This window comes from Chanos chanos, chromosome 4 (assembly GCF_902362185.1).
Source record: "Chanos chanos chromosome 4, fChaCha1.1, whole genome shotgun sequence".
Taxonomy (NCBI): domain Eukaryota; kingdom Metazoa; phylum Chordata; class Actinopteri; order Gonorynchiformes; family Chanidae; genus Chanos; species Chanos chanos.
In genome coordinates this window covers 6,182,248-6,253,864 of record NC_044498.1, presented here as the reverse complement: position 1 = coordinate 6,253,864, position 71,617 = coordinate 6,182,248, and the positions used below count along the sequence as shown (strand labels likewise).

General features: G+C 42.1%; 3 protein-coding genes across 3 annotated transcripts in view; 1 reads left to right on the top strand and 2 right to left on the bottom strand.

The window, feature by feature from the left end:
- The window catches only part of rxrgb (retinoid X receptor, gamma b), a 26,566-nt gene extending 21,705 nt beyond the window's left edge, over positions 1-4,861 (bottom strand). Inside the window, exon 1 of the mRNA XM_030770729.1 lies at positions 4,748-4,861. Coding sequence (XP_030626589.1) covers positions 4,748-4,778 — 31 coding nt within the window. The 5' untranslated portion in view covers positions 4,779-4,861. The remainder of the gene's footprint in view (positions 1-4,747) is intronic.
- A 7,497-nt stretch (positions 4,862-12,358) lies between these two features.
- Positions 12,359-50,965, top strand: atf6 (activating transcription factor 6). Its single transcript, XM_030771211.1, has 16 exons — positions 12,359-12,553; positions 13,832-13,893; positions 14,188-14,260; positions 14,532-14,629; positions 16,691-16,820; positions 17,116-17,316; positions 20,038-20,219; positions 28,784-28,969; positions 29,296-29,387; positions 30,072-30,212; positions 32,270-32,383; positions 32,957-33,056; positions 36,064-36,128; positions 37,523-37,637; positions 42,072-42,156; positions 48,148-50,965. Exons 1-16 carry the CDS (start codon positions 12,448-12,450, stop codon positions 48,348-48,350), a joined length of 1,953 nt encoding a protein of 650 aa, XP_030627071.1. The 5' UTR covers positions 12,359-12,447; the 3' UTR covers positions 48,351-50,965.
- A 1,356-nt stretch (positions 50,966-52,321) lies between these two features.
- Positions 52,322-58,255, bottom strand: olfml2ba (olfactomedin-like 2Ba). Its single transcript, XM_030770861.1, has 8 exons — positions 58,094-58,255; positions 57,545-57,808; positions 57,228-57,335; positions 56,554-56,709; positions 55,323-55,506; positions 53,788-54,888; positions 53,079-53,255; positions 52,322-52,941 (listed from the first exon to the last, which is right to left on the bottom strand). The coding sequence occupies exons 1-8, from the start codon at positions 58,253-58,255 to the stop codon at positions 52,322-52,324; spliced, it is 2,772 nt and encodes a 923-aa protein (XP_030626721.1).
- Positions 58,256-71,617: the final 13,362 nt, after the last annotated feature.

Sequence of the window (71,617 nt, the reverse complement as noted above, 5' to 3'; positions counted from 1 at the left end):
CACACACACACACACACACATACACACACACATACACCACACAAACAAACAAACAAATAAAAATAATTGACAAAAGCATAACGCAGAGAGAGCCTAAGGGAAGAGTTAGAGATAATATGCTGAAATCAGCCAATGTACCGTGTGCGTGGACCTCACTGGCAAATTATTAATGGTGCCTATCTTCAGATAAACTGCAAGCAAGAAAAAAAAAAAAAAACCTCAATAAAACCCGGTTACAAACAACACACCTATCCTTTGCACACGCAAAAAGAACACAAAGCAAAACAGGACTGTCAGACGGCAGCTGAGAAAGGACAAACACTGAGAAATGTTTAAATGCAAACGACAAAGACTACGCGAACCCACACAGACAACTCTTAACGGCGCTGGACTGCTCAAATGAAACGAGGCACGAGTTTTAAAAAAACCGACTTGAACAAACGAGGAGATCCAATAGCTCAAAAAAAAAAAAACGCCTGGTTGTGCCACAGCTTCAGAACTGGCACTGCAGGTTTCGGCCTCAAAACTGACGATGCTGAACGAACTGTGAGTGGTTGGCACCAAGGCCTAGGGACAATGTCAGATCATCTACCACTGTTTTATTACGCTGTATTCTGAAAAAGTTACAGGTCACGAAAGACATCAGTGTCAATAAACTGCCTTGTCACAATTTGGCTGTGACCCATTTTACGACTCATCCAGTGACAGATCGGCACAGGATTTGAGTCACCAAAACCTCCAGTTAAGGAAGCAGCGGTTTGCATTACTACAGTATTTCTGATATTTTTCTGGAGACTTTTGGGTAACACGATTCAAACTTATCAGACCGAAATCCACAAAAATCACAAAAACTCTATAAACGTCGCCGTGGCGTTGAAATTTCAAGTTGTGGCGTTGAAATCGAGGTAGTAGTTTTCATTACTGCGGGACTTTAAGACTTCTCAAGGACCCAACCTCACGAATATGTTTGTTCACTTTTGTACAGGTCTTACATGAAAGCAACTGACAACAGAGCCTCATTCCGATTTCCCCAAAGTCAAAAAACTGTCAAGACAAGCTCTTATCTGTTCTTATAATGATTATTCCACCACAGGGACATCGAGCAGAAGGAGACATTATTAATCCCTTTGGGCTGAATCTAAAATACATACTTGTAATATATGTCAGATTATTAAAGACCTGGCCCACATAGAAATAACCAAATTAATTGAGCGACGGAACAGCCGAGTGACACAGTTAAACTCGCGGACGGAGAATTTACAACCGTGTCGTAACAGCCAGAGCTCACTGCCTCCATGTTTGTAAAGAGTGTGGTTCTAGTCGGGAGTAATCCAGCCATTTCTAAAGTGTGTGGATATGACCCCTGTTGTTTTGTACTGATAACAAACATCTGTGTCTGTGTGTACAAGGGTTTCTGAAAGCACAAGCCACACACAATCCTGAGAGAAAGTCATTCTGATGACCTCACTAGCATGAGATGGTGAGTCATGTTACACAGAACATAATTATTAACTGTTATAAAACACGCAGCAATGAATGAGTGTGTGTGTGTGAGGTGAGGGGTTGAAGGAAGGTATGAACAGGAAAGATATTTAAGTTATACTTTGCTGTTTATGCTTTTCAGACACCCGCCCCCCCCCCCCCTTCTCTATCTGTCTCTCTCTCTCCCTTTGTAATGGGTGAAGAGACATCAAGAGCAAGAGATAAAGAGAGCAATTAAAGGACAGAGTGAGAGAGAGAGAGAGAGAGAGAGAGAGAGAGAGGGTTTTTGTATGAGAGACAATGTGAGAGAGGAATGCATACATATACGAATTTGACGAGAGAAAGTGAGAGAGAGTGTGTGTATGAAACCTCATGTGTGTACATACACCTGTGTTCATGTGTAGGTCAGACGGTCAAGGACATGACCTTGCACCTTGCACCGATGATGAAGTGAATACATTCCAATACCTTTTACTTCTGTGGCGTCTGAATGTCTCCAAGAACCAGAAATTCCCTCAACACCCAACTCAAACACCCCTGTTCCCCTCTATAAAACTCAGACTCAGGCCCTTAAAACAGACCCCTCCCCCCTCCCCAATTTCATCAACGGCTAACAGAGAGATAGGCACGGTTGACACTTCAGAACCACAAAGAGGCTCAGCGCTAGCATTCCTGCTGTACGGGTAACTTCACTTTGGGTGACAGAACCCGTGGATGTCAGTGCTTCACTGGATTAAATACATTCTGAATACTGGGTCTGATTCATCTGAATTCACTCTTAAAACTCCAGTGTTTATGTGTGGCTCTTGTGTGTGTGTGTGTGTGTGTGTGTGCGTGTGTGTGCGTAAAGGAGAGTGTTTGTTTGTTAGAAGCTAGGCGTTTTACATCAGTTCTGCTAACCTGTTGTCCTGTGGCCTTCTTGACCAAAGACTGAAGCTAATCAAGATGTTGACCTTTGCTGATGATTACTAATCATGGGCAATTAGCTCAAAGAGCATGTTCTTTCCACCACTTCTATCTCTCCTTCCTCTCAACCCCTTCATCCTTTAATTTCTTATTCCCTCTCTCTCTCTCTCTCTCTCCTTTCCTTCTACACTGTTATGTCATAACTCACTACTACTGTCATATTTAGAAGGAAAAAAAAATTCAAACTGACACAGTAACTGTACACTATCCAATACAAATGCGTGAAACCAAGTGAAGTCAGTTTTGTACAGCTCAGTGCAACTTCAGCTAAACCTGGGCCCTCAGTCAGAAATTGTCTTGGTTGATTTGAAAACAAGATTAACTGCTTCAAGCAGCTCTATTTTATGCCTCAAGCAGCTCTATTTTTCTCATTCCAAGTGATTTGGGGGTAGTTGAGTACCCTATGGACAATTGAAAAAAATCACAGGAAATGTCCTTTTAATACACTTAAGGCGAGAGTTGAGTTAAATGCTTTCACTGTGTGCAGAGACAGAATGTGAATATTCTTATTCTATGTTACTTTAACTCTTACCTTGGTTTTTAGGTTTTTCTGTTTACCTTTTGATATTGTAATGCTGTAATAATGCTGTAATATTGTTTTCCACTTATGTTCAGACTATGATTTTACATTTTTATATGTTTTGGAGAAAGGCACTGCTATTGTTGTTAGTAGTAGAAGTAATACATTTCTGACTTCTAATTTCAAATCTATATCAGACAAAAAGCAATCTGTAAAATACACTGAAAGGCATCAAAACAATATTAGGTGTTTTAAGTATTGCTTCATAAGTAGCTTTTCCTAAAATTTGTCTTGGAAAACACACAGGTCTGGCTCTAACTTTCCTCAAGCTAACAAGCAGCGTTTGGCTTATGCAACACCGTGATCAGCAGCTGCAATTTAGGCCAATACACAATGAACCCTGATTGGAACCAGAGCCAGGGTTTTTTTTTTTCTCCAAATAATGTCAGTCCATCCAGACAGAAAGCAACCAACGTAACCACACAGCTACATGACACAGACGGAGAATTCCTTAAGACTGACTGAGAGCTCCATTATGCCGTTAGCAGTTCTGTGTCTATGAATTCTTGGAACGATCAAATCTGAGCGACGAGACAGAGGTAAAGAAACCTGTTAAGGCTTTCAGTTAGTGTGGGTGTGCATAAGAAAGAGATAGTTGGGGGGGGGTCTTAAAGGGAAAGTGTGAGAATCACGGTTCGTGGCCGTTGGCCAGAACACCTCAGTCATTCAGACAACCTGAAGTAACCTCCTCTCCACAAGACCACCCCTTTAGCACTGTTGTCCAGTGACATTGAGATCCTTGAATGCGTGGATGTGTGTGTGTGGCTGAGTGTGTTGATGCCAAAAGATCACCACACAGCACCACAGCACCATAAAGTCACAAATTGCGATTCACTATCTCAAGTTCATACAGGTTCATACATGGTGTAAAAGAGATCAGCCATTCATAAATTTTTATTCGTTCTATCATTACGTAAAAACGAATTTCGCTTGCCGTTGGCTGAAAGCAAAAATGAACTTTGGCATAGCGCAATCGCATATTGTCTAATTGTAGTCAAAATCACGACTCTACATCTGTGAGCTTGCAGTCCCCAGTGTTGTCAAACCGGTGTTAAACGTGCACAGTTTCAAAAGTTTTGTCTTGTGTTTTTTCTTTAAAACGCGTCTCTGTTGATTATTATGCCAACACATAAAGTCTGTTGTAACTACTGCAAACATAAACTCGTTGTCCGAGCTCGGCCGGACAAGTGAGTACAACGTAGATTAAGTCCCCAGCGGCACAGACTCTCTCTCGGGGAACTTCGTCCGGGGTTTGGCAGGAAATCTTCAGTCTTTAGAAAGCATAAGGACTGAGCACATATTGTCCACAGTTGAGAAACCATTTCCAGACTAATAAATTGCGATTCTGCCACAAACAATTTAGCAACAGTCGTGCTTAGAGTGCCATAAATTACAAAACGGCAATTAAAGTGCCAACCCCCTGACCCTGTCTATAAACTCGAATTGTGATCACCTGACTTAGAATCGGCTGCAGTCTTCATGTCAATGGGAACATAGAGTCAAACAAGTCCCTACAACCAGGTCTGTGCTGGGTCTTTGTGTCAGTTTAAAGTCCGTCGGCGTAACGTCGTCTGTTTGTACCGATCTGACACTTCGTGAAACGAGCTCACGCCATTTAAAAAAACCAAAACACATAAACATACAGTGCGAGCAAGTAAACCATTAATACACGGGCGAAACAACATGTTTGCGAAATACAAAATGCATTAGCGAACTTACTGAGATGTAAAAATGCGTCATTATTATCCATATTGAGTTAGTTTTGACCGACGTTTTCTCGTAGCTGTTGTAGCTTCGCCGTCACAGACAGCGGCATCTCACTTGGTTCGACTCCCCAGCCTAAGTGAACTCCTTTTACTACGCGCCTGGCATACGCGGGGCCCTGCAAAGGGTTGGTCGTGGAGGAGGGGTTCTCCCAACGACAATTATCGATAACAGAAGGCGATAACGACTCACAGCGATTCGAAGTCGCAACTTCAGATGTTTTAGAGATGTGGATAGATACAACTTAACTGTATTTGTGAAAAGAACGACGGAGGAAGCGATTCAACATGACGTTCACTCAGCCGAGCAAGCTTAATAATTCTGTCGTGCGTTAAACAGACGAATGACGTTTTTTTTCTACTTCTCATAAAATTTCAAATCAAGCTCTTAAATATTTGCCCCCCCAAGAGAAATTTCAGTGGTTATGTAGGCTTACGTCAGCGCCTTTATAGTATAGTAACTCGTGAAGCTCTCTACGAAACATACTTTTAAATCTGATCAGCACAATATTTAGATCACTTAGGTGCTCTTATGTTTTATTAATATTAAACATTCATATTAAATGTTTTGAAAACAGCCGAAGAATCCGTGTAGGTCAATGGCCCACGAAACTTCCCTGTTCGTTTTGACCGTCTTCAAATAACACGGTAATAAGGTTATCCAGGTTCAAACTATATCGTACATGAACAATCTCATGAGAAGGTTGCTTAGTTAAACATTGCCTACAAACAATTCAAGAGTAACGAGTCTTTCTGATCACTTTTCGTTCATTGAGATTCAGTGTGGTGGTCCAGAAAACCCCTGGCAGCCCCCCTCGATCTTTCTTCGGAGTGTGGGGTCATGTAAGGGTTAGCTCCCACTACCTCAGAAGGTTATTCAGGAGTCAGCGGCATTCACAGTCTTGAACTCTGTAGCCGCAGACACTCCGTTAGCGCCGAAGATGACCAGGCGAGAGTACCGGCCATGTCCCTCCAGCTAATGGGACAAACTCCCCTATAAAGCACACGGGCTCCCGTCCTTGTAAAATTGACCCATAAAGAGCGCAGGAGGATGGTAACAAAGATGAATAGTCTTTTTTTCCCCAACTCAACCCACACCAATCAAGGCTTTTCCTTTATGTGTAGCCCCCTCCCCTCGTCCATTAGATAACGTAAATTCATTAAAGTCAAGCGAAAGGACTAGAACTGCGATTTGTCGTTTGCTCTTTTGTACTCTTTTAATGGTGGCACATGGTATGAGACAAGGGCATTGTTTCATGTTTCTTCATGTCCTCTTTCTGAATTTTATTTAACAACAAACCCTCCGCGTATTTTGGTGTCTTCTCCAAAGGATGTGTTTAAAACACCCTGTTTTTTCCTCTTTTCCCCCCCTTTTTAAATATTAACAGCTAATATGAGAGCTGTCTTGTTTTTGAATGTGTGAGGTGATTTCTGTCATACTAAATTAATTATAACTGGTTAAGTCCAGAGTATTGAATGGCATGACTGACATTCAAATTCGGTAGTAATTTCAAGTTATAAGTGTTGTAACATTGTGTTGTAATGGAGAATGTGGTTGTTTTCTTATGCCACTGACTGTCAACATCTATCATCACTCAAAGTCATTGAAACTCCTCCTTTAAAACAAAACAAGCTCTTTCTCTCTCTCTCTCTCTCTCTCTCTCTCTCCCTCTCTCTCTCTCTCACACACACACACATACACAATCACTGAGTGAATCCTTATGTGGTAATCCCTTTGTATTCACTGCTCTCTCCAGACAAACAATGCACCCAAACCTCTGTCCCTCCCCCAGCTGCACCAAACCTGAGCTATCTGCTAACACAACATTATGGTGCAAATTACAGCTTCAGTTAACTTCAAATAACAAAGCTTACAGCATATCATACACACACACACACACACACACACACACACACACACACACACACACACACACACACAAACACGTGCGCGCGTACAATTTATATTTTAGTGGGTCTTCCCAAAGACATTTTAATTTTTGTTTGACTGAAGATTAATGAACCCAGTTCTAACCATGCCCATGTCCAAAGACAAATTGTAGAGCATATTTTAACATTATATTCTAACAATAACGGTCAATACAATGTGTGAAAAAAAAGTTATTTTTCTAAATGGGGAGAAAATATATGACATCATCATGAGAACACCTGCGTGGTCCAGTAGTGCCATAAGAACCTGCACCACACACACGCACACAGACACACACCCACACACCCACACACAGACAAACTATCACACATGAAAAATCACACCTGTGCTTGTGTGCACATGTTCTCAGCCTCTCTCAATGAAGTCTGGTAAGCTCTGGCTTTGCAGGATAAACGCTTTTTTCTTTTCTTTTCTTTTTTCTGTTTTTATAATACAAAAGCGCTTATTATACCTCTGTCCCTCTCTGTCTCTCTTGGTCAACATGAAAAGTCACTCGGAGTGTCCTGTAAAGTCCCATCAGAAAGCTGCCAATAGCTTAGTTTATATTTCTTACTTTATGTACTTTATGTTGTATTGTGTGTCTCTTCACATATTGAGAGACGTATTTTCTAGAAACAGTTTTAAAGACTTAAATGTATTGGAAGTAGCAGTCACGCTCATTTTGCATATTCAGATTGATCTAAGAGTGGTAAATGTGTAACAGTATTATTGATTCATGTAATTTGAGAATGGTAGGTGAAGACCGGATACTAATTACTGTGTAATTACTGCTGCCAAATATTGGTAATAAATCAATGAAAATGATACAACTGAATGAAAATGACAGAGAAACAGTACTATGAAAAACAAAAAAGAACTGTAATATAAAAAAGCTATTTAAAACAGCAACGGAATCTTTTGGCAGCTAAAACAGACAAAACAGATTTGAAATCTTTTTTGATATTCTCATGATGGGAGATCCTTGGATGAGGCTGTGTTACTCCCTCTCCCCCTCTCTCATTCTCTCACCTATTCCCACCCTCCCACCCTGCCTCTAAACTCACACATGCCTCCTTCCTTTCATTTCCCTCACTCATTCTTTATTTCTTTTTTTCTCCTCTCATTTTCTCTCTCTCTTTCTCTTTCTTTCTCTCTCTCTTTCTCCCTCTCTCTCTCTCATTAATGAGAATGTGATATGCCCTCTTGGAAAGCTGCTCTCTCTCTCTCTCTCTCTCTCTCCATCTGCTTCCCCTCTCCATACTCTATCTCCGTCATCCTGTATAAAGCTTCATACCAACCCCCTTCCCTGAAAATCCCTCCATCAGAGGCCTTCTCGTGAACCCCCAGCTCTTCCCCTTAATTGCATATGTGTGTAGATGATAAGTGATCCGCGCTCCAAGGACGGGGGCGATGAGACAAAACCCAACAGCCATACTCAACATCATCAATCTCAAAGAACATCCATCACGCAAACAAAGGATGAAACACGCAAAAGGAGTCCATTTGTGAGATCTGTTTGCTTAAATGCTACTGCTCTCCTCTTCTTCCTCTTCTTCTTCTTCTTCTTCTTCCACCTTTCCCTCCTTTCTCTCTCTCTCTCTCTCTCTCTCTCTCTCTCTTTTGTATCTCCTCTGTTTTTTCTACACTAGGCGATAGCTTTTTGGAATGAAGAGAGTCGGAGTATGATGCAGCATTTTTTCCACAAAAAAAAAAGAAAAAAAAAAGAAAAAAAAAAAGAAAATCGTCACGGTGACAGGATGTTTCTTCACTCTTGCCCTCCGTTTAGTATTTGCTTTCCCCCCCCCTCCCCCCAAACACGTGCTCTTTTAGGGCTTCTGCAATTCTGGCTAGTCTCCATGAATAAGAGATTACTCCCTTTTTTTTTTTCAGATGTATTGGGTAACTGAAGCTATTTGTTAACATAGAACAAATCTAATGAGTTGACAATGATAGTGGAGATATGGAAATTTGTATTGAAGACCTGATCATAACGTAGTCCAGTTGTTCACAGCTAGTAAACAAACAGGATGATAAGTGGGATGGAAGGATATCCTCTCCTAATAAGGGGCAAAATCTGATGATCTGCCAAGAGATCAGGTCCAATGTTTTTGTGTCTTGTTTACCCTGTGCAGATAATCTTATCATATTATGTTCACTCTCTAATTAAAAGAAAAACTTTTAATCACAAACATCACTAATTCAGAAGGAGGTCATATGCTCTCTCTCTGTCTTATACACATAACTAGGGAATTTCCTCTTTGAGAAGATTTCTGAAGGCTATCAGAATATGAAGAGCGATTGGTTGTTTATATCATGGTTAGAGTAAGGTATATGTTTTTTTTCCATTCAATTTTCCCCCCCTTTTCAGTTAATCTTTTTGTTTACAGAGTAAAGTAAAGACGACCTGTAGAAAGCAACAGAGACACCAAACAGTTACTGTGGAAACTTACGTAGATAAAGCCCATAATCCATTTCACACAGATGTTCCCGTCAAATGTTGCCTCAACATTAAGTTAACCTGTTAATCCCCTGGCTTTTCTGTGTTTGTGTCGGGGGGGGGGGGGGGTGGCTACAGGGCTTAAAATGCAATTAGCCTGCTGGACCTGCGAGGTTACTAGACTTGACCAGCTAAAGTGAGGGAGGGAGTAATAGACACTGTGATGCGTTTAAAACGGATTTCAATTGCCTTTAAAAAAGAAAAAAAGAAAAATTCCTTTCATGTTCAAGTTCCGGACAACAGTCCTGTGTCTTTTCATAACACCGCTTTCATTCATACTCTTTTAATAAATAATTGTTGTGATCTTTGTAAATCGCTCAATACGAAAGTTGCGTTACGTTACAGACACAGAAACGTAAGCACTTTGGTTTGCCGCACTCTTTTCATTATTGTGTGACAAACTAAAATATTTATATGTCAATAGCATATTTTATTTTCTTCAAAACGCATTTATACATTTTACATCGAGTGACTTTCTACAAATGTAAATTCATTTCCTTACAGATTTAGATCTTGTGTTCATGCAGAGTCATATGTTTCAAAACTACTTCCACTCACTATGAACTTTCTGCCCTTCATAACTCTAAAGGTCAACTCTGTAACCTCAGCATTCACCTGACCGTCACACACTGTAACAGCTTCATTACACAGGCCTGTATCCCCAATAAAACACTACTTCACTGTCAAGGTGGTTCATGAGGTCTGTATGTTGTACAACTCAAATAGCGGACAAACACACACACACACACACACACACACACACACACAAACTCCCACACACACAAACACACACCACAAAGCCAGATGCTTTTGCTGAAACAGCTCCAGCTCAAACATGAATTTGACCAAACCCAATTTAAAGTTTTGTAAGTGTACATTAGCACGAACAGTTTGCACGCAAAGGTCACTCTAAGAGGTCGGAAGGACTAAGAAGACACAGTAAAGATTGAGGGAGACCATCTCAGGTTAAGCCTCCCATGTCCTGAGGAGACCAACCTGATTAGAGCTGTGAACACCTGCTCCTGATCTTTAGGATAACCAGTGCATCTGACATTTAAGAATCATAACAGCGGAGTAAGAATATCTCCTGAAAGAGCAGGCTTCTTCTGTTACACGTAGACTGTCCAGGATACGCTTACTGCTGGACTGGTCCTCTTCATGTGGGACAAACGGGACAAAATACATCATGTGCCCGTGTCGTTCGGTCCGTCTTCCAGCGCATGGACAAACCACACATAAACAAGAAACTGACACAGAAACAAGTTTGAGGATGGGAGAGAGAAAGAGAGAGAGAGAGTGTATAATTCACTCTAAAATGCCTTGGACATTTTGTCATTGTTCACCCAGAATTTTCCAGCTTCTTCCTTCTTAAGTGAATGAACGAACAGTTCGAGAGGAGAATAATAATTCTGTTATCATATCTCAGTAGGAGAATCCAGGCTCTGACTCTGCAGAATATTTTTTTTTTTTTTGTGTGAGAACTGGTACTTTAAATAGGAGATCCAGAGGACAAGATTGACGCTTACTGAAATGTCACAGTGTCAGCTTTCAAACTGCACCGAACGGAGACGACACAGCTGAAATAACTAATCCTGCCCTGGATGGCTATGCGAGCAAGATCATGTTGATCTTTTTATGAAGCCGGTGTAGATCTCGGGCCAGACTGGCCTGTGGGGACAGACAGGGATGAGGGATAGAATAGATACCGTAAGGTTATATTTAGGGTTAAGGTTAGATTCTGGGTCAGACCTGAGTCAGGCTGTCCTCAGAACATATATTTAAAATTCGCTTCGTTACACGCACAACGAAATTCACATCAGTCTGAATTTGAACATCAACGGAAATCCTAATTAAGAAAGCATGTCAATTCAACACGAACAGGACATAATAGCGGGCCCTCCGTCGAGGAAGATTCTGTAGGGAAACGTATTACATATGAATGCGAGTTTAAGTAGCCAACGACTAAAAAAAAAATTACATTCACTATTCGGTGGGTTTTAAAACTTGAAACTTATACAGCTCAGTTTCAGTGCTTGGCTGCCTTAACAAAGCGGTAGTTGAAAGAATTTTGAATCTGGTCTGTCTTAAGTGTGCTCAAAATTTGTTGTTTTGCTGCCATCGTGCGGTCAGAAATTAGAGGGCATTTGTGTGCATTACGGAGCGGTGCCCAACCGCGTGATAGAGCATTTTAGCGAATTACCCAGTGCCATTAGAAGTGGACTCACCTTCAGCGACGGGATGTGGATGAGCCGTTTAATTCTCATTTAGATCTCCTTGTTACGTATCCTACTTTCATACTGCTTAGAACAAAACACACTTAGTTTCAATCTTAAGGGGAATCTAAAAATATAATAGATAAATGAGAAGTCCCACAGGGTACATAAAGCGGACCTATGAAGTAGAAAGTGAAACGTATCTGTAGGCTTGTTTGGTCGATAAACGGAAATACGAAAAAAAAAAAAAAAAAAAAAAATCAGATTGAAGCAAATAATAAAACCAGAATGACAAGAGAAAGGAGACGTTTAATGCTAAATAAACATTACGGGCCAAACACTGATCTATAAGGCAATATTTTAAAGTAACCCCCTTTTGTTGCCAGACAAATATCATATTCACCCCAGAACATGTTTGACAAGGAAACATTATTTCTTCTTTTTTTTTCGTATCAGATTTCTCTCTCTATAATTTCACGCTTTGAAATATTGCCAAGGCAGTCTGCTATAGGCCTACTTTGTGCTTTGGTACTTAAGGCAATAGGTTTCTTTTTGTGCTTATATTTATATCCGAGCATATACTCCTTTAGTTTTCATACAAAGTCTCTTTCCTTTGCTGAATTTGGCCCTAAAGGTCCATGCATCTGTATTTTGTTTTTGTTTTTTATTATTTTTATAGCTGCACGCGGAAATTGGTGCTCTGTTGCCGGTAAAACCATTTTTAAATTAATCTTTTAAAAGTGTAAGCATATTGTGCCTATTTTCTCTCAATCTTCTACAAAAACAAATCATTCACTGCAAGACAATATTCGCAGCTGTCATTTGGTCCTTTGTGGTACCCGTAGCTTTACGGCAAAACAAGACGTGTATGTAAGTTAGTGGTGCGCAGTTTCGTCAGATTCGGGAAATACTGTTTTGAGTCACCGAACGAGATGATACAGATGGTGCACCTTTGAGTCCGTTTTAAGCTGTTATTTCGTTGCATACACAGTCGTCACTAATGTATTCAAGGAAGAATGTCGTCAGATTTAATGTTAAACCTCGAGAATCACTCGATCCAACAAAATATAATGATGAATAACGATACAGGAAATATTTCCATCGACCAGGATGGTGAATGGGGTAAGAGTAATACAAGGCTGTTATAAAACGCACCGCGAAACTTTCTAGAATCATGTATCGGAGGTACTACGTTTTTGCTACAAAGGATGAAATAAATCAATATAGATGTTGTCGCTGATCTTAATACTTAATTATGAAATTGAGTAACATGTGTATCCTCGTTTGTAACACCAGATCATGTATTTATTAGTTTTATTGAATGATGACGCTTACTATGCTAGCTAGTTAGTTTGCGAGCGTAATCGCAGCACTGAGCACTGACAGAAATGTTTAGATGGCAGCGCGTGGTGTTTGGTGTAACCGCATTACCCTCTGCATTGCAAATACATAAATAATCTGTGTGGTATCAGAGTCTTTACTTTGTATGACAAGCCGACATTGGCTCGTTTCATCACCCACTACAAAACGCTATGGTCTGGTATCCCACATAGAAGTAGCGTCGCTGCGCCTGTAGTCGCCACTGTTTTTCAGAATCCCGTTTAAGTTTTGGAGAAACGTAAAGAATAATATCAATGTTTAGATTCCGTTATGTCAGTGTCTCAGTCTGAAACCATTAGATTTTACAATTAAAAGGTTTAACGTGTGTTTTACTTGACTTATTTTGTTATTTAAGTTTGTTGTAGTTGTGAATACGAGACTACATGCCGACGATTGCAGGCAGCGGCGGTAATAAGTTTTACAATATTTTGTAGTATCGATTATAGTTTAAAAAAAAAAAAAAAGGACCTAAATTGTTGAAGCGCTGTCATGGTTGTCATATTTGTCCTCATGATGTTATGACTAGAACGGTGTGATAAAGGTGATTGGTCAAAGTAAACCAGAGCACAGCCTATCGCGTTACGTAACCGTCAAATACTGTATGTTTATGTTTCCTGCTTTGCCGATTTTTGGAAAAGTTTACCTTTCCTCTTATAGAAACTAAGGGCACCACCCGTCACCAATGGAAAATGTTCTCTTTTATCGAACCACCTTGTGACGCCGTTTTATGCTTACGTTATGTGAAATAACAGATATAGCACTTTTCACACGAGTTATCTATTTAGACTACGCTTTTGACAGTAGTCATACCGGCAGCTGCATTGACTGATTAACTGACGGCTGTATTTCACTGTACATTTGAATTCATAGTCGTGGACAGGGATATTTAGGCTAATACTTCTAACTATAAACCAACAATGGAAAGGGGCTTGTATGGGGAAGGCTGTGAAAATCGGGAGCAGGTTTTAATGTCTTCATTAATCTCATAATTACCTCGGGTGTGTGTGTCCCATTGTGCAGACATCAGCCTGTTTGATGAGCTGGACGACCTGGGAGATGCAGATGCCCTGTTGGATGCTCTGGTGAGTGCTGTCTCAGTCAAAGAGAGAAATACTGTCTCACTCTAAACCCTCACAGGCCCAACCATTGTCTGAATGAACTCTTATGACAAATCACCAAATGCAATTAAGTGTAATTGTTATCTTAGTAATACTTCTTCAGATTCTTAGTTGTCATTAAAATGTGCATAGTAATGTAACAGTACAGTCATGGCCATGTTGTTAGAAAGAGCTTTATTCTCATAGGGTCTCCGTTAATGAACATATTCTTGGCACTGGATGTGGGGTTTTGACAGTACTTATCTCCTGCCTTTGTAGGCTAGCGATGGTCCTGATCTGGACTTTGACATGGACATCCCTGGTTGGGGAGACACCAGCAGCACCTGCACAGGTAGGCATATTTTTTTTCACGGAAATGAGCAGCGTTGTCCTGTGTGTGCTGTTTGTGCGTGCAGATCAGTACTCGTATCGCATAATCATATCAGTTTTCAGAGTCTCTTGAGGGCTGAGAGTTTGCATGCTAGCTGAAATATGTGTTCTTATCTCTCATTCAGACCCAAAGGGGATCTAGTTTCTAATTGTTCTCGGTAAGATGTGAGGTCTGTTTTTTTTTGGGTGCTAACATTGTTTTTGTTTTTTTTGTTTTTTTCCATATCCGCCAGACGGTGATGTAACACTGGACTCTCTCTCTCCAAGTCACACGCTCGGTTCAGTGTCCCCAGCGGCGTCAGCGGAAGCCCTCTCACCGTATTCCTTACATGTAAGCCCACGGCCTTCAGTCTCTATGTGTGTGTGTGTGTGTGTATGAATGTGTATGCATCCTTTTACACACGCGTCAATTCACGGCTGGTCTGAGCTTTTTTTCTGTTGGGACTCTTTGAGATCTTTCTCAGCTACGATATTTGTAGCCATCTGTCAGTTTGAAAATGTGCGTTTACTTCTGAATGAAGGCTAAGGATATGTGGATATGCAGGGGGGGTTTTTTTGGTGGTATTTTGGTAACAGTAAGGAAAATGTAAGAACGTCTCTGTGTTATTCTGTTTCCAGTGTGTTTTTTTATGGTGAGGTGAACACAGCTGTGTTTGAATAAGTGTGTGTTTGTGAAAGCGTACAAGCGTGAAAGAGCGACAGAGAGACTGCTGTGGTGTCAGATTGTGGCAGGGTTCCGTAAAAGTCTTCGTGCCCATCAGACGCCCAGATGGTCTGTGTGTGGGCATCGCTGTCAATGCCAGCTGCTCCGAACGTGTGACAGGGTGGACCAAATCTGTTTCTCTCTCCCCCTCTCTCTCTCTCTCTTACACACACATTCACATACGCACGCACACACACACATCCTCGCACCCTCGTGGTCTGGGTGTCTAATTAAGGCTCCGCTGTCCATTAACGAACATCTCAATAGCCCCTCAGCGCATCGTACTAATTAAGTGCTGTCCATTCGAGGTGTTCCCAGCCTCGTCTGGTAAGGAGTCGTTGACAAGGTGGAATTCATTAGCATAATTGAGCAGACAGTGTTTCTCTCAGCCTGTCACAGGAGGGCCGAAGGCTCCATCACCCTCCTCATCCTTCACCTCTGAGGGTTTTTTTTTTTTTTTTCCCCCTGCTCTCTCTTCAACACTACTGATCAAGTAACGGTACAAATCTGTGTAATGAGAGGAGGTCTTTGGGTTAAGAGCTGGAGTACCTTTGACTTTAGGAAAGGCTGTGGCCAGCGGCACGTGAACGCTGCAGCGGTTTTTAAAAGATTACATCTCCACGTCTCCGATGATTCCTTTTCATAAATGTCAAACTTAAAAGAGTTTTGAAATGCCAAGATTTAGACTTCAAAATTCTCCCCCGTTATCCTTCCTGAACGCTTATTGTTATCAATACAGGCGCTTGCAAACATGATGTGCAGAGAATGTGCAGTTTGTTTGCCCTCTACAAACGCAGTGTAACCTCACCCTGGAAAAGACAGTCGGAAAACATGCTTTTCTCTAATTTGATTAAAAGGGGTTAATAAAGCTTGTTGTGAGTAAATTCAGCTGTTGAGACATCAGGTGTTGTGTATGATTATGTTAATGGACGGTATTTTAAGATTATATTAAGTAGTTTTTTTTCCCTCCGTGTGTAAATTTTATATGTTAGTGGAGTGTAAGAATAACGTCTTATGCCCCTGACTAACACGGCCCCCTATAATCTGTCCCAGTCATTGTTTTTCACCTCCCTTATAATCTCTCATGTCACGGCTCTAACCGCTCCGTGACAGTTCTCAAATCCATTAAGTTACGTTTAGTTCATTAGAGTGACTTGGGCTGAGTAATTTTGCAGCTGATGTCATCCATGCATGAGATAGATTCACTTTCACTTCTGGATTTCAGTCTTAGTTTACAGTCAGAGTTCAACCAAACAGGTCAGGTTGCCGTGTGTCACATACTGTCAGTCACTCAGCCTCTTCATCTCCACCCTTCTAAAACTTATTTACATTCCTAAGGAGGTTTCTCTTTCAGAATCAAATATGTCTTTTGCTTTTTGTATTTGTTCTGGTAAATATGTAACGTGGTATAAAATCCTATATAATATACTGTCATGGACATATGACCTATTGACATCACTAGGATTCATCAAGGAGCTGCATATGTTTAATGTTAATTCCAAGCCAGCACTACGACGCTTCGTTTAAAGCTGTCATCCTCGTTGGTTAGAGATATGTTTAGGTGTCTAACGTCAGAGTTCGCTGAAATTGCTGTTTGTTCTGTAGATGACCCAGGAAGAAACAGCTGTGTGCTTTCTGTCTTGTTATAGTATTGTGTATATCATACGTGCTCTCTGCTGCCCCCTGCAGGATGAGGCCCTGTCACCGCTGTCTCCCCAGTCCCAGCCTTCACCTCTCTCCGTCTGCTCCGACTCCAGCGGTTTCTCCGAACTGCCCCCCGAGAGGAAAGCCCCCAAAAGGACCAGTCAGGCAGCCAGAGGTGAGAACCATCATCCTATTACGTGGCTTAGCCGGTCACGGCCGACGACCAATCGTTCGCTCCCTCAGTAATCGCGCGACAACTGTCAGAATTCTTCTACGAAAAAGTCCTCGTCAATTCTTGACAATGCCCTTTTAGGGTGCTGTGTTACAATGACCTGCCGTTTTTTTTTCCACGTTATTCAAGGTCATAGTCAGAGATGTCGCTGTTTTTATCTTACATATATCTGTAAAAAAAACCAAAAAACAACCTGTTGTTTACTGTCATCTGACCTCAGTTTGTTTTACTTTCACAGCTAAACCTGCTCAGCCGGTGAAAAGACCAATCCAGCCAACTCCCAAGGTGTCCATTCAGCCTAAGCCGGTCATAACTGCTGTACCTATCCCACACGCGGCCGCTCCTCTGCAGGCTAAGACCATCATTATCCAGCCCTTACAGACTGTTCTGCCTGTGGTTAAACCCCCACCTGTCACCATCCAACCAGCGCTCCCTACTGGTGAGACCCTGCACTCACACGCCCCACCACATCAGAAGAGCATTTAATTCAAAACCAGGGAACACTGTTTCCCTTTGAAACAATAACGCGTCGCTGCTGTGTGACACATATTATAGAACCAGACCGATAGAATAGAATACCGGTACAGAATGTTTGGGGGCTGACTCGTAGGAGTCTAACAGTTATTTGTGTTTCTGTACGTTGCTCCAGTTCAGGATCAAAATTCAACATGTTTTCAGTGGAACGGGCAAAGAAAAGCCACGCGTGTGGAGTGAAGTCATCTGTTGGAATAAGATCTGTGGAGTAAAGCTTGTTGCACGTGTTGCTTTAACGTGTTAAGCGAATCTGAGCCTTTTTTCAAGGCGCCGTAGGGATCTGCCCTATACAAGATTCCATATGAAAATCATTTAACAACCCATATGTGCTTTTATACATTAAATGAACTCGTGCCCAGTGGAAAAGTTTGTTTCCTGCCGATGAATCAGGAGGATGGCTCCTAATGTTTTTTTTGTTTGTTTGGTGTAATAAGAAAAGTCTTCTGTGGAAGAAGATCTCATTCATTCTTAATATATTAATACTAACATAAAACTGCGGCGAAATATCACGCAAACTTTCTTTCATCCTCTGCACCGTTATTAAACCTAAATATCTGAAAACAGTTTGTAGTTGACTTGGACCTTTATAACTGATGGTTACTCTGATGGTTACTTTAATCTTGTATTTCTAGATTATTTGAGATGTTTTGAGGTTGTCTATAATATAGTTAGAATGTGCATGTTCTGCTGAGGAGACCATTTCAAAACCAATTGTCATACATAAGTAGACCAGAAGATGGCGCCAAAAGTCAGCCTTTTTCCCCCTCTTCAAACAGACATTGCTTCTAATGAAAACGAATAGGAAAAATCAATAGTGCAGCTTGCTTTTCTTTTGTTAAAAGTGATACCCTCCAACATATTATCCATCAGTCTTTAATTAAATTATACTCTTTCTTATGTCACGGCCTCCATGCTGATCAGAGGGGACTGTGCCAGAAATTATACGGCCCTTTTTGTGAGGATCTCTGTACCACGGTCTTATGAAATGTGTTGGAGCCCAACACACACCCCCCCTCAGTTTTGATAATTGTCTTGTTATTTCTGACCTCAGCCTGGCATTGTTTAGTAAATGTCAACTCTAGTTTGTTTGCCTTCTGTGTGGATTAGATTTTATGTAACATCTTGTACTTGTTTGTTGCAACTAGGTGCTTTTTTTTTTTCTTTTCTTTTTATTCCTTTGTTTAACATGAACTTAATTTCCAGTTGAAAGAGATAGTGGGAGAGACACGGTGTTTTTTTTTTTTTTTTTTCTTTCTTTCTTTTTTTTTTTTTGGTCTGGTAGAGTAACACTGACAGGTCTGCTTCTTGTCCACTCTTGTGCACGGAGATGTTTCATTTTGTTCCTGTCAGGCGTGGGTGACTTGTATTTTCCTCATTTCCACCAGCTGAGTAATTTCCAGCACAAACACTTATCTCATTCACCTGACTACACTGGTGTGGACCATCAAACTCAGCCACATCGTTACGTAATGACTTTGTAATGGTCCGTGTAAGTGCTATTTAAGATGAAGCGATAAAACAGGAGGAGAAAAAAAAACAATACGCTTTTGTTCCGATTCGCATTCAGATAATAGTAAATATGAGGCCCACTGTGTCTAATTAATAGCCGGCGTTCTGTTTTCTTCTCAGCCTGTGTGTTATTAAACAGGGCATTGTTTGTGCCTTGCTGTTGGGAGATTATGTTTTGTGTTAGTCGTCATGTGGGTAGAGTTTCAGTTAAAGAATACCGGCTGTTTCTGAGGAGTCGATGGATGAGTATTTGTGTGAATGGAAAAAAAAAAAAAAAAAAAATTGAATATTATCGTCGGGACCGGCCTCCTGACCCGTCAGAACCTTGTACACCGCGCAATCCAAACAGTACAGACAGCTTGTGTGCCTGTGTAAGTGAAAAATGGATCCAGGGACGTTGGTATGTCAGTGACAGGATGCCACAGAAGGCTAAGTGGTGACTGTGCTTACGTGTGAAGATACCTGAAAGGGGAAAAAAACGTCTGCTCTGTATATGAAATGGTGCCTGGTACCACCGCCAGCCAAGGCCATTGACACGTTTTGACTGTGGCATAGTTTTATCTATTCTTGTTCCTCTTATAAACAGTGGGATTACCCTGAGTGCTCAGACGTGAATAGAGGTCAGAGAACAAGGTCGGTGAGAGAACCGCAGCTCAAACTCTCCCAGCAAACTCTCTTTTTTTCTTTTTTTTTTTTTTTCCCCTTCCCTGTCTCTGTATCCACAAATATCTTCCTTCAAGCTCCACCACCGTAGACCTCTAGTTCATCTACACGATAGCACCAACCACTCAAATCCTCAGAGTGGAGTGAAGGAGCAAGACATTGCCTACATCTTCAGAGGTTTTTACTCGGGTCAAATATCGGGGAAAATATGCTTTTAGTAGGTTCATCCTAGAACCTGTTTACACAGAATCTGTGTTCTGTTGACCGTGTCACAGGACTTAATACAGCCTTGAGACTGACCCATAGTTAATAAGCGCGTAGCTCCGTTTCAGATAGGATTCCAGACTGCCTCATTCCGGTTCTTTTGGTGTGTGTGTGTGTGTGTTTCCGTCTAAGCGTGTGTATTTCTCTTCTAGATTTCAGTCTAAACGTGTGTATTTCTCTTTCTTCTCAGTTCGTCCCATGTTGCTGACCCAGCCAGCCCAGGTGGTCCAGCTACAGACATCTCCTGCCCTCCCTGCCGGTGTGGTTACCGTTCCAGGGCTGACCCAGGACAGACATGTCCCTGTTTCCGCCCCTGTGGCTCCAACACCTGTGGTCTCGGTGACTCTCCAGAACGCTACCTCTGACGAGGATGTAAGTATTTAACCCTTTAGACTCTGGAAATCTTCTCGCGCTCCCCTTCTTGCAGGGCGACGATTTTTAAAAGTATGTTTATGTTATGTTCTAATCTCTTAGTTTCCAAGACCTGTCTAATTTAGTACTTTTCACAGGCGTAAAACGAATGGGGTAGCTACTTCTGAATTTGATTTGGTGTCTTTCAGCAGCTGACATGATCCTCCCATGACTTCATGTTAAAAATCTGGGAAATTCATCTAACCATGATTTATTCTCCCATTGGGCAAATTGGAACTGTAAAAAAAAAAAAAAAAAAAACGAAAAAAAAAAAACCCGTGACCTGTGACTGCGTGGCCTGAGGAGTCCTGTTTTACGGGGCTCAGGTGTGAAGCAGCGGAGCGCACGAGCCCTCCAGTCGTTCCTCTTAAACCCTCTCTTTTCAGTGTCAAATGACCAGTAAATCTCAGAGAATCCAGGCTGGTCTCGCATCAGCTAACCGAGAATGTGCTTTTACAAACACTTGATTCGAAACCCTCCATCTTAAAGTTGGCAAAAGACAAAAACATGTGACACAAACAGTTGTAGAATAGCAGCATGTATTCAGGTTATTTAACCAAATCCGTCAAATCTAAGGTAACCTGGATGTAGTACGTACGTGTCATTCCTAAATGCAGTATTGTGTTAAGCAAGACATATACACAGGTATATGAATTAAGATTGAAGGAAAACATTCATGCCATCATGATACTTTTGGAGAGTGAGCTAGGTTGTTTACGGGATGTCTCTGTCTCTACTTTAACATCCTTAACTGGTCTGTTTAGACACTTGTAACCTTTTAAGTTTCGTGTATGGATTCACAGATGGTCTTTATTCGGACTCCTGACATGTGTACGCGTGTACTATCGATCCCTTCTGGACCGTTCTCGACTGGGTCGCGGGCCATTGTTGTCATCTGGATTGTATTCTGTGTGGTTCTGTGTGTATGTTTTCTGTTTGGTGTTTGGGTCTGTAGTATGTGATACCATGTGGTGGAAAATAAGAGTGATTTTTGGTTCAGATGGTCCTGTCTGCGTTTGATCAAGCTCACATGATTCAAACCCCAGCAAGCCTAATGAGACTTCCCAGCAGTTTCATCACTGCATCACACATGTGTCTCAGGGTGAGAGAGAGAGAGATGGGTGAGAGAGAGAGAGATGGGTGAGAGAGAGAGAGTGAGTGAGAGAGCTAGAGAGAGTGAGTGAGTGAGTGAGTGAGTGAGCGAGAGAGTGAGCGAGAGAGTGAGCGAGAGAGTGAGCGAGAGAGTGAGCGAGAGAGTGAGTGAGAGAGAGAGAGAGAATGTTTCCACGTTAATCCTCTGTGCCCATCAGATGGTCAACAAATTAAAGGCATCTGCTTTCCCGTATGTGCTGTGTGGGAGTATGGGCTGTGTGTGTCTGAGTGAGTGAGCGTATTGAATTGTCCATATTTCTAGGCAAGCAACTTAATATTTCATTCACAGACCTTTTACGTTGTACATTGTGTTTTTCAAAAATTCCTCGTCTTTGCGATGACTGTTAATGTCAGACCAAACGTTTTCCTTCAGTAAGAAACTGCCACATAACCAGACATTGTTCTAAGTTCCAAACACACACGAACAATACTCAGCCCTGTTTGTACATATTTGTATGTTTTTACTGATGTCAACTTTTGATATCATATCATGAAATTGACAAGTAGTCCACCCCATTTTTTTAACTGTAGTCAGATGTAGTCCACAAGTTCACTATGGTGTAGTTATACATAGTCTAAATACATAGTCTTTTTCCGCTGAATTGAAATACAACAGTTTGAGTTAATGAAACAGTTGCGTTTACCGTTTCCAAATTCCTAACAAAAATCATTGAAAAGATAACACAAAAAGAGAAAATCTGTGTGAACTGTGATTTAGGTCAGGAACATCGGAAGGAGGGGTATATGCTATAAGTACCCACATAGCAGAAGAAGAGGTTTGTTGAGCAAAAATGGGTTCACCTGCAGAGCACCTGTGGTAAACGCACACAGAAAAGCAGTTCAGATTACTGGTGGTCAGCAGTAATCTATTTAACTGCTGTTGCATGATTAGCCTCGCCAACTTTATAGCATTTCTCTCCCTCTCCCTCTCTCTCCCTCTCTCTCTCTCTCTCTTTCTCTCTCTTTCTCTCTCTCTCTCTCTGTCTTCCTCGCTCGCCTAGTTTTTGGGAAAGAAAACTGCTTGTTTTCTCAAGTCCACTTTTCAAAATTAGCCCTGAGAGAAGACTCTTCAGTTTGACATTTATTTAAGGGCTGTTTTTTTTTTTTTGTACGGTTAAGGTTATTGCAAAATACAGGGTTACTCATTCAGACAAGTAATTTATATTTACATTTTGGCAAATGTCATCCAATAAGAATACTTGTGGAATTTATTTATTATTTATTTTTTGCTTTGTTGGGTAATCCAAACTTGTTTACTGATTGGCAACATTCCCGCACAACAGTCGGTGATCTAAAGTCGACGTAAACTCCCTGTTCTCAGGAAAACTGAAGAAGCTTTTCTCTAAACAAGTAAATGTCTTCCACGTTTCAGGAAAATGTCTTTGCTAACCATGCTACGGCAGTAATTGTTTGTGTTAAAGTGGTGAATGATTTAAGTTTAAATGCTGAAAAATATCTTGTAAGACCTGCTCATTTTTTCATACTCTAAATGAGAAGGCTCTTTTTTTTCCATTATTATTTATTCATTTATTTTATTTTATTTTTACATTGCTTGAAAAATTGGTGGGCTTGCCTTCTCTTATATGTGGTTTCAGACTTAGGTGTGGGGGCAAAATTTTTCTTGTTTTTGTTGTAGTTGTTATTATTGGCGACTACACTTCCAAGTTGGTAAACGTCACACATGGTGTCCCGCAAGGCGCAATCACTGGAGCTTTGTTCTTTTTGTCCAGGCTCTCTTTTGGCAAATGTATGAGAATTCATGATACTCAGTGTTAGAACTATACTGCTGATGTTGATTTCTATAACTCTGTATTAGCTGATGGCCAATAGGCCAAGCCCAGAATGTTGGACGTTTGAACCAATCAGATCACAAGTGCTTGGTCATGTGATCAGAGATGACTAAAAATGTTGAATTGCAGAGTTTAGTAAATAAGTTGTATTTTTCCAGCTTTTGCACAGCACCGGTGTTTAAAAAACACTGGCACATTTTATGTAATCAGACAGAAATTCAGAGCTCAGTGGAGGTACTACACTATCCACAATATTTTCATTAAGAAATTAAGTTTTATGTAGGTATAATTAAGTTTTATTTAACGGAATACATTTTTAAAATATTACTAATTGAGACTGTTCCAATTTGTGACACAAAGTGAAAAATGGAATTTCTATCTTTGTAAGCACCTTAAAACAACTTATTTCAATATGCCGTTCAAAGTACAAAAGTATAGCTTCATAGTTCTGTGGTAGATGTATTGACTGCCCACAATGCTAAATGCTAACAAGAAGAGCAGAAATATCACTGAGGCAAACAGCGCTCTTTGGCACATGTATCTAACGGTTGCTTTTCTGTGTCTGGTTTGGAACTGGAAATGCGATTGAGTTAAGCGTTCACGTAGCGCAGTATTTTCAGACGAGCACGCCTGCAGCGAGTGGCCGAGGGATGACAAGGCAAACACAAATGCAACTTGGCAGGAGGAACGATGTGACATTTCTGAAATGTGGCATCCTTCCGGGACTTTCCGCCAGGAGAGAGGAAAGACAGCTGTGGCAACGGTTGTCATCACCTAATCTGTCTATTCGTGTGTGTGTGTGTGTGTGTGTGCAACTGCATCTGTCACTGTCTTCTTTCTTTCTGTTTCTTTTCTTTTCTCTTTTTAATTGTAAAAGCAATAGACATTTTAGACACAGATCTGATTTCAGGGCCACTCAGACAATGTATCATTTAGCTTCTGTGGTGGCTGGCCAAAAAATTAAACTGAGAGAAGAAAGCAAAACAAGTTCGCACATTTATAGCAACAGTAATTGTCTTGGTGCTAGCCAGTGGTTTCCCTGTAAAAGCCTGAGATGGCTTATGAGACCTCCTTTTTTTTTTCCTTCTTGAAACGAGATTTTATAATTCTCTGTTAATATGAAACTGTCCTTGGGGAGGAGTTGTCCGTGCCCTAAATTGTGGGAAAAGTGTGAACGTTTGCAATAAATCGCGCAGCGCTACGCACAGTAAAATCAGCGCAGACCGGCCGAGCGCTTCCAGAATTTTCCGTACAGTTTTCTGTTGTGTCAGAAACCTGATGACAGATCTGTGTCTCTTTCATGTCACTCTCCTTTGGTTTCCCAGAACAGTTCCAAAGAGAGAGTTTACAACCACACTCTCAACCTCTCTTCTTTTTCTCTCTCTCCCTCTATCCTCCTCTCTATTTTGGGCTTTTTTTTTTTTTTTTTTTTGCATCCTCCTTCTCTTTTAATTTTGCTGTTCTACGTGGCACAGACGCACAAGCAAGCGGCCGTCAAAGCCACCTCCTCACCTCAGCAGTACCACAATAATAAAAGAACAGCGGAGAGGGGGAGGACAAAAACTTCAACGTTGCACGGCCGTCAGCTTCAGGGTAATCTCACCGTGAGACACGGACACCTCGATGCTGCTCATTCGGTGTTCGCCAGACAGCAAGGAAAGCAACTTAGTAACCGGAAGGTTATTGGTTCAAAGCCCGATCACAGCAGCTCACTGCTGATTGGTCCCTGGGTGAAGCCCTCTGCCCCAAGGCTGCTCAGGAGGTATTGTAACCTCCGACATGGAACGTAATAATCATTTTAAATTGGGCTAGAAAGAAGCATGTCAGCTAAATGAATGATTGGGAATGGAACCTATTCTCATTTACACTGAAATGTCAAATTAACCACATCCACTGGCCAACCACCCACCTTGTTCAAATCAAAGGTTTGGCCCCGAAATCCTCCCTCTGCCTGTCCGCGGAGTTTCAGTTCCATGCCGAGTCCTTCCAGCCACGTTTAGACTTATTAAATTATTAAAGGACGTAAATTCTTTCATATGGTGTGAAATTCAGCCCGATTTTCAGCTTAAGTGCATTACTGTTTATTGGACTAACTATTGCTGTTTGAAAGAACTGTTGTTTCTGGAGTCAATAACTTGTGAACAATGGAACAGTTTCTGAAATCTGCATGACTTCAGCCCCTCCCTGTTGTTCTCTCCTGCTGTCTGAACACCATAGCCGCAAGCTTGTTTTAGAAATTGTTTGTATTTGTGATTAGTTTTGAACACAAGAGGTAAGATTTTACTGTCGTTTCGGGGTTTGATCTTAAGCTGTCTAGGGTTTTTTTGGGGGGGTAGTTGTTTTTTTTTTAGGCTATGAGAAAGTCAACATAACCAGTATTGTTATTTAGCTATGATTCACGGTCGTGTAGAGAATTCGAACTGGACTGTGTTTTGTTTGTTGTAATTTCGTTTTTTTTTTTTTTTTTATCATTTCCTTATGCGTGACATTTGAACATAAAAAAAAAAAACCCACAAGCTCAGGAGTGTGACCCAAATGAGCCTTAGATAGAGTCGGTTGAGCTTGACATGGATGTGATGGAGTTTAAAAAAGAAAAGAAAAGAAGAGAGAGGGGGAGAGGGTACACACAATGTGTAATGCCAAAAGAGATTTGGCAAAATGTGCAAACTCAAATCAGCCAAAATAAACAAATGCTCCCCAAATATTTACGGATCTGTAATCTGAGTCAGTGCGTTTGATAATAAATAATTTAAAAAGGAAACATCTTAGCCCATTCACATGGAACATCATTACAAAGCAAAAGTTATTTAGCTTTGTGGCTTTTCAGGTCTGTGTTGAATTTGTTCCTTGAAGTTCATCTGAGAAATACAGATTTTCACATATTTATGAGTTTTTAAGAGAAATTGAATCCATCAATCAAAAGTTTCCACCCTTTAGATTTTGAAATGCTGAACAGTTGGTTTGATTTTGTGGCTTTCTGTGTCCGTACGGGATTTTCAGCTGTTTTCAAAGCAGGATTTGCTTTAGATATTGTCCTGTTTAGAAACTGAGGCCAAGACCCTGTCCTCAAATTCCAGACAAAGCTCAATCCTTTCGATCTGAAATGCTAAAAGACATAATTAATCAAGGAAACACCGCAGAGACCTCAAAATAAGGGTTTTAGGAAGCCTTAAAATCTCTGCCAATTTTTTTTTTTTGGTACATTTTCCAATTCTGGTGCCACGGTTGTGCAGTGAAGTAATCAAAACTGTTCCAATCCATAGAAACCAACTCATACTAATTTTTCAGTCTTTCTCTCACATCCACACCTATTCTGATAAGAGCAGAATGCTTGCCTGTGATTGTGTGTGTGTGTGTGTGTGTGTGTGTGAGAGAGAGAGAGAGAGAGAGAGAGAGAAAGAATGTATATAGAAGACATAGCCCAGCTGTGGTTTAACTATGGCTTCTCGTGGTTTGGCCTCGGAGTAAGGTTTTTGGTTGGAGGGGATTTAACGGAATGTGGAAGCTTGTAAAAAAACGGCTTAGTGGAGGCAGGTGTCCTCAGAAAAGACGGTCAGAGAGTGTTTTTGTGAGTGTGTGCATGCCTGTGAGAATGAACTGCGGAGGGTCGTATGAAGAACTGCACGCAGCGGCGATGTGATTGACAGAATCTCCGTAACGTTGTCAAACGGCCGCCCTAGTTATCTACGCTCCTCCGGAAAATTCCCTGTGAAGATTCTGGCCTCGAACAAAACCGCTGGCCTGAATGGAGGACATTTACACAACGTCGTGGGTTTTTTTTGTTGTTGTTGTTGTTGTTGTTTTTTTTAAAAGGAGCCGTATCGCTGATATTTGGCTCTTGAAACGTGTTCATTGGTCTGCGGAGGAGACGAATGTTGTCTGCAACACCTCTCGCAAATGCGAAGAATGTGGTGTTTTTGAGACAATTGCTCATTGTAACAGTGAACTAGCTCTTCGAAAGCTCTTTGAAAACTGGCCAAGTTGACTTTGATGGCTCTGTTGTTGGTACCGCGGTAACTGACCCCGGCCCATATGAGGGGTGTTGGCCCTTCATTCCCCAGGAAGCCTCCATTCCCGAACCCTCTGCCCATTCCATTACCGTGGAAACGGCGTGGCCCTTCCACACTCCTGGTAACCAAACATGTTCTGTGTTCCCAGGCCTTCACCATGGCATAGCTCCCAGACTAGGACAGCGGTTTCTCAGGAGACCCAGTGCAAACAGACTAGGTTTGAGATCCAAACAGTTTAATTACCATGGCTGTTAGACCCCTGGTCTACAACTGGGCCGACTGCTAGACTGACCCCTAACATTCCCCCGCCTCTCTTTATAGCCACTCTGTTTTTTTCCCTGGCTCTCTTGTGCTTTGTCAGTTTATCTGCATTCTCTCTCTCTCTCTCTCTCTCTCTCTCTCTCTCTCTCTCTCTCTCTCTCTCTCTCTCCCTCTCTCTCCCTCTCTCTCTCTCCTTTCCATCTCGCTCCTGTATTCTCTCCATCTACGTCTCTCCATTTTCTTTATTCCCTCTCTCTTTCTCTCTCTCTCTCTCTTTCTCTCTCTCTCTCTCTCTCTCTTTCTCCACTAGCGTCACTTCTCGCTAAACGTAGCGCGATGGGAAGGCTGTTGACCTCTGTGTCGTGTTCAGGAAGGGTGGTGGCTCTTTTGCTTTCTCTGCTCTGTTCTGTTTGTGTGAGTTCAATTAAAAAAGGTTTAAGAAAGCTAAGGAGCATTTTATCCTTTCTCAAAACACCCTCTCTCTGAAGGCCCAGACAGGACGGCGAAGAGTAGATCTGTGTGCCTTGCTCTTGGGCAGGTTTCCAACTTGAATTTCGGTGTGAAAAACAGCGTGGTTGTTTTTTTTTTTTAATTTATTTTGCCATTGCCAAACCCTCAGATTTAGTCTCTTGCAAAAAATGAAGATAAAATCTGTGGTTTTGACCTCTGTGTATCTTTGTCCTTTGGGTGTGGGCGTGTTGATGAGCTGGACAAATGCTGTGACAGATCCTTGGGGGAACATTAAACTCCTGCTGTGTTTCTGGGGGGATTTTTAAAAATGGGACACAAAGCAGCTGTTTGTTGTTCTTATATAATGACTGACCGAATGCCAAACAGACAAAATTCTCAAGACTCCCTGTAGGACGCTGGCATCGTCTCTGTCCCCTTTTTCCATCTATGGCGTCGCTAAAACGCGTCCGGACAACTTCTCTCTCTCATGATCTCAGATAGAGAGACTGGATGCAGGTGGCAAACTAAGAAAGGCATACACACAACATTTACGCTCTATTTAGCCATTTTAACTGCCCAAATGTTCTTATCAAATGCTAGTTAGCGCCCCAAGGGAAAAAAAACACATTACCGCGCTTATTAGGCTCTGACTTCATCTATATGTGATGTATTTTGTTTGCTTTGATATCAGACAAGTAGAGCATGTAGTTACACTTGTAGTGATTGTGTGATTTAACTTGCTCACAAAACATACCAGGTGTGATCAGTGAAGCATGCTAGTAAGTCATCTCTCAACCTCTTGCTCTTTTCCTCTCTCTCTCTCTCTCTCTCTCTCTCTCTCTCTTTCTCCCTCTTTCTTTAGCCGAACATGTCCCGCAGACAACAGCGGATGATAAAGAACAGAGAGTCAGCGTCTCTCTCGAGGAAAAAGAAGAAGGAGTACTTGCTGACGTTGGAGGCCCGTCTGAAGGTGGCGCTGTCTGAAAACGAGAAGCTTAAGAACGAGAACGGCACACTGAAGAGACAGCTGGAGGGTCTGATGAATGAGGTCAGAGGTCGCCGTCACCCCTGATTAGGTCACATTTGGTCACTCTTATTGGTGTCATAGGCCAAGGCAGATTTAAGTCCCAAGGTCACCCAAAGGTCAATCTAAGAAGACTCAGACCTGTCATTGTCATCTTAAACAAAAAGTGTTTTTTTTGTTTGTTTGTTTGTTTGTTTTCCCCTAAACAAACAACTACAAGGTACATATAGGTTTACTTTTGATGCTACATATGGAATATATTCTATGAATATGAAAGCTGTAACCATGTGAACTGTAACCGTGTGAATTGTAACCTTGTGAACCGTGTGTTTGTTTTGTGATTGGTCTAGAATACTGTACTGAAAGCAACAGCTCCAAAGAGACGGGCCGTTTGCCTTATGGTCGTCATGGTCTTTCTGGTCTTCAACTTCAGCTCGATGAGGTAAACACATGATGACATCTTACACAAATGGTTCAGCTGGATTTAGGGCCATACAGACAAGACCTTGGGTTGGAATGTGTGTGTGTGTCTATGTATATGTGTGTGTGTGTGTGATTGAGTGTGCAGGTCAACGGCCGGCCTTGGCGGAAGGGTGTGGGTTTGTTTAACCAAGTCAATGTGGACAAGTTTGTGAAAATATCTGCTGAGTACGCCTAACTGTGTTCCTGTATGTGTCTGCGTGTATGTGCTTGTGTGTGTGTGTGTGTGTGTGTGTGTGTGTGTGTGTGTATGTGTGTCTGTGAGAGTGTCTGTGAGAGTGTTTGTGCGTGTGCATCTGCCGACCATCGTTGTCTAGTTGGCTAATTAAAATCCTTCCTGTCACGGTCCCCCCTATGTTATGCGGTAGACATTCTCACTGTGGTGTGTTAGCGTTGGGAGCGATCTCTGAAACTCTACACACGCTTCCTGCCTCCTCTCAGATGTGGCCAAGGCAGAAATATGTGGAACCGCAGCAGTCGTCTTAAAATGATTACCGAAAGGAATGTTCCTCTGTGATTTCTTTTTTTTTCTCAATCCCAATCAACGGTCCAACGCCTGAGAACACAGAGAGCCCTTGATGCCTATTGTGTGCGTTTTGACTTCTCCTTTCTCTCTAACTCTCCCTCTTTTGCCTCTCTCATGCAGTCTGTTTGATGTAGACTCAGGCTCTAAGATGGGAGTCAGATCCATGCCCAGTGGGAGACATCTCCTTGGTTTTTCCTCAGAGTCAGACAGTGGAATGGAGACAGAAACGCCTGAGACCACACCCCCTACGACGGTAGATAGGTAACGTAATCCCCATCCACACATACACGCACCATTTTCCATTTATATACACACACACACACGCGCGCGCGCTCAGTCATATAGAACCTGGAAACACCTGCAATACCCACCTGTCAAAACCCTCCATTCATAATTAAGCCACACACAGAACACAGCTGCAGGTGCTGAAGGAGTGTGTCCATATACCCCACAGCAGAGAACAAGAGCCCTTTCTTTACTGGTCACAAAGTACCCGCCCCCGCCCCCGCCCCCCCCCCCAGCTAAGGTTTATTGTTTTACTGATGTGTCTGAAGGTTTCAGGGACAGAAAGGTAAGAACAGCCTCACATGGAGCCTGGTGGCTATTTCCTCAAAAACACGCATGTTTGGTTCACATCAAAAAGCCCACATGAAAAGTTATAATTTTTTTCTTTTTTTTTTTTGAAAGTTGATCTCATGTGTGTCTGTGTTTTGTCAAATAGATCAGTCAGCTAAAGCCTGGCTTAATATCAGCCCATTTTGCTCTAAATGTACCATTACGGCATACCATTAACCCAGTTTGGTCAGGAAGAGAGAGGCCTTAGTGGTGTTAAAGGGGATGGCTGGAGTAGGGAGTGGAATTTGGGACAGAACCAGGTGGGTGGTTATGCAACTGAATCCATTTTCTTCTCCTGTTCCTTCCCTTTGAAATTACTGCTGGGCCCTCCTTGTTCTCTGCCCCATGTTCTGTCGCACGGAAACCGATTTCCAGACTAGAGCGAAAACCCAAGTGCCGCGTTCCCCACAAGTCAAGTCAAACTCAAACGCGGCAATTAGGTGTCTGGAAGTTGTCATGGTGACAGAGATTTTCTCAGGTTGGGGCCTGTATTTAGACTGTCTTGGAACGTAAGACCAGGGCAGACTGACTTATGTAATTCATGTTTGAAAAGTAACGGTAGACATTTTGAAATTGAATTCAGATGTCTTAATTTGTCTTTCTTTGTTTCTTTTTTTGTTTTTTTTTACCAAAGTTAATATGCACCTGCATAATTTCCACATTAGAGAATGTTGCAAGAAATTGCTTATCGTTGTCAGCGCGATCTTTTTTTTGTCAACTTGAACTTTCACAAATAAATATCTCCACGGTTTCCCAAGACATGGTCCCCATATTGAAGAGTGTCTCGTCTCTGTTCCATCTGTTTCCAATACGCCAGCGCCGCGCTGACATCAAAACGTTTTCTTTCGGAGGTGTTGATAATATATCTTAAATGTTTAGTCTGCTGTTCTCTTTTGTTTTCCTCAGCGCTTTCACGCTCTAAAACATTACATTAGCAAGACTTCACTGTGTCAGTAAGACGATAGCCCAGAAACCCCCCCCCCAGTCGCACAACCCAAGCAAGACTAGCAGCAACTCTTGACGCATCATTTCAGAAGCCAGACGTTTCCCTCTGAAGCTGACACAGTTTTGAAAATAAAGAAATAAATAATTAGATAAATAAAGACCCAATCATAAATCGCTTGGCTAGAGAAGCTACCTACTCAAACACATAGTCAGCTCTTTTTTTCACTTGTCATCTAAATCATGTTCGTTGAGATGCGATTGCTCGCTGCCTGCGCTGAGACTCTGTTTGGTTTCTAACACCTCAAGGACTCAAGGTTCTATCACAGAAGATGTCATTTTGGCTCTTTATCAGCTCTATGGAAACTGCGGTTTCTGCTTTTTTTGCCACATGTTTGGCATTTAGACGTGACCTGCTGCCATCTTGGCTCTTGTGTGGTATACCTCCTGGCGTCAAGCCAGCCGTGATGATTAAAACAAGAGGCTTGTGAAATTCCTGACGTTGTTTCGAAGTTACAGACAAGCCCATAAATAACTTTCTCTTCTTTTTTTTTTTTTTTTTTTTATTTTTCTTCTCCCGGCCCCCACCATCCACATCTTGTCCTTTCTCTCTGTTTCTTTCTTTTTTTGTGTGTGTGTGTGTGCGTGTGTGTGTGTGTGCGCGCGCTTTTTGCTTTCATCTTGCCTCCTGTACCTTTTGGCTTCTTTTTCCAACCCCTCCTTCTGTCCCTTTCTCTGTCATTCTCCGCTCCCTGCCCTAGATCGAGAGATTCTGTGTCAGAGGAGAAAGCTCTGATGGTTGTGAAGAAGGATCCTCTCCTGTTTGGGGCTCTTCCCCGATGCCAGCCACCTGTCAACAGGACCAAATGCATCAGGTCTGTACTGAGCATGCTCCAACAGCCACCCTCCTCAGCTCTACGGCTGACAGAGGCGGTATCTTGCCTCTTATATTATCATAATTACGCCTATGGATTTTAAAGCTGGCGACCATATGCTGTCATCTTCTGATAAATACATCTTTTGATCGCAGCGGAAATTCTTTCGTAGCGAAACATAAACTTTTATTAGCTTTGCCTGAAAGATTCCAGAGGTGATGTAAGGTGGTTGAGAGATTCCGACATAAGACCATCAGAGAGAGACTTTAGATGCCGTGCGGTAGAGCCCGTTCTCTTTTGAATTTTATCAGACGCTTAAGTCATCTAAACTTCTGACGGACCGCAAATGAGACTTTGAACTCGCTGCCATATATTTTCAGGGATGCTCATGAACAATAGAGTGTAATTTGGTAGGCACCTGGAAAATTCTGTTTAAAAAAAAAAAAACAAAATCGCTCTTAAAACCGCAGACGCAGAATTATCAGTGAGCGTTCTGTGCCGTGCTGAGTGGGGCGAGGGTTCCTTTTCTGACTGGTTTTGATGGTGTAACTGTAACTCTGTTAAATCCACCAGGCTGGCCCATGAGCTGAGAGGCTGGGTCCATCGTCACGAAGTGGAGAGGACCAAGAGCAGACGCATGACCAACACCCAGCACAAGAGCAAAACCATCCCGGTATGTGTCTGAGAGCAGCAGATCTTTACCGCACATCTGGGAGTTTACAGCTGTAGTACCATGCAGGGTGTTAGTTTTCTGTTAATAGTTTTCTGTTGTAGTACTATGCAGGGTGTTAGTTTTCTGTTAATAGTTTTACTTTACAGTACCATCCAGTGTTAGATTTTTGTAATAGGACCATGCAGGGCATTAGCTCTCTGTTATAGTACCATGCAGGGCATTAGTTCTCTGTCATAGGACCATGCAGGGCATTAGTTCTCTGTTATAGTACCATGCGGGGCATTAGTTCTCTGTTATAGGACCATGCAGGGCATTAGTTTTCTGTCATAGGACCATGCAGGGTGTTAGTTCTCTGTTATAGTACCATGCGGGGCATTAGTTCTCTGTTATAGGACCATGCAGGGCATTAGTTTTCTGTCATAGGACCATGCAGGGTGTTAGTCCTCTGTTATAATACCATGCGGGGCATTAGTTCTCTGTTATAGGACCATGCAGGGCATTAGTTTTCTGTCATAGGACCATGCAGGGTGTTAGTTCTCTGTTATAGTACCATGCGGGGCATTAGTTCTCTGTTATAGGACCATGCAGGGCATTAGTTTTCTGTCATAGGACCATGCAGGGTGTTAGTTCTCTGTTACAGTACCATGTGGGGCATTAGTTCTCTGTTATAGGACCATGCAGGGTGTTAGTTCTCTGTTACAGTACCATGTGGGGCATTAGTTCTCTGTTATAGGAGCATGCAGGGTGTTAGTTCTCTGTTACAGTACCATGTGGGGCATTAGTTCTCTGCTATAGGACCATGCAGGGCGTTTGTTTAGCTGTAGGGTCAGTAGGTGCAGTCTCAGCGTTTCAGTGTTTTACTGGAACTCTGATCGTTGTTCGGCTCTGGTGCATTAGTGCACTGTTTTTAGACTCTACGGTGTGCATATTTCCGATGACATGGATAATAGCTCCCATGGCTTAAACAGTGTTTATTTTCTTAAAATAGATCTCACTTTCAGTTTATATCGGACATTATAAATCCCCTGCTCTCTCGCTCTCTCTCTCTCTCGCCTTCTCTCTCTCTCTCTCTCTCTCTCTCTCTCTCTTTCTCCCCCTCCCCCTCCCTCTCCCTCTCACTTGCTCTCACTCGCTATCTCTTGCTCTCTCTCTCTTGCTCTCTCTCTCTTGCTCTCCCTCTCTCTCTTCCTCCCTCACTCTCATCTTCTCTCGAGTTCTCAACAATACACTCTAGAAAGCTTGGGAAAGTAAACAGCTCTCTGAGTCCACCATTATCTGCCTCTCTCTTTCTCAATCCTTTCACCTTGACTTCTCACTTATCCTTCCTCTTTCACTCTCTCTCTCTCTCTCTCTCTCTCTCTCTCTTTTTCTCTCTGCCTCTTTCCTCTCCCCATCCTTCTCTCACACTCTCTTCTCTGCTTAGGCTCTCTCTTTCCTCTTCTCTGTTAGTCACTTTTCTGACCATAGTTTGACACATTTTTTCCCCTCCTCCGTTGTAAAGTCGAGTTGCTTGTTGCTTTGTGAAAGTGACACAGTCGGTCCAGACTGTAAATCTGGATTAAAAGATGTTCTCACTGCATCCCCAGGCTCTGATTCAGCCCATGCCTTTTCTGACTGAAGTCAGTCAACACGCTGGCCACGCTTTGAGGCTCAGGCAGAACCGACTTTGTCATCTGTCTTTCCTGTGTAATTTACAGCTGCTAAACCACTCTCCTGTTTTTGTCAAGCCCAGCAGGGCAGTAGCAACACACTTAGGAAGTGGAGGAAGGCTGTAGCGGCTGGCTTAAATTTTTCCTCCGAAGACTCAAAGCCGGTGAAAATTTTTTAAGAGTGTTCCACTCCATAATGTTCTGCAAAGAGTCCACTGCTGTAGGTTTATACACAAGCCCGCGCCAAGCGTTTACCTTCACTACTCTCACGGTTTTCCTCTCAGCAGTTCTCGTCATGTCTCGGCCAAAGAACTCTAGGGTGAGATGGAGAAAGAGATGGAAAGAGAGACAGAAAGAGAGAGAGGGAGAGTGAGTGAGATCGCCTACCTGTGGGCGAACATTAATTAAACCACGGAGACATCTTGTAGTAATTTAAAACTAATAGTCAGAACCAGCTGGTTGGAGGCCCACCATGAAGAGTTGGAGTGTTTTCGCTACGCCCTCAGTACACACACACACACACACACACACACACACACACAGACAGCCACACACAGACACACCACTATACAATTCTATGTAATGTCATGACAGGCCATGGATTTAACCCATGCTTACTCATAGAGGTTTTCTGACAAGGCACCCGGTTTACACATCTGTGTGTGGCATTTTACACACACTGAGGACAGATGCAGAACAACCACACAACCGCTTGACCAGGAAATCAAACTGAAACCAGAACCGTTCCGACATATTTCTATTTTTTTTTAAGAATGAGTTAGTGAGCTTGTTGTTTTGGTTGTGAGAAGCAGTCGTCATTTGTGATAAATGGGTTTGGGTGACAGGCCGATGTTTTCCTGGGTCGCCCCTTGTTGCTTAATGTGAGTCATTCATTTAAGGGGAAACCAGAGAGGCTCCAGTGTTTCGCTGAGCACCAAACCAAAACAAGGCCAGAGAGAGATGCTCTGTACCAGCCTAACACAGTCTGACAGCAACCCTGGACAGATCCATGACCTCATACTAACATATATATATATATATATATATATAGAGCACATATGGTTAGGCATGCTCACACACACACACACACACACACACACACACACCAGCCAAGGCCTGCACTTGGTTTGTGGTTTTTCTGACTTTGTTTTTGTTTATTTTTTCAATCTGTTTATTACCATGACGTACTAATAGATTAACCACGATGTTCAACCTCTCCCTCTCCCTCTCCCTCTCTCTCTCTCTCTCTCTCTCTCTCTCTCTCTCTCTCTCTCTCCCTCTCTCTCTCTCCCTCTCTCTCTCTCCCTCTCTCTCTCTCTCTCCCTCTCTCTCTCTCTTTCCTTCTTGTTTTTGAACAGAGAGGGTACGGTAAGAAGGCTGAAGCTCAGATAGTGACTGTGGAGTACAGTGACACTCATGAACAGTAAGTATGGGACCCACACTGAGAGCAATGACATACAGAACTGGATTATTGTTGTCAGGCTGACGATGTGTCCCACACACGGTTAAGGAATAGCTGTAACATAGTGTTCAGTAACAGCTTTGTGGACACTGTTTGCTGACGTGAGTCTTAAACAGCGGTGGCGCTTTAATAGAAGTCATTGCGGTTTATTACTGTCAGTAAAGAGAGAAAAGAGAGAAAAAAGAGAGAGAGAGAGAGAGAGAAAAGCTATTTGTTGCTAATCCAGTGTGGTTTCCGTAGGCGATGCTTGTAACTGATTAGTTGATCCCTGGCAGCAGCCTCGGTGGAAATACCCGTTTAATGCCCTCTCCCAGTGGCAGTTAGTCCTGCACCAGAACCAGTCTCAGGGATTTCGTTTGTCTTTCACTCTCAGGCTTAACTCTGCCAGTAAAAGATCAGCAAACACCGCTGAGGCACAAAGCTCCGAACTGATCCGTAGCTTTCTCGGATCCGCACAATCTCAGACTTTAACTTTTACATTTTATGGAATATGGTAAATGGAGAGTTTGATTCGGTGACTGTCGTTTGGCCTGCAAAGACTGTGTCCATTTTTGATTATGTTTTCCTTTTTAAGTTTTTTTTTTTTTATGAATGAGATGATGAAATAAGGGTCTAGCTGAGGGAACTAGCTGTCTAGCTGTCTTTCGGGTATTTTCATACCCAGTGCTAGATATGTAATGTTGTTTTTTTTTTTTTTTTTCCCCTTTCTTTTTTAGTGCCAGTGTATTTTTATCCTCGTACATTCTTGCGTTTTACTGGGGGTTTGACCTAAACGTTCTCCCTCAGAATAAATCTTGGTTTTGGCCTCGCTTAGCCCCGGGAGCGTTTAATGCCAAGTTACCAACAGGACTGTTATTGCAGAGTGACAGACTGTCAGTAAACAGAGAGGCTGTTTACACTTAGGAAGTTCACTGGAATCTCACCATAATGAATTAGAAGCACGTACTCCTTACAAATACGCTCTTTTTTGAAGGTTTGTTGCAGTTTTTTTTGGTCTTTGCGAAGACGCTAATACGTCAGCACCCTGGTATAACTTCAACCTGACTTTTGAAGTGCTGCACTTGCTCTGTTTTATTGTAGCAGCTGTTGTTTTATAACTTTTTTTTTTTTTTTTGGGTAATAGTTGCTTTAAAGAGTTTGCCATGTTCTTTTCTCTTTGGCCTTAAGTGTATTTTAATATTGTTGTTTAGTGACCGGCTGTTTCGAAGCTGTTCAGAGATGTTAAAGAGAAGAGATTTTGTAGTTGCGTTTGTGTGTCTGGCGGAAGAAGGTTCATTGCGGGTTTTGCTCTAACATGGGAGACATCTCTGAATATGCTAATATGCTAACCGTTCCCTCCTCTTCTCCTCCTGCAGGAGCACGGGCAGCAGCGAACTGCAGGTGTACTACGCTCCTCACCGCACCTACAGCGACTTCTTCGACGAGATCAATCGCAGAGGAGACACCTTCTACGTGGTGTCTTTCCGCAGGGTGAGTGGAAAACCTCTGTACTGTGCACGGGCCCTAACACAATCTGTCACAGTCTGGTCGTCCTCCTGCCTGCCACACTGCGCATTCTTCTTCTCTAGCACATCTGCCCCAGCCAGTTAAAGGCATTACTATTCAGTTGATGGGCAGAATTGGGGGTGGGGGGGGGGGGGGGGTGAATCAGGGACAGATTTAAAATGTGTGGGACCTGTTGGTTCTTAAGGACAGAACTTGGCCCTGACCTGTTCTCCCGTACACATTCACACACCCATCACAAAGTTCACCTGAATTACAATATCATTGTTTTTGTTTAATCACAAATTAAAAAAAAGACACGTCATTTTGTTGCCAGGAATATAAATGTTTTGGCATTTAGAGTAAGTGTCTGTTTGCAGTTTCTTTGGTCTTTGTCTTGATTAGGTGTACCGCTGATGTTTTTTTTTACTTGAAGTACTATGACTGGTCTGTCTGCCAACATGGCCAGTTTCTTGTTTCCCAGTTACCATCCATTTGACTTTAGAAAATAATCTAACTGGGAATCTCTTTGCATGAGATACAATATCTGCACAGACTTTAGCTGAAGGCTTTGGAGAGTCTTGAGAATTCTGATTGTGTTTATATGAGCTAAAAAACATCCCATCCTTAGTCCCTACATTTCTCCATTTTTTTATTATTATTATTTAATAATAATAAGCAACATTCTTCTCTTTACTGTTTGTCTTCTATAACCTGAAATAATCCGTTTCAGTGCATGTGAGAGAATCTGAATCATATCCTTAATATGATTCAGATTCATGCAAATTTGCCAAAGTTTGAGGGGAATCGATCCAGTTTGCACCCCCCCCCCCGTAAACACATCCTGTCTTCAGGTGCCAACCGCAGTCTGTGGTTATGACCATCCCCCCAAGACTTATGGGTGTTGCTCAGTTTTTCAAAAGCTTGATTTATAATAATCAGAGTTGACGATAGCTTTCATCCAGCCCTCCAATCCTGCGGTCATCAAGATCTTTTCATTTGTTTAGATTCTCTTTTTTTTATTTTTTTATGTTTTTACGTCAAACCACCTGCTTTTAATTACACTCTCGGATCATACAATTGGTGTGAGACAGCATGTTAGGAAAGAGTTATTCAGTCGTTTTTTTGTTGTAGACCACATGTGTAGACCACACCTTTCTAGTCATTCCTAAAATCTACACTTTTTTTTTGGTCCACTCCTTTTAGCTCAAAGCAACCAAAAAGGAACAAATATTATTGAAGTTTCATCGGTATCCATGAATTATGATGGTGAGCAATAATTTTCCCATCAGTCTCCTCTGGTGTTCTTCGAGTGTTGACAGAAATATTTTCTGTTATGTTTGCCAACGTATAGGAGGCCAGTTCAGTCCAACCTGAACGACATTTTTTTTTATATAAGAAAAAGAAAAAAGAAAGGAAAAAAAAAAAACAAGGAAATGACTAATACATTTCAAAAGGTGGTCCCACAAGCCTGAAACCCATTTACGCCCCCCCCCCACTTAACAAATCTGTGTTTTCTTGGAGACTTGGGTCCAATCAAACTTTTACTGGGATTTTCCTAATGAAGCTTGTTCTAAAAAGTCACACGCACTGGCCAGGCCAGAGCAGGATGTGGAAATGTGCTTGTTTGGATCTGTGGATGATGCTGCTGGGTTTTTTCCAACTGAAGTTAGTGTCTCTTAAACTCATTTTATTTTGTTGCAACCCCCCCCCCCCCCCACACACACACCCCAGTTCTGTTCCCTTTGTATGCTGACGTGGCGTGAGTCACAAACATTTTGATATGGTGACAACAGCCATCAGTGCAGTGGTGGTGACCTCTGACCTTTTCAAGAGGTCAAGACCTTACGTGTCCAATATGGTTACAATTCGAGCTGTCTTTTATCAGCAAAAAAGTAAAACCGCTTTAAAAATTTTTAAATTTTTTTCAATTTTGCAGTTGTGGACACCTTCAGTGTCACTGAAACATACAAAAAAATATCTGCTGCCTAGAAACCTCCTAATCTAAACCAGTCCAGAGTTTGAGACCTCATGCTGAAATCTGGCCAGTTCTGTTCCAGTTTGTGTCAGACGTGTAACCAAACATCTGTTGTATCTGCTCCACGTGTAAATGCAGTTTATAAGTGATTTTTATAGAGAGAGGATGAGAAAAGGATTATAGGGATTGTATGGGAGAGACAGAACAGAGAAAGAGAGAGAGAGAGAGACAGATGAAAGAGAGCGGATGAGGTTAAATATCAGGAGGTGTTGTTGTTGGCTGGCTGTACAGATGTAGGGTTTTTTTGAAGACGTAACATGAACGTACGGAATCTACAGATCATAGCTGCGTTATACGAGAGTGACCTTTTCCGTTTCTACGAGTTTTATTAGCCTTTCTGAGCCTGTTTATTTGCCTATATTGTGTTTCCCTGGGTTTCTGGGTGTGTGTCTCTGTCTTTTTTTTGTGTTCTCCTGTTCATGTCAGGAGAACAAAATCCAGCCAAAGTTTGGCACCTCACTGCGTTCTCAGTCTCTGATTCTTATTTATTTAATTAGTGTCCTTTTCACCTAATCCCTGCTCACGATGATTAGCACGAAGTACGGAACCGTCCCAAAAAAAAAAAAAAAAAAAAAAAAATGGGCGAACAGACCACGTTTGCTTTTCCCGTTCCTTATATAAGCAGCTCGCAACATTGTTGGCTCAGAAAGAACTGTGTTCGTTGCTCAGAACACACAGCTGTTGTCTCAGCAGGCTGTGTTTCAGTGTCATTAGTGAAGATCAGCACTCAGAGAGTGAGTCATTCTCTCCAGTCATCACTCTACTCCACAGCCCTTCAGCTCTCCGTCTCTCACACGATGTGTGTCTCTCGCTGGTAGTCGTCTTTCTGTTCCCCAACTGCTCAGATCTCTCGTTGGCCTTTCTGCGTCTCTCTCTCTTCGAGGCTTCTTTTATTCTCCTCCAGAACGCTCCCCCGGCTCCTTCATTCTCCTCTCTTATGGGAGCACTTGATGGAGCACTTTGGTGCAGTTACTGCTTGACTCATAGGTTTTAAGGAGCACCAGATTAGAGGTACTACTGTGTTTGAGGAGTTTGGGGTTTTTTTTGTTTTTTTTATCCAACGGCACTCGCGTCTCGAAACCCGGCTGTACCGCAAACATCTCAACGACCACGCGACTCCGGGTCCGAGGGAACACAGTGAGAACGTGTTCCTTCGGGTGGGTGCGTCAGCGAGGGTCGCTCACCCCCAAAAGCACTCCCTGGGGGTCACCCCCAAAAGCACTCCCTGGGGGACTGGGTAGTTGGAAGTATCATCTGCAGAATAACACTACACTCCAATGGTGCATTCCTCTCCCAAACAGCTACGGTCCACTGTTCACGGTTCATAGTGTGATGAGAAGATGGGAGGGCTGATTTCATGTGTGGTAGATGATGTGTTTGTGTGTTAGGCTCAGTCACCTTGACCACTCGCTGTCTCACAGTCATCTTTCTGTCTTTATGCTCAAACTCCTTCTCAAACCCCTTTCCAGTCCGCGTTGGATCTCAAATCTGTTTTGACTAAAAACACAACGGAAAGAATCATGAAGTGTAACTTTCATTTGTACAGCTGTACGCATGTTTTTTGGGGTTTGAATATGATGTTTGTTTTCTGCTTGAATTGACCATATTAACAGAGAAACCGATGAACTTTAATTCTGGCTTTCAACCTCAACAAGTGAAAGGATGGAAGGGTTGAAAAAAAGTGATTGATGCGTTTGTTTTCTTCTTCTATCAGTCGTTCATTTATTTGTGCAGCTGTTTCATTTCGGTGGGGTAACTTTATTGATAACATAATAATAGCTGACATTTTGCTTATTTTTTTCTGCCTTCGCTCAGAATGTACTTCTTCAAACAAACTTCTCTGGGCTGGTTCTTGGTCGCGATAATGAAAACTGAGAAGCCTTTTTTTAAACGGCCAACGGTGACGTTATTCAATCGGAAAAGCTGCCTGTTTCCGTCTTATCATCCGTGGCTTCGTTTCATGTTCCGGCACCTTCAGTGCAGTGTCGTGGTTTTGAGGATGACGTCTGATTTGCCGCTAGTACCATTGGCTGAGACAACGTCAATTCGTAGTGAAAAAGCTGTCTAAACGTGATGTCACTGTGTGTATCAGTCCAAAAACAAAAAAAAAGTTAAAGTTGCCCTGGCTGCCTCAATGAAATCCTCTCAGATTTCCACGGTATCTCGAATAGGATTCATAGGATACTGGTATTGCTCCTAAATTGATTATCAAAAAGGACTTTCCTCTGTGTTAATTCTTAAAACCATCAAAAACACACTAATCCAACTGTTTGTTTTAAAAAAAGAGAGAGAGAGAGAGACCACTGGAGTCTGGTCTTTCATTGGCTGGACTGAGAGCACACAAGAGTTGTATCTGACCTATGACTGTTCTTCTCTCCTTTTAGGACCATCTCCTGCTTCCTGCTACTAATCACAACAAAGGAAGCAGACCCAAGATGTCTGTGTTGCTTCCCGCCATGAATATAAATGGTAAGAAGCAGTTATTTCAAACATATAAATTTTTATCTGTTTTGTATTCTAACCGCGAAGAGCTTTTTTCATGCAAAAGAACGCTCAATTTTTTTATTCTGGTATGTTTCTCTAGCAGGAATAACACAGTTGCATTGATGTATTTAAATGGTATAAACAAACTGCATGTTCATTTTGGAATATTCACAAGTGAATCATTCAGTCATTACCCCCCCACACCCCTTTCCAGAAAATTCTGCCTAAGCGTTACGAACCTTCTATGGCTTGTTAAGGAAGTAAATGGTTCGTTTGACAGGTTTTAGATCACAATACAGCAGAACTTCGAAGAACAGAGTTGATGTCTGTTCCAATTGTAAGGACTTAAACTTCATCCTGGATGTGTTTCTTACGGTTTTTGGCATCACCTCTGAGTGCAGGATTAGAGTTAAACTGCAGTTCTCAGCTCCCTGAGTCAACTGGTGTCAGATCACTCCAAAGTAACATGCACATGACTCATAGGTCAGAGAAACCAACTTATCAGCAGCATATTTCACTAGTATGTGGCTTCAGATTATTCTGTTTTCTCCATGAGGTGAAGTTCCACTTCAGGAACTTTTTTAGGAGCTTATCCCCCTTTTGCACCACAGGAACACAAGCTCAGTTTTGGTTCCTGAACCATTGCCTCTGAACCGTTTTGAAGTATCTACCGCAGAGAAGATTCTTTTTCATGGTTCAAGAATTACTGGGGTTACTGGAGTTTGTGGTACTAAACATCACTGATTCGTCAAACAGAGGCTTCACAGAATGACCAGGGAGACCAGCAGCCATTTCTAAATAGCAGACAAACTTGGATTTTTTTGCATTATTTACTACTAATTTACATAATCTTCACAGTTCTTGCAGTGCAGTGGGAGAGGAAACACAAACTCATGAGGGAACTGCAAAGTTCCCATTCTGGATTGTTAAAAAGTTCCTGAACCTTGGTGGAAAAGGACCTGTTGTCTCCCTCTAAATCAGGAATGGTTTCCTTTATTTATTTATTGCTCAACAGAGCTGGTGCTGTGCTCAAATGGAACCAGTGAAGTGTTTGCACCGAGTCAATGAGGTATTATTGACAGTCTGACACTGGAGGAGCCGGCGTTGTTTAAAAAGAGCCTCAGAACCAATGGGCCCCTTCAACAGGAATGGGCTGAGGGCATGACAGCTATTCATAGACCTTGATGATACGTAAACATTTTCTTTCTTGTCCAACTCGAAAGAGTTGAGTGTATGGTGAAATGGTGTGCAAGTCAAAGACTGCTGAGTCAAAGAGGCAAAGCAGAGGGGCCCTGGGCTTTTTGTTAAATATATATTTATATAAATATTTTATAATATGATTTCAGATTACATCTGAAATGCTCCTATATCTGAACTGCCTGACCACACATGATTTTTCTGAGTCTGTGTCAGATTTTCCAAATCAGTCCTAACTCTCCACCAGCGTTCCTCCCATAATCTTTCTCCTCTGTTCAGATTGTGTGTGTGTGTGTGTGTGTGTGTGTTAAGTCGCCCTGAACATAAAAATCTCGCTTTGGCCTCATTTGCCAGAGTTCTTATTTTGACAAGAATCTTTGTTTCCATTTTGTTATTATCATTAATACCTTGTCCAGCAGTGTCCTAACAGAGAGGGAAATGTTAGCTGTGTTTGCTTTTTGGATTCGTCCTCCTTGGAACAGATCACCTCTGATTCAGACACACACACACACACACAACAACACATACACACACACACACACACTTTGACACTCTCAGAATAGACTCACCCCTTGAAGTCTTGTCAGACCTCCACTGGCCCTTTCTCTTCCTCCTCTTCATTCTTGGCATTAGTCAGCATATCAGATTAGATCAGTGCTGGGAAGAATAACTGAGGAGAATGCGATAGCCTAGCCCTGCAGGCTAGATTAAACCCATTGTGAAAGACTTCAGCCCTTTGACTGGAAAAAGATGGACGACCAGTGAAGAATGGTAAGTTTGTATCGGTGTCAAGGCTAATTTCTTAGTGATTTATAAACAGCGAAATCTTTACTTGGATCCCTAACTAACTAAAGGATTTTTGAATCTCAAACAATAACAGTGTTCAAGAATGTTTTGTGAAAATAAGAACGGGGATGGAATTTGTTTACGGTAATCGTAATGTAGCCGGGATCCCAACTTTCAAACCAAGTTTGCCTAGAGGCAATAAACAGAAGTGACTGAACTGTAAAACAGCAAAAGTTGTTAAATAATAACTGTGTATTCGAACTACTAACAAGACACTCAGTTATGCTTCAGTAATTCAAAGAGGACATCACATACAACAGCGCGCCACCCAACCCCCCACCCCCCTTCCCTAAGACTACGCTTTTACACTGTCACATAACATGTGGCGTCATGAATTTCATCCAGCTTTGTTGTTACATTGAAAACATCATAACAGTGGGGGGTGAGGAAAAGGGGTAAGGATGACATGCTGAAAAAAACTATAAGAAGATCTGTGAGGCCCTGTGTTTAAGGGCAAAATAACCCACAGTTGACTAAAGAGGAGTTCCTGTGTGTATTTCAATTACGCTTTTTAGTTCATCATTGACCTTTTGCCTTCACTTGGTGTAAAGTGTGCCTTGTTGTACAAGATTTTTACTTGTAATACAAGAAACGCAGATTCTGCCTAGGCACGGTCAGAGAGGCCTTAGGTACTGCTGGTTTTGTCTCTCACTGCAAGCAAAGACCTTGTTTTAAAGGTCTTGTAACATACAGAGCCAAAGTAAACGTCTGCAGTCAAAATTCCTGGAATCGGCGGACCTTTCCAACACTGACTACAGATAGCAGCGGTGCCCAAATAATGGACACCGTGAAGAAAAACATAAGTCAATGTACTCTTTATTTGTCAAGCCCTACCTTCATGCAAGATTGGAGTGTTTTTCACTTTAAAGGAACATTTCAATAAGACAGATTAAGAACAATGCAGACTCCGAAGTTCTCAATAGCTTCTTGAACGCATGGTTCGAGATAATTTTTTCCAGCTACATCCTGAATTCATTTAGAAATGCCTCCCGTTCATAAATAGCTTACATATGGTTGTACTAATCAGGGATCGTTGAGTCTGGTCTAGGCTTAGGCATGCTTTGATGTGTGCCATTGACTTGTTTGGTCTGGTCAAGATACACTCAATACGGAGCCTTCTTCATCAATCCATTTCGATAGGCATGAATCACCATATATGGAAAGTGGAGATTTTGTGTGTGGGGCGGGGGGGGGGGGGGGTTTGTTTTGTTTCTTTTTTTTTATTCCCGGTGACATTGATTGGCAGTGACATATTTGGAATAAAAGTATGTTTTGGGTTGGAGATAAATATTTCCGTGTCAGCCATTGTTATCATCTGCCCTGCCTCGCAGTCTGCTCTGGTAACCCCTAGGGGGGCGTTTGGGGCCAGGTTACAGCGGCACGTTAATTTGGGAAAGAATGTTTGTGGTGGAATGGAGAGGTATGTATGTGTCTATGAGCCTGCCTGTGTGTACGTGGATGGCCCATGTGTCTGTGTTTTTGCACACATAACTGTGGTACAGATTGTCATCAATGTTTCCCTGTCACCAGCTGCCGCTGCGTCATTAGAGATGATGTGTAATCATGACATAAAGGCCTTGTTAAGCCACATTGGCTTTAGTTAGAGCTGTCTCTGTCAGCAAGGGCTTTTTCAGGACTGTTCCAACTCAGCTGATGAAAGACAGGAAGTTCAGCCAATCAGACGAGACTCAGGACCAAGGAGAGAGTTTTTGGAGTGGAAGGGAAGGGGGAGGATTTTGGCAGGTACCTCAAAGCCTCGCCATCCATTAAGCAGGACCTCATCGGAAAAATGCAAGTGTCGCCATAGACCCTGAAGAGTTGCTTGTGTTTACGTAATCAGTGTGCTGGGCTGAATTCAGGCAGTTCTGTTTTGCACAGTGTGGCCACAAGTGGGGAATGAGTTTGCTGAAGAGGTTCTGTTTTTCTTTTGGGAACAGTAACAAACATTAACCTAATTTTGAAGACCTTACCTTGGAACACGAAGAAGATCCTCTTTTCTTTAAAACAAAACTCTTTTTGTTTGAAGGAAAGGAGGGTCTTTCAGATGATACGACAGGATGTTCCTTTTGTTTGGGCATCAAAAAAAAAAAGTTTAACCGACAATTCTAAGTCCTGTTTTCAATGTTCCTCGGTGCTACGGTGGACAGAACAATTTGTCTTGGTGGGCGTTTGAGACCATTGCGAAAAAAAAATCCAAACATAAATCATCAGTTGCAGTCAGGAAAAGATTTTGATGAGTCATTCGAGTCATTCATTTTGCATCCGATCAGTGTCCTAGGGGCGTAACAACACACCTCAGGAGAAAACTTTGCAGGGAGGAAGAGAGAAAGATGAACCAGAGGGGGAGAGACAGAATACAGAATAACTATGAGAGAGATAAAAAGAGAGTTTGAAAGTACACTTTTGTTTTGTGAACGGAATTGACCAGGAAGGTGAGTGTGAGTCGGGGTGTGTGTGTGTGTGTGTGTGTGTGTGTGTGTGTCTTAAGTGGGACAGGGGCATCTGGGTTTAGCCGGATAGGTGAACATTGCCAAAATCTTAGCATCGTCTGAAATCTGTTCCACAGCTGAGTTCCGCATTAAACCTAAGGAAGAGAGAGATTTTCATGATGCGCTCACCAGGTGGAAAAAGAACTCACCTACCGTGGAGCCCTCAAGCTTATAAAGTGTTTTATTGGCCTGTGTTTGGTCACACGTGTCTGCAGTAAAACCAGAGGGAACCTCCTGTCTCTTTTCCTCTGACCTGAGTGTGAGTGTGTGTGAGTGTGTGTGAGTGTGTGTGTGTGTGTTTGACAGAGGTAACTCCTTTGTATCACTGTCCATACAGAAACTCATAATAGGAGATAGGCCATGAAGCGTTCAGCGATGCATTAATGTAAACCCGTCACACTTTTAGTGGTTTCTCCATAAATACTCAAGAGGCTGTCTGGGCATGTTTGACAAGCAGGCTTTTTACAAGTCGTTCAGAACTAGAGAAATGGGAGAAATCACTGGAAATACGGTGCTCTGTTTTGACCCAAGTCAGAGGGGATACCCCAGTCTACTGTTACGTGCCCTGGTGTAAAATCATTGATTCGGAAGCTGATAAAAGATGAAAGAATTCTTCACATTGCAGAAACGTGGTCTTCTGCAACCAGCGAAAAGTATCTAGGAGATCGGTTTTGCATGACTAGAAGAGATGCAAAGTAGAAATCCTCATTGCCTTACAGCTTGCGGTGATTAATTTTTGGATTGCGATGGTAAGAGAGAGCTCCACTGAGCCCTTTATTGGCTGTGTCTTTAAGGAAGAGGATCTCTCCACTCTCTGAATCTGCAAGAATTTGTTTGGGGTTTTTTTGGACCAATGGACAGACAGCATTCTCCTAACCACCCCGCTTTACCCCTGACTGCCCCGCTGTATTAGACGTGGTTTCTTGACCTGCTCTTCAAAGACCTTCAGTCTCTTCTGCTCCTCTTAAAACCTGTTATTCGTGAGGGATGGTATTTTTCTCCCCCAGAAATTTTAATTTATAAAGATATTTTAAGATCATCACAACTTTTTGGAGTAAAATTACACAGATGACTTAGACATGGCTTGTCTCCACTATTGTATTCTTCTTCAACTCTGGAAAAGCAATTGTATTCTTCTTTTAAAGCTGCGATTCCAGTTCTGTTCCTGGAGACCCTCAACTCAGATTAGGTTTCTTCCCACTCTAACACTAAACTCCAGACTAAGATTAGGACCAGGCCAGGACACTTCTTTAAAGACATTTGCAGTGTTCTGAGCTCATCTCACAGAGCAGATGCTCTGCCGCAGAAAACTTGATCTCCTTTCGGGTTTTAGGTTTCTTTTACTCTCTCTCGTCTTGTATGGCAATCTTTTTTCTGTGTCCCTGTTGGACTAAAATGAATTTTTGTGTGTGTGTGTGTGTGTGTGTGTTTTGTGTGTTTTCAGAGAGCATTCTGAGGGATAAAGAGTATGAGGTCATGATGCAGATTGACTGTGAAGTCATGGACACCAGGATCCTCCACATCAAATCCTCCAGTATCCCACCGTTCCTGCGTGTCAATCAAACCAACTCAGGCTCTTTCTATCACCCTAACCCTGCCAACAACCAGGCCGCGCCCCCTGTTGGAGTCCTCATGGGTTCTTCGTAAACTCAGTCTGTCTGCCGTCGCCAAAACTACAACTGATTGTTGGAAAAACTCTCATTGTTTTTTTTAAAACATGGATATTCAGGACTGATTTTTATTTTCCACCTATTTTCGCAACTGTTCTTTTTTTCTAATATGTAAAAGTCACTTGGTTTTAATTCAGTGTGCATAGTGTTTGGTGGCAGTTTTGTGATCAGGATGAAATAGACTTAAAGTCTATACTCCAGGGAATAGCCGTCATGTGTGCTTTTCCTTGCACCAGTGGAAATTTTCAGCTTTGCTACATTCTTTTTCAGCTCGTGTATTCATCACAGTTCTGAAGGGCCTGGAAGAGGGCCCCAGGCTCTGTGTATGTGTGTGTGTGTGTGTCTGTGTGTGTAGGGCGGATGTCCTTAAACACCCCCCGCCCCGCTCCACCACCCCCCCCGATCCCATCATCTGGGTAATTGGTGAACAACAGCAGGGGACCTGAGATTGAACCTTGAGTAACCTCTTCATTACATGCCATACTTACAGCTGTGGCATTTTACAAGAACGACGCCCACTTTTTTTTTTCTTTTTTTTTTCCATTTGAGTTGATTTAATCTACCTGTGAGTCTATTGATACCATACTCCACTGAACAAAAGTGGCTTTCAGAATAATGAACTCAGACTTATCCAGTAAGACTGAACCTCACTCTAATACAGGCTTGTTATCTCAGGAACCATGGCCAAGTTGATGGTCAAACCACTATGGTTTTTATACACATCTGAGTTATGCCTCAGTTTTGGGTTTTTATAAACTCTTCAGAATGTGTTGTGCAGCTTATGAAGATATATTTGTCTTGTTTTGTTTTGTTTTGTTTTTTTGTTTTTTTTGCACTGTGATTTTGCTTTATGTGTAAATGTCATCGACGATGATATTATTTATGAAGAACTTACATTAATATACAAAAGATTACATGTAGTTCTATAGACGGTTGAGGCATATAACCGTGAGGGGTGATGTAGTCCTCCGAACTAAATTTGAAATTATTGCAGCAAAAAGGAAACGAACAGCTTCCATGTTCATGTCTGAAGCATTTCAGTGGACTGGGCTAATCTATGATTTTATTCAATGTGTCAATCAAAAATGACTGTTCACTCCCCCATGTTCCAGACTCAGCCTCATTGGATGAATTGTCGCCATAGTGACCTTCGGAATTCCTCCTGCCAGTTCCTTCGCACTTGGCATAATTGGCCTTTTTCTTTTAAGCACACTTAATGACTTTGCCCTATAGACTGGACTGCTGAAACCTTAGAACTCATGTTTTCATTAGATTTATATTGCGTTTGTGTGCTCTCAGTCATCTGAATATTTGCATTTTTACAGCTGTCTGGCTGTTCAGTGATCATTATATTTGTGGTCATGTGATGTCTTTCATCTGAGCTTAGAGTTGTGATTTCTGTCACCGTAGTTTCCTCCTCGATATTGTACTAAGAACATAATTAGTTAATATTGCGATCGTAAACACTGAATTCCACATTTTAGTCACTTCTGTCTCTCTCGACATATTCACCCCCCAGCATTCTCATTTCTCAGGGTTACCCAGCGTTTCCCAATCCTGCACCTGGAGACCCACAGCTCTGCTCACACACACCTGATTCAGCCCATCTAGGGTTCTACAAACAGCCAGTGAGATGTACCGGGTGTATTGGAGCTGAAGTGTGCAGAGATGTGGGTCTCCAGAACCAGGGTTGGAAAACACTGAATGACCAAATATATGATTAATGAAGTGGTTTTTTTTTGTTTGTTTGTTTTTTGTTTTTGTTTTTGTTTTTTTAGATGTTCTGGTTTGGTTAACCAGCTATGTTATTTGTACACCATTTTGTTAATTTCTTAAAGAAATCTGGTTTTGTGTTGTAACTTTTAATCTGACAATTTGAAACAAAGTGGGATCCAGCTGAGAAGATTTGTCATTTGTTTTGTTATATTTTGTAATTAAACAGTAACAAAAAGCTTTCCCTCCTAAAAACAACCCCCTTACTGATTTTGTAGAGAGACTCTTTTGTAGTAGAAGTTCTTTGTCCAAGAAGTGATACTATGTCCTTTTCATCTATTACAATGAATATGCAAGAGTTTTAATCTTTATATGCAAGAGTTAGGATCTTTTAACATTTGCTCTAATTAAATCATTTATTGATGCATTGGCCCAGAATCTTTTATAGAAGGCCTTCTGGTGGGTCTAGTCAGTTATATGGAAACAATTAGTTTAGTGTTTGGCTACTTCTTATGAAAAATACACTGAGATGTGCAGTTGCTGGAGGTGAAACTCATTTGGACTAAATATTATTGTAATGCAATTTGACTTTCTGGAGAAACTGAAAGATATTCACGAATCTGTTTGATTTTTTTCAACTAAACATCATTAGTAATGTGAGTAGTCAGTACATTCTGTGGATCTTCATGCCCGCTGGAAGAGAACTGACCATAAAAATGTGTTTATTCAAAACAGTTCGCCTTTGAAGAAATGTTTTTTTTGTTTGTTTGTTTGTTTTTGTTCTTTGTCTCCAGAATGTGCACAAAGAAATGAACACATTTTTTTGTATAATATTGCAACATGGATGTAATAAAACACTGGACAGAGACAGTAAATGTATCCCGGCGTCTTTTCATGTCGTCTCTGGTCAGTGTTTCTTGCGCATGCGTGTCTTAAGTACACTTTTTGGTGTGCGCCGTTGGGTTTCTCTACAATGCGGATCTGTGGTCAAGATTGAATCAGCATGAACTGAAATTGTAAAGTGGTATGGTATGTGAAACTACTCTGTCATACACTAAAGATTCAACTAGGGCTCTCGAAATGTCATCTCAAATTTAGTCAAAAAAAAAAAGACAAAGGCCGGGGATGTACTGCTGGGCTGTTTTTTTTGTTGTTGTTGTTTTTTTGAGTTCGTATTTAACCTAAGGTAACCCAGCTCACAAAGCTTCGGAGTAAGAATGTAATTACAGTTTTTGTTGCTAAGGGTATCAAATGAAAACCTATAACAACAGGGAACGTCTTTCTCAAGTTTTATTTTATTGCAGTTTTTTCAAAAACAATTGGGCAGTACAATTTGAGTCAGTTTAAAAAAAAAAAAAAACGTTTAAAAGAAGTGCTTTTACAAAACAGGCAAACAGTTATGTGTGATTTTTCAGTAACGTTTATATACAGATGTAGAGGAAGACAAACAAGTGAAAGATTACCAGGAAAGATCTTAAACTCAAGTAATGCATGGTTGAACTCTTTTAACATCCACTCCAATGGTTTGGCGTGACTTATCTAAGACTGGTGTGTTTTTGAACTTTTGAATTATCTGAGACTGGTATTCTTTAACAAAAGAAATTCTATTGCTGCCATGTAACTAAAGGTTTTGTAGCATTTATAGCATTTTTTTTCTACATTCAAGGATTCCATTTTTGCTGCCTTATTTTACATTATGTACAATACACATGATATAACACAACCCCCCACCCCCACCCCCCCAAAAAACCCTTCATTCATTCAGGGAGATAAAGAAACAAAGATTCTGGAGTTGATTTTTAACAGTACAAAATCCAACAGCACAATATACCTAAAATAACAAACTCATCAGCCTGTTTTTAGTGATCAAGACCTCTGTATGGCAAGTCGTTCTGTAAAACTTAAAAGTAAAGACATTTAACATTACAGTAGTGTATAAGCTGTACACGAAAAGCAAGTTTGTGAAATGTAATTTTGTGCCACGTTAATGACGTCCTATATTTATGCACTTGGAAAATAGCACCTTGGAAAAAGTAGGCAAATCCAAAAAAAAAAAGAGCAGTGAGCTAAATGAGTGCGTTTCTTAAAAGGACGAGACTTTGCCGAGCAGATCGGTCTACAATCCACTCTAGACACATTAGACTCTGTGTTTTTGTTTTATTTTATTCCCCTCATTCCTTTTATTCTAAAAAAAAAAAAACAATAGCAAAAGTGCAGTGAGCTACATCTCCCTGCCTACTGTGGATCTGCGTAGGCAAATACCACGTCATACGTGACCTGATGTCCATTGTCCCAAGCATAGAGCACCCTCTCTTTGGGGTTGTAGTCGATCTGCGTGTTGTAGGTGTAGTTGTTGCTGAACGGCAAACGCGGGATCATCTGGGTGTTGGTGTGCGTGTCGAAAGCGTAAGACAGGTTGGTGTCCTGCGTGTTGTAGGTGTCGGTGGCGTACAGGACCCCGCACACGATGAAACAGTTGCCGTAGCGGTTGCGGCGAAGTCCGGTCCTCCACGTGGTCTCGCGCTGCATGCTCAGGTCGACGGGGTTCAGTCGGCTGAGGACGATAACCTCTTGCAGGAAGCCCTCGTCGTCCAGGGCTGGATAGATCACCCACAGCCCGCTCTCGTCCACGGCCAGGTCCATGTCCGAGTGACCGGTCCATCGCCACGACGACACCTCGTCGTTCTCGAACACTGCGTCGTGCAGCATGGTCCAGGCCGCCACGTGGCGCAGTCGCAAGTCGTACTTGATGATGTCGCGGGAGAAGGCGCGGTTGTAATAGAAGGCGCCGTTGTAGACCACGTGGCCCGTGCCAATCCAGTTGTAAGGAAGCTTATAGGAGTTGGTGATGCGGCCTGGAATAAAAAGAAAATTTGAAAGGAAATGTAAAAGTCATATTGAGATTTTATACTTAAAAGTAGTTATGTCTGGTGTTTTTTTTCCCGATGTATGGCTTGATGGTGATTATTGCAGACAGCTCAGCTAAACATACCATGTTTGAAAACGTCCATGTTGCGAAACTCCAGGAGGTTGTTGCCATAATAAAAGTTTGTGACATAGATCTTATCGCTTCGAGAAAGAGGATCCTTCATCCAAGCCCCTTCGTTACGTCCGTAAGTGTTGTGTGTAACAGGCTCTTTAATGGTGGCCAAGGTATCCTTGCAGTCCCCTGCAAACAAAAACAGAGTATCTGAATAACTGCTTAGTCTTGATTTCTCCTGCCACTTCATATGAGCCAATTCGATTTTCTGCCACTGTCACCTTATGTTTGTTCACTGTGGGCCCAGTTTTTTTTGGGGGGGGGGGGGGGGGGGGGTGTTGCTTTGTGACTGTCTGTTATAAAAGATCCTATACAAATGGACATGAACTGAACTAAATTGACTTTTCAGTGTTGTCAACCATGCTTGAAATGCTTAAATACTCTTGGCTACACAAAATATGACTTTGGTTTCGATGGAATGCTGTTCAGTTCCATCTGCAAAGATACAACTTCAGTAACCTCAACTTTCCCATTTTCCCTCGGTCACCACTGGAGATTTTTTAAACCCATTATTTGGTTATATTCTTGTCTCCTGAGCAGCATTGCAGAGATTCATAAATCATTCTGAAATACCAGCAAGCGAGTGAATTATTTAGAGACAGTACATTAAAATACATACGCTGTAAAACAGACCAGCAACCGCAAGTAACATTTTCCTCACCTGGTTTTCTGTGAGGTTTCTCCTCAAAGTTCTCCTCTGCTATAATTCTCTCCTTCGTCGTCTCTTCCTCTTCCTCATCCTCGTTCTGTTCCTCCTCGTCCCAGCTGATGCTGTATTTGCGTTTGACGGGCGCGGCTTTTTGGGTTGTCGTTGTTGTAGTCATTGTCGTTGTTGCAGTTGTACTTGTGGTTAAAGGTGCATCTGAGGTAGTTAATTGTCTTTCCGTCGTCATGGGAAACAGCACGTTTAAGTCGGTCTTCATCTCTGTAAACTCTGGTGTAGCTGGCGTGGTGGCAGCTGCCGAGGTTAATGGTGTTACAGTGGTGAGCTCTGGGCCAGTAGAGCTTATTAAAGTGCTTTGTGCTTCACTAATTGTTGGCGTGGGAGTTTTGGTCTCGATGATGGTAGCTGGGGTTTGAATAGTAGGTAGTTGTGTTGTCCCTCTCCAAAACAATTCAGCATCTTTTTTCACATTAACACTGGTTGCCTCCATGGAAGTAACGGGAGCATCAGTGTCCTGAGTTGTGGTTACCATGAAGACTGTTGCACCACTGTTGAAAGGTTCTGCGGTGTTTTGTCCCTCAGATGGTATGCTATTACCATTATTTGGTATTTCCTGTTGTTTTATATGGTGGATAACGTTGGATAATCTGGCTTGGATGTTCTGAGCTATTTGTAGTCTGGAAGTAGTGTGCTCCACCCTGCTTGTTTTCTCTGTTATTACAGAGGTGGTGGCTTTAGGAGTGGCGTGAGTGGTGTGTATGTTGGCTTTCGAACTCTCGGTCACAGCAGGTGTTGGGATGGTTCTGGACTCTCTCGTGCTGGCGCTTTCTGCGACGGACTCGGTGGTTTTGGGAAAGGCTGTCACTGAGCCGGTTAATGTCTTGTTTTCAGAGTGTGTAACAGCGTCAGATGTGTTAGTCTGTGGAGCCTGACTGCTGCTCAGTTGGGCTCCTCCCTCTTGGGTTTGAGGCTTTGGATTGGTTGGAATGGACCACGCTCTAATAACAGGTGTAAAGCTGGAGGCTTTGTGTTGGAGGAGCTGCTCTTGAATGAAGAAATCAACCGAGCCATCACCGCTGGAACCCTCATCTTCTTCCACTATAAAAGAGAAATGAACAAGAACGGGTCTGTAATGAGTTTGAAGAATGATGGTAAATACACCAAATTACTCCATTTGTCATCATTACAAAAGGGGGGGGGGGAACAACTCTTTACTCTTAACAAGTCTTTATTTACAATGAATATTCCATTACCCCGACTAGAGTTAAATAAATACGCTTGTGTGTAATAGCGCTTAACGTTAGAAGGAACAGAAAGACACGTTTGGGTTGCAGTGTCTGTGTACACATGCACTTTGTGCGTTTACTCTCTCTTGCTCTACTGGAATAATTGAATACAGTGCTTTTCTGCCTCCTCCGAGGTCTCAGTTGTGGCTCCATAGAGGGCAGTCATTTGTGTGGAGCTGTTTCATCTTTGTTGTTGTTAGATACATGAATCAAGTTCAGAAGTTCAGTTGAGGTCATTCGACTTACAGTTCTCCTTTGTGTCTAGCTCATCCGAGGAGTCCGATTTGTAGAACGTGATTCCTCTGACGATCATCTTGGGTTGCTGTTTCTTCCCATGATCCTCTCTTTCTCTCTTGCCCAGTATGGTTGTTCCTGGCTTGAGCCCATCCTTTTTCAGCACGCTGCCTACAAACCTCTCCTCATATTTATCCTGTCAGAGAACACAGGGCATCATATCTTGAAAACCACGATGACGTGAGGATTTTTATTAGATCAGCACGAACCCTCGTTGTATTTTGTATTTCAGCATCACCTATCATGAGTCTGGTAAGAGAAACAACCTTGAAACCAGAGGGTTGGGGGTTCACACCCCAACCGTGACGATTTACTGTCAATGCATCCCAAGCCACAGGTACTTAACCGCAAGGTTGCTTCTATCGTAGAAAGTCATGATTGTGTAATGCTCAGAGCAGGAGCACAGGCCAAAGGAATATATGTAATTCTCAAATCACGTTCATGGTTTTTCTTATCTTGCCCCATCTGCTGGCACAAACGTTATCATAAATGACATTAAGAATTATGAGAAAAGATCGGGAATATCTGTGGGGAAAACTCTGGTATTTTATGAAGTCAGCTTTTGACTATCCCACCTAAATGGTGTTGTGTCCAAAATACACTGGAGGGAATATAAGATTGTTTGTTCGGGCAAGTCTTCCTCATCGTAAGCCTCCCACTCAAACCAAACATGTCCAGCCCCAAATTACCAGCATAATGATTTCATTCTTTTCTTTTGACTTATTGTGTTTACTGGAAGAAAATACAGGCAATGTTTTTCTATCACTTGACCGTGGTGAGGTAACTAAACAGTGCTTGATGAGTGTTTGCTAATGATTAGTGATTGTGAATGACAGTTGACGTCAGAATGATATTACATACCTCTGTCAAAAGCATTTGGCACTGAATAAATTTGAACTGGATTCATTAATTCTTCCAGCAGAATACTACTGTATATAGTTGATCAGTTTTTGAATACTGATTTTAACTTGGACTATTACCTTTTAACACCCCCCCCCCCACACACACACACACACACACACATTACACTGTTTAGGATTGATGAATGTCCTTGGGGACGTAGAACAGTCATTCTTTATAGTATTATTTTGACAGCAGCATAGAGTGGAAGCCACTTATGCAGTAATGCTGATAGGGTCACCCTTGCAGCTGATTGGCTGTTGTTGCGTCACACACAGCCTACCTCTGTGGGTTGATAGGCCGCTGCCTCGTTCTTGTGCTCACTCAGTCTTTTCTTCTTCTCATGGCGAAATGAAGGTGGTGTTGTGGGCGTGCCTTCTTTCACCTTTTGTTTTGACCTCATGGTGACCTTCTCCTCAGTCTGGTTCTTACCAACAACCTGACAAGAGGCATACCATTCCACCACATGTTTAATGAGATCATTACTCCGTAACAAAGAGTCACACTGAAATGACACGACTGTGACACTACTGGCATCAGATCTGCACTGTTGGCAGTTAATGTCTCCGGTTCTTTCTAAATATTTTTGAATATTCCACTTTTTTTTCTGTCTAAATTTGAAATATTTATTGACATCACCAAGGTAAATACCTCATCAACATTTCTGTGTTATGTCACTATAATCATTCCAATGTCTGGGTCATTTCTGCATTGAGATCAGAACTATTCCCTAGGCACCAATAGTCAAGTGTGACCATGTTCTCAGCCCAGATGGCTAAACTGGTCTCACTGAAGATATAAACACTCATACCTAAGTCTGAACATGAATGGTGCCTACTCCAGTGTTGCCCAACCAACTATTAATAAGCACATTCACAACCTGTAACACTACTTAAGCCATTTACCTGGGACTCACTTGAACACAACAGGTATCTGTCGGTAATTGTATGGACTTACTCTTTCTATATTTTCGACCCGGTTGAGTAGTTTTGTGGTGACTGAATGCAGCTTCAGAAGGTCCATGCCATAGAAGGATCCCTCCAGCAATTCCATTATGGTTGAGAGCTGTAGGGATCAAGTAAATTCCGTCAGGGCGATAGACGGTTTCATTCAGCGTAAAAAGAGATTTTACGAAATTAGTTATTCCTTCCATGTTTGAGATCAATTCATAAATTCCAACACTTTTGAGTAAAATGGGCAACAAAACCAATGATCCATTTCCTTATATATAATTTGAGCCAAAAGCCGTTCGAAGACGATGCCGGTCCCGTCACCTTGATATTATCCTTCCCAGCCTCGCGTAGCATCTTCAGCCTGAGGTCCCGCTCGCAGGGGTTCAAGGCTGAGGGTGGCGCAACGCATACGCATTTGCAGTGCGGTCCCGATGTGACCGTCTCCACCGTGTAGAAATCCTCCACTGTGGCTCGTCCTTCTTCGATGCGCTGGCAGGCGCTCCTGCTCAGGGGTCTGACAACACATTTACAGCCACAGTCAGAGCCTTCCGAAAGCGCTTTCACTTTGTCATAATCACCCAGCAGCTATAAAGAGAAGAGGACGGATGCGTTTTCCACCAAGTACAATTTGCGCACAGAATTATAAATGCAACACGAGTAAGCTACCGTAAGTTCCTACAATTAGTAGCCCAGCGAGCTTTAATACTTGTTTTTCAAGAGTTCGGACAACTATCTATTCTTTATCCTTTGCCTGTTCAACGATTACCTCGCGGTAAATGGAATTCTAGTATATTTAGCTAAAGCTGAGGGATTTCAGAATACATGCAAATTATGGTCACTTAAATAAATGTCGTCGCTGTCGTTGCGTACCTGAGTTAATATGCTGTCCTGGTTTTCCATCTCCATTTCTGGATGTGGACCCTTTTGTGGATCATTTTGTTTCTTGATTTCCCCCATAAATTCCGTCGGAGCAGCCGTGCTGTAAGCAAATACAACAAGCCACACTGCGCACCAGAACTCCACTTTAGCCATAACGGGATCAACTTATCATCACAGAGAACAAAATAACAAACAAACAATGAATTTCTCCTCCACAAAAAAAGTTTTTTTTTTTTTTAACTGGCTTGTTCGATGCAGGTGATGCTATGAGTGTAATTTATAGTATGCAAAATGCACACGTCATTTTCTGACTGGATACTGCCAGATTCATTTCTTGCAGAAAGTAAAATAATCTCTACACAGGTGCCGTGAAATGATTTGAGAATATTTGGAGAATTCGGTCCAGAGGAAAGCAGGTGTAGCGTGCGATCTCCAACATGGAGACTTTGGCTGAGCGCTCCGAGGGAGAAGTTTGAGATGAGTTAGAGGGGGGTGGGCCAAACGAAGGATCACATTGATGGATCCACGTACACACGCGCGCGAACAGACTCGGAACGACTAAAGACTGCATATGACGCACCGACGTCCTAAAAGTGCCATCTAGTGTTTCTGTTGCAAACACGAGTTAGGGCTGGTGCAACTGTGTGTATTTTTCGAGAGCCAAAATACCGACTCCCCGTCGTAAGTTCTGTCAGTCAAAAAAAATGTCTCGTGCCCTGTAAGTGGCAATAGCAAGACACGTAATTTTTTTTCCCGGCTCAGGGAAAGCGCCAAAACATTCTTAATGCGTCAAAGCATTTGTTAGATGTGAAATGCTTTGTTTGTCTCCTTAGTATTAGTTTATACAGTATATGTTTCCAGATTTCAGTACCAGAATCAGAGCCTGTTGTCTCACTTTACACTGCGGATGTCCAGAGGAATAACACGGGTCCCACAGAACTGTTCCAAAATCAGCACACTACGCATCTCTGTACAGGCAGGGCCAATAGGGGTGTGACCCACGAGAAAGTGATGCAAATGGAGAAAACAAACAAACATACAGACCAGAACTTGGACCAGGTGACAGCTGGCCAGGTAGAAATAGAGCTAATCAGGTACTCATAGAGGACGCTTGAAGATGAACGCATGAAAAGGCATTTGCACCTCAAAACAGGAATCCATAAGAAGATGGATCAAACTGTTGGAGGGAGTGGACAAGGATGGTTACCTGGGGGGGGGGGGGGGGGGCAATGGCCAGACCAGAGGAGGAACAAGAAAGCTATAGATATTCACCGTCAACATGGATGCCACTAGAAATGATTGTGTTCCGATGCTCATTAACACCTGGAGGACGTGAATAGAAATAAATATAGCATGTTTTAAGCATTAATATTTTCAAAACCGTTAAAAAAAAATCCTATCCACCTATCCCGCCTGTTCCCATACGTGAGGAATTCGCAATGCTTATCCAACAGTTTACGATTTTCACCAAGAGGTGGTAGCACCATCCTTCCCGTTTTCATTCAGTCATACATTAATGCGCTTTGCCTCTTGACCGGCAAGGGGCGCGTCAGCAGGTCTTTGATCCCAGGAATAGCAAATCGGTCGCGTCTCTTGAGCCCTTTAACTCAGGCGCAGTCAAATGGCGCTGTTCCAAAGAGTCACACCGCCCAGCTGATTCTAATAAGTGCTTAAACCGCTTCTCGGGATTTCCACTCATTGTTTTACCGAGCTTACAGCACTGGATCTCCCGTTGTCCTTTTTTTCCTCAGTAATATTAAAATTTAACCCCGGTTCTGGACATTCGAAGAAGACGTTAACGTAACGCCTTAATAAAGAGAGAAAATCGGGTACATGTAGGCTATTGCATCCACCAGATTGACAGCTCGAAGATTATACTGAAGGTAAGATAAACCTTGTAATTTCGACGTAAAATCATGTTGTTGTGTTAATAAGACTATTTTCTCTCTGTGTTTATTTGGCGGTATTTTTAATTGGGCAGTAAGACTGTCCATTATATACCCCTAGCGAGTCTCTGTTCCGAGGCAACGAGGCTGTTTGCCGTACACGCTATGTCAACGCGTACGAGTTTCTTAATCTTAATGCTAGGCATCAGCTGGGCAGCACATTTCTTTCGCCCAGTCCCTACAGTGACACAGAGAGCTTTTTCGGGGGCTTGGCTATCGGTAGAACAGGCGGATCAGGTGTTTTAGCACCGGATTGGAATAGAAATCAAATGTGCAATCAAATGTGTCTCGAAGACTGAAGCTGAGATGGAAACAGTGATCTAAGCCTACGCAAGCCACACTTGTCAATTCAGCATGTTGTCAGTCAAAGTCGTTCAAATAATCTGGGGAACTCGGAGGATTCTACCACAACGTTTATACAAATTCTGTCACGATGTTTGAAGCTTGCTCGTCACATGGACTGTGGAACGTACTGTTTTTTTCACAGTCACTGCTCCTGCATGCATTCTGACAATTTTAATAGTACCACTATGTCACAGTTCAAAAATCCTCTTTACACTCTAGTTTACCGTCGTTAGTGTATTTGAATTGGCAGTGCTGTGTTGCCAAGCTAGTGTGCATTAGAAAGAAAATGATGAAGATGCCTTGGCGCCAGAACAAATGATCCTTCTCCTTCTCTCCCTTATTACCTGAGCGATCTGTATGGCAGTAAAGGACTAGCTTCTCTTGAGCCGAAGATGATCGCTTTAGAGCTAACAGGCGCATCAGATACAGGAAATAGCTTCTATAGTCATATATCTCTCCTTAGTGGAGGTTTATTTTAATCGGCATTCAGGACACGGAACATATATCCACCAGCACTAGTACACGGGCTTCAGTCCAGTCACAAAGGTATTTCTAACCAGTGGTGGATTGTTTATGGAAACAGAGTGTACAGTTAGTAAATACTTGTCCATGACAGGTGACCGATTTCTGTAGACACTGGAAGCGTGCCCAACATCCCGTCTGCGATTGTGTGTATAGACTGTAGCGGGATCATTGGCTTTCGTCGCCTAAAGTGCTTTGTTTAACCTAATGTCTAAACCCAGTAGTTCTTACCAGATATTTAGGTCACCAAATCTGTCCGAAGTACAGCTGGACTTTAAGATTGAGTGTGCTTGGGCAGGTGCGTCAGTACAACTCAGGTGCGTGTACGCTGTGAATACTTAGTGTATTCGGGGTTTTTTTCCCAAACAGAGGGAATACTGTTTTTAACTCGAGGTGAATTTTCTCGAAAAATACGTTGTTCGTCTTTAGTGCCACACTGCTGTATTTTTTGTCCCCCCCCCCCAGTTTGTTCCAACTGAGATTCTACCTTTTATGGCTAAACTTAAATCGGTCAAGTATGTCGTAGGGGTGTGGAGTAGAGTTGACCCTGACTGTACTGGCAAACCTTGGCAATAAGATGGTTCCCACAGAACACATTTATTTTCAGCGTGGTATGTATGAGTGAGTACTGTTAAAGCTAGAATAAACTTCCCACCCACTGAAAGTACTGGATGTTTTGTTTGTCTAGAAATAATACACACAACTTTGGCCTCATTGAGGGAAATGCTTAGAAAACGGGCATATGGGCATGTATGCCGTACGTGTAAGGTGCAAGATGTGAAATGTCAAACTGGACCAATTTTAAATAGTCTGGCAGCTGTTGAGTGTTCAATAAAGGTTTCCAGTAATTACTCAGCAAACAGAGCATATGTGTAAAGGTCAATAAGTCAATAACTGTGAGAGAACAGTTGACATTACTCACAAATGTGCTTTTTTTTTTTTTTTTTGTAGGTGAAATAAGAGATTTATGCGCAGCAACTCAAAGACAATATCCAACTTTGTAGAGGTGTCAACTGATTCTTCATCTGTGAAATGCCTGCCCTCGCCCTTATGTTGATGTTTGCAGTCAGCTAATGCAGTGCTGTTTGGGTTTTTCTCGCATCTAAAACCAAACATATGGATACCATGGGTGCGGTAGACAGGCGTTTCAGGCGTTACATTCTTTTCCTTTGCTTTCCTGTTGCACTTGTCTACTTAACAGCTCTGCCCTATTCAGCCTACGGTGATGTAATTCTCTCACTGGACCTCCATAATAATGTCATGGTGACAACATCAATTCAGTTTCCCCCTCGAAACTCCCTGCTGCAGTGGTAATCCCTGAGAGCCGGAGTCAAGCCCATGTGAGTTCATCGATGTTGCATTACTAACCAGCGCGCTGACCCACAGAACAAAAGATTGACCACTGCTAGGCCAGGGATTAACAGTGCTTTTCTAATCTCAAGGAAATTATGTTTATACTGCTATAATTGGGGAAGGTGGTGGAACCATGATGCTTGAAATGTGGAGACAGTAGATCCTGGTATTGCTGGAATGGAAGGAAAAACATGTCTTTTAGGGGACTTTTAAAGCCCAGTCAACACTACCAAATTAGCTCTCTGGTCACAAACGCAGGGTCTGTCTCCCCAGCATTTCTAGTTGGTCTGTAATTTATAGAATGTGATGTGTTTGTGGTTTGATCTGTAAATTACAGGCTACTGTGTTTGTGGATTGATATTTCAAGTTTAAGTTTATTTAAAGCCCAATATCACTATTTACAGTCTCAAAAGGCTTTACATGCCCACAAGATTACAACAAACAGAGCAGGGTGGCACTCCCTGACTTGATCCTCATAGCGGGCAAGAAAAAACTCCTCAAAAAAACCCAGATGCTGGGGAAAAATAGGAGAAATCTTGAGAAGGAGCACAGAGAGAGGAGACCCCTTATAGGCCAGCCAGGTGTGCGAAAGGTGCCGACCCAGTGGGCAAATTACAAACCACACAGTGATAATGAAAATGAAAACACAACTAGTAGACAGTATAAAAAATGACAAGACAGCATGGGGCTCAGTTGGGGTGGACGACACACATTTAAGTTGTACGTCTTGAAGTGTTTCTGGAGCGGTAAATTCCGCAGTGTCAAGGTAAATATTCTGAACATTATTGAGTTGTTGCTAATTTTTATTGGTAGTATCTCCAGGTATTTGCAGTCACATCGTCTCAATCTGTCTAAGAACATCACCATGAGATCAGAGCAAAGTGCTGCCTTCTTGTATATATGTGTGTATGTGTGCGTCTGCGTGTGTGTGTGTGTGTGTGTGTGGGCGTGTGTGTGTGTGTGTGCCCGCTAAGTACCGGGACCATAATGGAGTAGTCTAATTGGAATGTGGGCGGCACGGTGGCACAGTGGGTAGCGCTGTCGCCTCACAGCAAAAAGGTGTTGGGTTCGGTTCCCGGCCGGGTGGCCAGGGTCCTTTCTGTGTGGAGTTTGTATGTTCTCCCCATGTTTGCGTGGGTTTACTCCGAGAGTTCCGGTTTCCTCCCACAGTCCAAAGACATGCAGGTTAGGTGAATTGGAGACATTTTATACTGTCTACTAGGTATGAATGTGTGTGTGAGTGTGTTTGTCTGTGTGTCTGCCCTGCGATGGACTGGCGATCTGTCCAGGGTGAAACACTGGGACCGCGACCCTAATCAGGATAAGCGGCTTAGATAATGAGTGAGTGAGTGAGTAATTGGAATATTTGGAAATATAAACGTTCACCTCATTCATTTAAGTTGCTGAGTCACAAAAAAAATCCTTCTCGTTTTCAATTACACAGCCTGATTAGCTTGAAATTGACAGGAAAACACCCCCCACCCTCTCTCTCTCTCTCTCTCTCTCTCTGTGTGTCTCTCTCTCACACCTGTGCATGTATAATATCTCTGAGCATCTGTCTCTTTTGCATGATGTGTGAGAGATTCTGTTCTTCCTCTTTTCTCATTTGACTTAGCTGCCATAGCTCTGAAGCCTTTTTGTTCCTGAATCTCTAACAGCAAATCCAACCCCAGTTCAGTTTTCACATGTGATAGAGTCTTTTATCTGAGGGGTTTTTTTCAGCTCTCATTTGTTCGTTTGATCCCAACGATCTCATTTAATGTAGCATTGTTACATACTCGAGGGACCGTGACATTCAAATCAATTTGCATTCATTAAATTTCGTCTTTGTTTTCCTACAGTTCAGATCCTTTAAAACAGCTCCAGCGAGGAAGCGTTTAACGCAGACATAATCTTCTCAAAGCCTCTTTTTTTTTTTTTTTTAATTTGTAAAACCATTCAGTTCCTTCTCTATCTCCGTGTTGGAGTTTAGCAGTCAATATTCAAGTCGATAATCACATCCAACATCTGTGTGATGTTGAAATTTGAAATTTGGGCTTGTTCAAATGTTTAAAGAAAAGCCTTGTTGTCAACATCTGAAACCAACCGAACATTACTTCACTCTTTTGTCATGGAAAAATCTTTATAGTTTTCAAGGTTCAGCTTTAAAAGGAGAATTGTTGCAGCACTTTGCGGGTTCTTTTGTCCTTTGGAGGTGGACGTCTTTTCTTCTTAGGAGGGTAACATGCACAGAGAACAGGAAATGGAGCTATTTCCTTGGGCGACACTCACTTCCTCTGGAGCCTCTGGGTCCACCGTTCTTTTTGGGAAGACTGGGCTGGTCTCCTAACGTAATATAGGAGTGACCTCCTCATGCTCTTTCAGAGGAGAAGAGAGAACACCACCTACATCTTCCTAAAAATCATGTCAGTGCAAGTAAAGCCTGCTCTTAATTCTTTTTAAAATTCCTTACGTGCACTCACACACTCTCTCTCTCTCTCTCTCACACACACAGGTACAGTGTGTTGGTGTTCCCAGTCCTATTCCTAGCAGGCCTGTAGTGTGTTAGGTACTCCCCACCTTTTGTTTTTGGACTTAACACAGTGGAGCCAATCCTCTCTCACTGTTCCTCTGTCGAATCATAAGCCACTCGACTACTTTAAAGAGTTCTCCTCGACTAATCCAGACCTAATGTTACTACGGCTAAATGAAAGACCCTGGTAGCAGTAAGAGGTAAGTTAAGGGTATGATTCCTAATCAAGACAGCTCTCTGACATGGTACTCAGTGCACCCCACTCTGTGATTTGCTTTAAAGACGTGCGACAGCCGACACACACACACACACAAAAAAAAAAAAAAATTGTAAAGTTTCTCTTGATTAATGCGTTAGCTAAATGAATGGTGATTGCCTGGATACGTTAGAATGAGGTCCCTCACTTGGCCACAGAACATGCAGATTTAGGGTAATGCCCATATAACAAGTAGTTAATAATGAGAATTTTTAGAATTGAATTTCATTTGTCTTTTTTTTTTTTTTTTTAGTGGAGCGTCAATAGTCTTTCCAGTCTGTTCTTCTGGTATTTCTGGTATCTGACTTGTGTATTGTCCAAGAGCGTACACGATTTCCTTTAAGATACTTTAACATCAAGATTTGTAACGTTTTTCCTCACTGTTTCTTCCATCATGCCGTTTGTAAGGCCAGTTGGTTCTGGAACACCTGGGCCTGGCGGATCTTCCTTTCTTTTCTGCTTCTTCTTTTTCGGATCATTTTTTCCCTCGGGCTTATCGTGTTAAATACCACTCTGAGAAGGCACTTATGTAAGAGTCAGAGAAAGGAAAATCTTTCATTTCTCTACACAGGACTTTGAATGTATAGTGAACTCTCATCTTGATTCGGGGGGGGGGGGGGGGGGGGGGCATTCTCCCTCTCTCAGCCAGTGCTTTCATTCAACTGTTCGGCCGACTTCTGCACTCATAAAAGAACAAGAGTGTAACTCTACACTGATACGTTTACCTTTCCGCACAGTTCTATATTTTAAATCTCTTCTGCTTTAAACATTTTTTTTGGCTACGGTTGCAAAAGGCACCCTCAATTCCGCTGGACAGTTGAATGAAAAGAGGATATCTTTATTTAGAGGACGACATCTCGCCATCAGTCGTGCTCTCTTAAAGAGTTAATCAGATTGAACCTGGTGACCCAGTCAGTGGTACATCTAGACAGTTCTGGAGAGCGCAGTCTGAGGGTGAGAACATTACCGTCTGTCTTTTAAGAGTGCAGACTAGATCAACCAAAATGATTTTTGATAGACTGAAGAGTGTTTGGGGGAAATGAGTACAGGATGGAAGTGAATAGGGCTTGCTATTTGGTCTTTTTTTGTTTGTTTGTTTGTTTGTTTTTTTGTTTTGTTGTTGTTTTTTGGCACAGATCTGTCATAATGGTGACCCTCAGAGTAGAGCATTGCAGGTTTAAACAAAGAATAGAGACAGTGTGTGCACATGCAGCAGTAGATACAATGTATGAACCCTTCTGTACTGTACATTACTGTAGAGTCTGTACCTAATTAATCAGGTACATTTGACTTCTAGTATTTTTTGTACTTTGGAGTTTTTGATGAAAATTAAAAGCTACAAGTAATTCTTCTACTCAAGTCAATTTTTTTCGAGAAATATTTTTTACTTTTGATGTAACAATGTTTCTCAGATTTTGCAAAAGAGAGTCTTTACCTGCCTGTGATACAAACCAGTGGTATCTGAAATGTAGTCGGAAGGTTCAAGTACCGCGTTTGCAAAAATAAAGAACCAGAGGAAAAGAACAGTAGTTCCAAAAAAGAAATCCTTGAATAAAGTACAAATACAAAATTTATTCTACTTTATGCCCATCAGTGTGTTTGTGTGTGTGTGTGTGTGTGTGTGTTGAGAAAGTGGAGTCAGTTGATTTGTTTCAGTTCATTATTTTTGTACTCTATATTCAGAATCCTTTTATGCATTCCGCTAGATTGTGTCAAATTTTGGACTTAAAAATCGTGAAGGTTAAGGCAGCTGAGTGTCTAGATGCGTCAGCCGTTTCTGTAGAAAAGCCACTGCGTTTCCTGCAGTGCAAAGGACTGGGCCTGCTATCTTTAACACACACACACACACACACATACACACGGAGTAGTCTGTGTGAACCCAGGGCTGTCTAATTTGGTTTTGACCTAGATAGAATATAAATAGACTTTATGTAAGCCTTTTATATGATGTTATGTAATTCTGTTCATATTTTCTTGATGGGATGACGCAGAAATGCTGTCTGTTTTCACCAAAGTCTGCCCGATTAAATGTTGACCTCTGCACGATGCCATTCTGTAGTACTTAGACTGTACTGGTACACCAGTGTACACAGATTGTTTCAAGACCCGTTTCTGCCCTGACTGTCAGTTGAAAATGGAACATCACGTGTAGCAATTCTATGCTGGTCTTGTATTAAGTAGAGTACACAAAGTTAGAAACTGTATTAGAACAGCGGAGTTATCCTGAGAGTTAGTGACTGGCCCTTTCATGTGGATGGGTGGATGGACAGCTGGAGAGACAAACAGATGGATGGATATTACAGAAGTGCAGCTCTATCATGAGTAGGATCTCCATTCTACATCACCCCCCCCCCCCCCCCCCCCACCATAAATGAGCTGTGATTATGTTTTCAGTGCTATTTTCAACGCCCGGATGCATTCACTAACCATTTAGTTTTGAAATAGCTTGTAAGGGAGGCAGCATAGATTATGTTACTAGGGCTTGTTATCAGACACAAAAGAATCATAATGAGGTCTTAGAACTGTGTACCTTTGACATAGTTAGCACACAAAGATTGCAGGATATCCAGGTTGTGTACACAGCTCAGGAGATAAGAGGCATATGTTCTCCAAAGTAAATTTATGAAATGTACACCGCGAAACTACACTAATGCCTTTATCTTCATCAAGCTTGGTCTTGTCTCCTTTTGACCTGAACAGTTGCAGAGTGAGCCCACATGGGCGTAGGAGAACCGCTTGGGTTAAAACCTTGGGTTAAAAAAAAAAAAAGATTTTCCATTTAGTCACATTACTCCTTCTTATTCGTCTTTGTTTGGGTCTGAAGTCTTTTTCCTCATAGCTGTGAGTTGAGCTCTTTTTACACATGATACTCTATTCTGATTGGTCAGTTCTGGATAGTGCCTATTGATTAATGGTCAATGGCTCTCCTATGATTCTGCATGAGATGTAGCCAAGTAGTTCAGCCACCTAACATATGTTGCAGAGTCAAATATTTCAAACCTGACTTTCTGTATTCCCAAAAGATACTCCCTTTCAAACAGCAAACTATATCATTAACGGGAATATGCCATTTAACTTTACACTGTGATAGTGTGTAAGTAGGGGGACATCAAAAGGGCTAACTGGCAAAAACCATTGTTATTATTTCTCTTTGTCAGATTGTGCTATCTTAGTGCTAAAGTGGTCTGCAAACTGTACACCATCTCCAACTGTAAGCATGAATGCATTGTCCACAAGTCACAAGTACATAAAGCAGATAAGATTTTCGCATGGGTTTAATAGATGTTTGATTGTTGAAACACTTGCAAGCATGTTTGTACTAACGGTCACTGTGTTTCTTTTTTCACTTTTAATTGACGTTTGTGCTCTGAATGTCAACGTACCTGTTTACGTGACTGAATATAGTGCGTTTTTCGAAGCCTGTTGTCACGTCAACGTCTCAGTTTTGCATAATAACGTAGGTAACGGCAATGGAATTCACCTCTAAAATGATAAGTCTGGTCATGGTGATAATACAGCCTGTTCATAAACGCCTCATTGTAAATCATAGTTCCTCTCGTCATGATGCGTCTCCTCCCTAATTACCTAATTTCCGAAGCATTATATCAGATATGATGGTCTGTGAGTCTGTGTACTGTGGAACTGTCTCCCATTTACTGGCTGAGATAAATGTGATGTTTGTAGCCCTCCCCAAATCCTGTCATTCTCTTAAATGAATTGAACATTGTGAGCGTTTCTGTGGTAGCAGTTGTTTAGAGGGTAAGGAAGAAGCCCAAGTATGCAGTCTTGGGTTTGCTCATGTTCATTTGTGAATTGCAAATTGCAAAATTCAGTTATTTTCCCTCACTCACTTTTGCTCTGTTATTTTATTAGTTTTGTACGTTTCGGTGAACACAAAAGACTCAGTTACACTGGTGGCGTAGGTGGTCTGTTTTATTTTACCCATCATGCTAAATTACAAAGTGTTTATATCAGTTTAGTTATATAATTTGCCGTGGACAAAATTGTCATTAAGTTAGTCCACATACATACAGTGGATTTGGCAATATGCCCATTCCAGTTAGCAACTAAAAATAGTTGAGCACGTAACTGGACATTATGACAGAATGAAATCACAGTGTGGTGTGACTGAGATCATGTTTAGAGTAAAGTGAAGATTGAGCTGTGCCCACTCTTGTTTTTCGGGGAGGATAAGCAGGGCTTCCTAATGCTGGGCCAAAAGTTTAATGTCGCAGTCGTCGCTCCCATGAAAGGAGATGGCACCACAGACTCTGCAAGCACATTCCAGAGAATGATAGGCCTAAAGCTTGTTCTAAGAGGTCTTCCATGGTATGTTCTGTAGTGTACCTCGACGATGTCCTGTTCTGAGGGGCATTTGTCCAGCTTGGAGGAGGTGTTTGCAAGAATGCAATCACCAGGCTTGAAACTGAATCCCAAGAATTGCCACCTTGCCATGGATCATGTAGTGTTGTTTTGTTTTTGTTTTTTTGGGCCATATTGTCTCTCAGCAGGGTCTGTAACCTGATCCAAGGCAAAACTGAAAAGTCAGAATCTGCCCAACCTCTTTGTCCTCTTTGAGGTAAGAGCATTTATTGGATTGTGCTCCTATTAATTTATCATTATGCTCGTGGGGGAAAAATGTGCCCTTTAAATGGACAGCTGCACTGTTCAGCTATCTGAAGGGTGAACTGTCCACCGCTTTTGCTGTAGCATTCCCTGACTTCAGTGTGCCTTCCAAAGTTTACACAGATGCCTCTGAGGATGCTGTCAGTGCTGTGCTGGCACAAGATAGAGGGGGGGGGGGCTTGATCACATAATGACATATGCTAGTCAGGCACTTAATCTCACACAGATGCGTTGGTCCACATTTGAGACTGTGAACAAAAATCAAGGGAGTCTGCCCTCTTTACTGTCTCTGTCTTATTATGCTTCTGACATTAAGGCCTTACAGCTGGCTGATCCATATATTAAGACTGGGTAAAACTGGATGGAGGTGTCACAGAGGCCTTCATGAGAATGGCAGAGATGGGCCTCCCACTGCCTGAGGAAACTCTGGACTTAATTCAACAATCTGTCGATCATTGAAGGGCTATTGTTTTGGTCAGTCACCTATTCCGTCACTGGAGACTGACTCACTCAGATTATTGTCTCCTTTTCTCTCATACCAAACGTTCTATTGCCCGCTCACGGGGGCTGGGACTGCCCATTTCTCTTCTGAAAAGGGGAGCGGGTGTGCGAGTGGACAAGACAAATCTGCTACTGGCCCTCCATGTCCAAAGACATAAGGAACTGGTCTGAGTATTTAAAAGCTCTCTCCATTTGGGAGAATGCATGCCGATATCTCAGAGCTTCCTGTGACAGCTTAGGGCAATGTGCTGGTAGTAGGAGACTGTGCAACTACTGGTTCGGTCTGTTTAGGCAGAGCATACAAGTTGACAACAGTGTTTGTTTGAAGACTATGTCCTAATGCATGGCTTTCCAGAGTCCGTATACTGTGACCGGGTCCATCAGTTTGAAGCGGAATCCCTTTGGGATCCATCTGCTTGAGACTAGAACAGCATGCACATGCTTTGACATCCCCAGTCAGATGGAATGGTAGAGCGTTTTAAGTAGACTTTGATCAGTTGTGTATGATTCTATTGGACTATGGGGAAGAACGGGATGATTATTTGAAGCAGGAGCCTTTTGCTTACAATACCTCAACACTCACCAACACTCATTTCCCTCCCTACTTCCTGACTCATGAACAGAAAGAAAGGTTCCTGCTATATGTGCTGATACCTACCTGTTTGTTGCAGTCACAGAAGTCAGGATCTCATGCTGAGTTAGTTTCATCATCGGTGGAGAAGTTGTAGTCTACCTCCTGCAGTGTCAGAATGTGTGGTGCCGAAGCTCACGGACGGCTGAAATTCTGTCTCCCATGAGAGGGGAGTTAATCACCAGCCCTATGGCAGTGGGTTCTGTGGTGTGGCTCAGTAACCCGGTGGACAGTCTCATGGAGCCGGGCCCCACTGTAAAGGGCCTTATCAGATTGCACAAATGATGGAGTCATGCAGTATACCAGGACAGACTTATCGTATCTTATACTACTGCATTCCTTTAAGGAATGTTATCACAAGCTTATCGCCAGTCCATTGGACACTGACGAATGAGAGCAGAGGAACATATTTCAAATATGGCAAGCCCTTTGGGGAGAAACGGTGTTCAGTACACAGATGCGTAGGTCAAACCTACTCCACGAACAACAAACAGTTCTGTCACAGTTTCGCGGTCTGTTACATGTGCATTTGTATAAGAAAAGTGGGCCATGGTCTTTTGAATGGTTAGCTAATGCTTTCTCACACACAGAAATCCGCTGGTGTGCTCTTGAGCAAAGATACTTGACCCAAAAATATGACTCAAGATGTGAGCGATCTCTGAGATTTATATTTAGGTACGTTAGCGGCTCTTGAGTGACGGCTCCTGAAGAATATTTTTTACTGCTTCCGTTTCATTAGTTCTCTGTTCCTGAACACTCTGTCTCCAGCAGCCTCTGTACAAGCCTTCAGTTAATTAAGGAAGTTTCATTAATGTTTCATCTT

Coding starts and splice junctions, on each gene's coding strand:
- atf6 (XM_030771211.1), top strand. CDS start 12,448: ATGTCGTCAGATTTAATGTTAAACCTCGAGAATCACTCGATCCAACAA. Junction 32,384..32,956: donor AACAGGACCAAATGCATCAG/GTCTGTACTGAG, acceptor TAAATCCACCAG/GCTGGCCCATGAGCTGAGAG. Junction 42,157..48,147: donor TCCCGCCATGAATATAAATG/GTAAGAAGCAGT, acceptor GTGTGTTTTCAG/AGAGCATTCTGAGGGATAAA.
- olfml2ba (XM_030770861.1), bottom strand. CDS start 58,255: ATGGCTAAAGTGGAGTTCTGGTGCGCAGTGTGGCTTGTTGTATTTGCT. Junction 55,507..56,553: donor CGGCCTATCAACCCACAGAG/GTAGGCTGTGTG, acceptor GTTCTCTGACAG/GATAAATATGAGGAGAGGTT. Junction 52,942..53,078: donor CATGGACGTTTTCAAACATG/GTATGTTTAGCT, acceptor TTTTTATTCCAG/GCCGCATCACCAACTCCTAT.